The 54,020-nt window shown below is 38.4% G+C and overlaps 1 long non-coding RNA gene across 3 annotated transcripts; it reads left to right on the top strand.

Annotated features, from left to right (window-relative positions):
• Positions 1-24,928: 24,928 nt before the first annotated feature.
• Positions 24,929-31,793, top strand: LOC104881729 (uncharacterized). 3 transcript variants are annotated; one of them, XR_009467888.1, is made up of 5 exons: positions 24,929-25,257; positions 27,117-27,202; positions 29,768-29,870; positions 31,435-31,468; positions 31,589-31,793. It is a non-coding gene; the product is annotated as an uncharacterized LOC104881729 (long non-coding RNA). The 3 variants fall into 3 exon arrangements; XR_002031929.2 differs by lacking the exon at positions 31,435-31,468 and having other exon boundaries at positions 24,931-25,257; positions 27,117-27,259; XR_002031928.2 differs by lacking the exon at positions 31,435-31,468 and having other exon boundaries at positions 24,936-25,257.
• Positions 31,794-54,020: the final 22,227 nt, after the last annotated feature.

Below are 54,020 nucleotides of genomic sequence, written 5' to 3'. Positions count from 1 at the left end.
TATTTTTATTTTAAAGGGAAAATAAAACAAGAAATAAAACCCTAAAAAAAATGACTCCATAATTTTTGGAAAAGCATGTCTTTGAAAAACCCGAGTCTAAGTCCGGGGATCAGGTTACTTATTGGGAAGATACCTCTAGGAGGTAGCACCCCTCTAAGCTCTATAAAGGTCTCTACTGATTAAGTTGAGAGAAACGTGGCAATTAAATGGTTGATCATGGATACCTAAGTAAGCTAGGTGATTTTAGAAAATAGCATGCTAAATAAGGAGATCAACCACGATAAAGGAGAGTTAGGGTACGTACCTGAATCACTTCTTAAGCGCTATCATAAAACATCAATGGTTAATTCAGAAATATGACCCACGACATGCATTCTATCAAGGATGATCAAACAAGCATCAAGACAATCAAGTATGGCATCAAACATGGCTCATGATAACATTCACATTCATAGAATTTTAGAGTTGGAGGATAGAAAAAGCATACCTAATTAACGAGCATCCATAGTCTATGGAAAACAAGGGAAGCTCAACAATAAATACGGAACAAATTCATGTATATCATCAAGAGGAATCGAAAATCAATCAGATATCAAGCAAACAATATCGAAGAAAATGTCATGAATGTCGGGCCCCCACCAAAGCCCTAATTAATTTCGCATGAGTTGATTCTATGAAATCCATTGTTTGGAATCATGAGGTTTGTTCATGCTTGTTGAAGAAAAACGAGAAAATCATGAAGATTAGTAGAAAATAGTGAAAACACATACTAGAAGGAAAATGGTAGCAAAATAGTTTGTTAGAATCTGGATTTTGTGCTTATAAACTCCTAGGGAATTTTAAATAAAACTAGAGTTATTTTTTACGGAAAAAGATTTTGAAATCCAGATTTAAAATGTGTAAGATCACAAAAAGAAGAAGAAGAAACATTAGGAGGAGTATGATGTGTGGCAAGGTGACCACTATGTGAGTAAGGTCTGGAGGTGCACCTGAGACTAAATTGCTGAAACAGATTGCATAAGGAGGATTTTGTAGATCACTGGTTGTCTGGAAAGAAACTGAATGTATTCGTTTCAGAGCCCATGTTCACTGGATTTTAGGATGCCACCTCATCTGAAAAAAAAAAGGGCTTCAATTCAACTCTAGTTTCTCAGGATCACAACCCGAATTATCAACAGAAGCTTCTGGTGGAGACGTAAGACTCAATTTCAGATTAAGTTCCCTGTTCTATAACTCATTTTCTGATCTGAATTTTCCTTTTATGTCTGTGCTTTCTGATCATATAAGTTGCCTGTCTAGTCCCTTGTTTGAGACTCTGCAGAACCTGGAATAATGCTTCTAGGTCTAGCTGAAGGAACCTACACTCCTTTTCATGGAACCTAAGGCATGCATTAATTCGAAACTCTATTACTTTGCCTTCCATTACTTTAAGTCTTTTAGCCATCTCAGCCACAAATCTGGAGATTCATTTATTTTTCTTTAATATTCAAGCCAAATGTCAATTCAGTCGGCTTAAACCCTGATTTGAATAACTTTGAACTCTCTTTTTACGTTCTTGATGTCTTTCACTCCAACTACAACGGCAAACCACCATTCAAAAAAGAAATCTGGACCGAATCCTAAACTTTTTAATTCACAACTTCTTGAGCCTGACTGAGAGTCAACACAATTGAATCACCTTGGATAAGAGTGCTTCTAAAAATCCTCCGGAATATAGACGCAAGTGCAGCATTCGCTAATAATGACCATGGCATGTCACAAAGGAAAGCTTCTTTCTCATAATCATCAACGCAAATTGACTCTTAATGGGCCCCATTGCCTGCATCACATCAAAGACTGGACAGATAGGGAGACTCACAATTTCGATAAATATCTTTGCATTATTTGGGCAGGATAATCATGTCATGGATACACAGCTCGAAGGTGACTCGCGTTTTGTTCTGTTTGCTGCCCAATTTTGATTTTGTGTCCTGTGCGTGGATTTCAACCCTCTCGTGAGCTTTGTTGCGAGACATATCACGTCATGCATCTGTCTCTATGAAAATGCAGTGACACTCTGAATAATTTTGGCTGGAAATACACGTATTGTTAAGATGTGATAGCCCATGAGAAAGCTGGGGAACCTTGCCCGTTGGATAGGAACTTTTCATATTATTCCTTCCTCTCCTGATGCTCTGCCCGGAAATAACAGCGACTTCATTTCTACTACTTTGTTCATACCCTCTCGGACCAATATCCACTTCATCTCTCACGAGATCTGGTTATGCTGATGAAGTCCTACCCTTAGTCCGTTTTGCAAAGCGTAACTTAATTTTACATTTGTAAGGTCCCAAGTTATCACTCTGGTCGATGGAATTCATAGCCTAAAGTAGCCTTTTCTGAGGAGTTAGAGAAATTGCTTCTCTAGTAGAAAAGCTTTCAAGACCGTGTTGAGGCCCTGAATGTTGATAGTTTTCCATTACAATTGACGTGAGTTCCTCATCAGTGGTTTTCCCATTACCGTAACCTGAAAGGATATTCTCTGATTTAATTGTTTAAAGCGCAAGATCGAAGGAATCACAGTGACATTCAGACCCTCGTCGGCTTTCACAGTAGCTTGGTAGACCGAGTAAAACAAAAGACCCCACATTTGTAATAATGCAGTTGAAGGTGACGGAAATAGTAGCATTAGGGTCCTCAAGCTGCACACGCATGGGAGGTAGTTTAAGACATCATGGCCTCCAAATTGACCGATAGTGGAGCAATTTTCGATGTCCTCATCAGTGAGGATTTGTAGTATTGTCCCACGGTAGCCTTCGTGACACAAAAAGCGAATATAACCAGTTGGGGTGACGTCATTGAGGAGACCAGGGTCCACTACTGCTGTTAGTTTTATTTGACCAGCGCCATTTCCGAGCGCAAATGGAGTTCTAAATTGTCTATCCATGCCAGAAACACCAACAATCATCGTCCAAGGAGCTGCATTTTCCATGGTAGACATCATGCCATCGCTCCCAGCTGCCATACTAACAAAGATGTCTTTTTTCTTTCTTTTTTTTCATTGCATGGAAGGCGCCAATTGCCATTTCATCTTTGAAATAGGAAGAGGCTGGTCCACGAAGCAATAATGATATCATGTCAACGCCATCATCCAAGGCATTTTAAAGATTTGATGTCATTTGCGTCTGAAGCAACTGTGGTATTCATCTTTAGTGGACATTCCTGAAAGAGGAGGCTCCACAGTGCTCTGTTCTTCCCATTAGCCAACAGTGAGATAGGATGTTGTTCAATAACTGCGTCTGATGTACCCTTAGTTGAATCTCAGCTATGACTGCCACGTCTTCATAAGAACAATCCAGTTGTTCAGCCATCTCGCCAACTATTGAAAGTGCAATATCAGAATCAAGATAAAATGCATAATGAATATTCTTTACTCGACATGGATCAGCTCTGTACAAGGTCATTGAGATTGAATTATCATCAATTTTCTTCCCTTTTAATTTGAAGAGATTATCTTTGTTGAACCTCTCAAATTATAGAGCAGGAAAAATGAGGAGTTCCACTAATGTTTTTCATGTGAGTGCTCACTGAAAGCTTCTTAGCCTTGGGGTCTAGGTATGCCATGGGATTGAGACTCTGGCAAGTCAAATGAGTTCTGCGCAGAATTGAATAACTGCATGTGATTGTAAACAGAGTCCTTCGAATTTTCTATGGTGAAGAATGCGTCCCTTAGGAGCTCTTGTGCAACAACTTCCCTAGGTTGATGGTCGTCGGCCAACTCTCTGTGGGGAACCGACATCTCTTCGTCCTCTCGTTCAATAGAAGCAGGAGTCGTGATAGTCATGGATGAAAAATACCAACTCTTCTTTTTCTTTTCTTTTTTTCATGGGGGCATCGAATAATGGGTACTACTGAAAGTGCGGCAAGAACACAAAACAATCCACTCACAATCATTTCGATTATCTCTTCGATTTCTCGGTCCCATGCTGAGGAATTATTCAACTGAACAACGCTCGATTGATGTGCCAACGAAAACAAATTCTTTTCCAGTGTGACAAACTCCAAATACTGATCATGCACCTTAGAAATCCAATTAACTAAATCTGAATTCAACGTTCCGGATGCAAGATCCTCAAGAAGCAGTCGAGGGATTAATGAAGAGAAGTTGAGATGGAAGCTATCATAAAGTGAGTGAGAAGCATTCGCTGAATGTTGGACTGACTAGGTTAGATAAAATACATGGTAGGTACACCATGCACAAGTTTTCAATCTTTATCAATGAGGAAATATAGGGTTACGCCATGTTTACAAAATTCTTCTACATGAATTAAAGGAGAGAGTATGTTTTGGCAATACTCGTCATATATTAAAATCTTGTAAACTTCTTCATTTTCCATTCCGGTTGAGTTCGTCGGTTGATTCAGATTCAACATTTGAGTTATGCATTTAGTCTGTTTAAGGAAAGTCCACGTATTGACAGCAAGATTAATTCTGTCATGCGATCTGCTCATAACCTCAAACACTTTCTCTTTCTCTTTCCCATAAATTTCCATGCGATCAAGCTCAATGACGTTATCGAATTCAAACAGTGGCTGCAGATCCTTGACGTGTACTTTGAACCCAAAACTGCTGTTGCTTTCATTGGCCACAAACTGATCGACTTCGCCGTTGGCAGAGCTACTGCCGCCATCAGTGTTGCCAGTAAAGTTCTTCAAAGCCCCTTTGGAGATTCTCCTTGTGCGTAGACAGTCTCAAGGATGCGGCTGCTTCTTCGATAGCAGCACGTCTCTCACAAAGGCGTAGACTTGCATGGGAATGTCATTTAGTCTGCAAAAGATAGCCACGTGGGATACCCATTTATGCTTACAGGCTGTCTTCATCATGGACTATGCGTGGAACTCTTTTAATCCCAATATGCTACGTAATGAAGGCTCAAAGTGGTGACCTTCTTCTGTAATTCAACCAAATTCACACGATTTGAATCTCCATCACTACCCTTCATTCTCCGTAGTCCACGTGTGCTACACACTTTATATTTCATATCAGCACTTCTATCGGTCCCGAATACACACCCAAATATGCAAACAAGGACTGGAAGATAGTATGAATAGGGGAACAGGACATGGATAAACACATAGGAATAAGCAAAGGATGCCAATTAACGTAGCCCCATTTCAAGTGTTAATCCAGGGGCTTAGGTTAGTAAGAGGAGTAAAAGAGAAACAAGGCAACCAATGTCATCAAATAATATACCATAAAGCAGAGTCTCACTGAGTTCAAATGATAAAAAATAAATAAATAAATATAGTAGTAGGGAATGAAACAATATCTGTGAGCATATACAAAAACTAGAAATCAGCGAAGTTCACATAGAGTTTCCACCATCCTCAACCCAACAAGCAAACAGTGTTCCATATCATAAAAGGAGAGAATGAAGAATATAGATTGGGAAGGCGAGCCAGAAAAATAAACAAAAAGCTTACCTTAGAACTTTTCTAAAGAAGCAAAGTCTGCTTCTCTTTTCCAATTCCCCTCTCCAGGATGAATCTCTTCCCCCACGTTTTCTCTATGTGTGCTGAAAGTTCTGTCTGAAAAACCCCCCTTCTTTCCTATATCTCCTCCTCTGCTTTTTGTCTTTTCCCCTTCTTCAAGGATCTGGTCTTCTCCCCCTTCATGCGTGCTGCCAGTCCCACTTTTCCAAAAAACCTTCTTGCTGAAAAGGAAAATCCTACTTCCTTTCCTCCTTTCTTTCATTTCTTTCCTTCTTGTAGCCGATCCCCACATGGAAAAAGTATATGTGTTGTCCCTCTAAAAATAAAATCTCCCATTTTTCAAAATTCTGGTGATTCTCCTTCCAAAAAAATGGCTGCCCCTTTCCTCATACCAAATAAAAGCCAAGAAATCTGAGTTAGAAAACTTATAATATAATAAAATAAAATAAAATAAAATGAAAATAATAAAGAAAGTCATGCAAGCCACACAAGTCATGTAGGTCATGCAATCAAGCGAGTCATATAAAAAGTGAGTCTAAAAGTGCCTAAAGGGCCAAGTAGGCCTAAATGGACCTAAGTGACCTAAACATGCCTAAGTGTGCAATCCTAAAAGTGCACCTTAAAGCTATCCTAAAAAGGAAGAAAAAAAAACCTAAGTCTAAATTAAGGCTGCCAAGAATCACAACAGGGTTAGATAAATCCATCAACCAAAGTCTCCAAAGTGGCTCAGAAAATAAAAGTGGTATGAATAGCAATGGGCCACCAAGGAACTACTGTGGAAGTATCGAACAAGTATCTAATAGGACATGTGCTAGGAGGACAAAAATGAGGGTCTACAGTAGCCAAGGTAGAGCTAGCCATGGCACACACCTAGGAAGGGGTGGACTTGATCGAGCAAGGCATGGAGAAGGGATTAGAGGATCTAAGGGAGCAGATCCAAGACCTTCGCGAGGGGGTGCTAGGCTCACAAGTTCAGTTGGTGTCACATGAGGAGTTCATGTCCTTCCAAGACAAGGTCATGACCATGTTCGCTAGTGTGGAGTCAAGGATGGAGGCCTTAACTGTGCACATGGAGACCCGAGACCAAGAGATTCGTCAAGAACTGGCCATCTATAAGACTGCGGTGTCAGCACAAGTCATGGCCACTCATGAGGCACCAAGGGTGAAGGTGCCCAAGCCACACACGTTCAGTGGCAAGAGGGATGCTAAGGAGCTGGATAACTTCTTGTGGCACATGGAGCGTTACTTTGAGGCCATTGCATTGACGAATGAAGCCACTAAGGTACGCACCGCGACCCTCTACCTCACTGATAATGCTACTCTATGGTGGAGTCGACGGTTTGCCGACATAGAGAAAGGGACGTGCACCATAGACACATGGGATGCCTTTAGGAGAGAAATCAAAAGGCAATTATATCCCGAAGATGTGGCTTACCTAGCAAGGAAGAGTTTGAAGAGTCTCAAGCACACGGGCTCGATCCGTGAGTATGTCAAGGACTTCTCTATGCTTATGCTTGAGATACCCAACATGGCCGAGGAGGAGCTACTATTTAACTTCATGGACAACTTACAAAGTTGGGCCGAGCAAGAGTTGAGAAGACGTGGGGTCCAAGACCTTGCCACGGCCATGGCGGTAGCCAAGTCCCTGGTAGATTATAGAAGGGGAGACTCCTCCAAGCCAAAGCCACCATCCAAGGGTAACCAAGCCAAAGGTGGGGGAGACAAGGGATCGCAAGGCCACACTTTTAAGGAAGGATCAAGCAAAGGCCCTAGTGGCAAGGATGGCAAAGGCAAGGATAAGCAAAAGGAGTTTACGCCCAAGACCAATTGCTTCTTGTGCGATGGTCCACACTGGGCACGGGACTACCCTAAGAGGAAAGCTCTAAATGTTATGATCAAGGAAAAGGAGCAGGAAGGCGATGCTAAAGTGGGATCGTTGCAACTCCTAAATTCCCTTAAGGGCAAGCCGATGCCTAAGACGCCTCAAAGTAAAGGGTTGATGTATGTAGAGGCCTTTGTGAATGGGAAGGCCACCAAGGCCCTAGTGGACACAGGTGCCACTCATAACTTTGTCTCGGAGGATGAGGCAAGAAGGCTGGAGCTTCAAGCATCTAAGGAAGGAGGATGGCTCAAAGCAGTCAATTCAGCTGCCAAACCATCACATGGAGTAGTTCGCGGGGTGACTATGCACATCGGCTCGTGGGAAAGAAGGGTCGACTTCACAGTGGCACCCATGGATGACTTCAAAATGGTGCTAGGAATGGACTTCCTATAGAAGGTCAAGGCTGTGCCATTACCTTTCCTACGCTCAATGGCTGTCCTAGAGGAGGAGAAGTCGTGCATGGTCCCTACGGTCACTAAAGGTACGCTTAAGACCCCTATGCTATCCGCTATGCAAGTAAAGAAGGGGTTAAAGAGGAAAGAGGTGACCTACCTCGCCACCCTGAAGGAAGAAAAGGACGATGGGTTGGGAGAACCCATGCCTAAGGAAATCAAGGGAGTCCTTGATGAGTTCAAGGACATGATGCCGCCCGAGTTGCCTAAGAGACTTCATCCTAGGAGAGAGGAATATCACAAGATTGAGTTGGAGTCGGGAGCCAAGCCCCCTGCTATGGGGCCATATAGGATGGCACAGCCTGAGTTGGAAGAGCTAAGGAGACAACTTAAGGAGTTGCTAGACGCGGGGTTCATCCAACCATCCAAGGCTCCCTATGGCGTGTCGGTCCTATTTCAGAAGAAGCATGATGGGTCCCTACGGATGTGCATAGACTACCGAGCACTCAATAAGGTGACGGTAAAGAACAAGTATCCTATTCCGCTTATCGCTGACTTGTTCGATCAACTTGGTAGGGCAAGGTACTTCACGAAGCTAGACCTAAGGTCGGGCTACTACCAATTAAGGATTACGGAGAGGGACGAGCCGAAGACTACATGTGTGACCAGGTACGGCTCATATGAATTCTTAGTGATGCCTTTCGGACTCACCAATGCCCCAACAACATTCTACACCCTCATGAACAAGATCTTCCGCCCATACTTAGACAAGTTCATGGTGGTGTACTTGGATGACATAGTCATCTATAGCAACACCTTGAAGGAGCACGTAGAGCATCTAAGGAAGGTCTTCAAGATCCTAAGGCAGAACGAGTTATATATGAAGAATGAGAAGTGCTCATTTGCTAGGGAGGAAGTGAGTTTCTTAGGGCATCGCATCAGAGATGGCGAGCTGATGATGGATGATAGCAAGGTGAAAGCCATCCAAGAATGGGATCCACAAACCAAGGTACCTCAACTCAGATCTTTCCTTGGTTTAGTTAATTACTACGACGGTTCATAAAGGGTTATTCGGCAAGGGCAACTCCACTCACTGATCTTCTTAAGAAGAATAAGGCATGTGAATGGGACGAAAGGTGCCAACAAGCCTTTGAAGATCTTAAGAGGGCTGTGACTGAGGAGCCGGTGTTGGCACTACCCGACCATACCAAGGGTTTTGAGGTACACACGGATGCCTCAGACTTTGCTATTGGGGGAGTCCTTATGCAAGAAATGCACACGATCGCATTTGAGAGTCGCAAGCTAAACGACGCGAAGAGGTGTTACACGGTGCAAGAAAAGGAGATGACCGCCATCGTCCATTGCTTATGCACCTGGAGGCATTATCTTTTGGGGTCTCACTTCATAGTGAAGACCGACAATGTTGCCACTAGCTACTTCCAGACCCAGAAGAAGCTAAGTCCTAAACAAGCTAGATGGCAAGACTTCCTGGTCGAGTTCGACTGTACGTTGGAGTATAAGCCAGGAAGTGCTAATCATGTGGCCGACGCCCTAAGTCGCAAAGCGGAGCTAGCGTCCATGACGAGTCAGCCCCAAGGAGACATAATGGATCTTCTAAGGGAGGGACTGCAACATGATCCAGTGGCTAAAAGTCTCATTGCCCTGGCTCATGAAGGAAAAACTAAGTGGTTTTAGGTGGAGGATGACCTACTTTACACTAAGGGGAGACGACTCCACGTGCCTAAGTGGGGGAACATAAGGCAGAATTTAATAAAGGAGTGTCATGACACCAAGTGGGCTGGGCATCCTGGGCAACGACGCACGAGGGCACTACTGAGTCGGCTTATTACTGGCCTCAAATACGGGATGAGGTTGAGGCCTATGTGAGGACTTGTCTTGTGTGCTAACAAGACAAGGTGGAGCAACGACAGCCTAGAGGCCTGTTGGAGCCACTACCTATAGCAAAGCGCCCATGGGACAGTGTCACCATGGACTTCATCATTGGGCTACCCAAGTCGGAGGACAGTGGCTCTATCATAGTGGTAGTGGACAGGTTCTCTAAGTATGCAACCTTCATAGCAGCCCCAACTGACTGCATGGCGGAAGAGACAACGAGGCTATTCTTAAAGCATGTAGTCAAGTATTGGGGGTTGCCTAAGTTCATCATCAGTGATCACGATATGCGTTTCACTGGGAAGTTTTGGACAGAGCTCTTCAAGCTTATGGGTTCGGAGCTTCACTTCTCCACAAGCTTTCACCCACAGACAGATGGGCAGACTGAGAGGGTGAATGCTTTATTGGAGCTATACATGAGGCACTTCGTGAGTGCCAACCAAAAGGATTGGGCTAACTTGCTAGATATAGCCCAGTTCTCATACAACCTACAAAGGAGTGAGGCGACTAATAAGAGCCCGTTCGAGCTAGCCACAGGGCAACAACCGTTAACTTCTCACACTCTAATGATTGGCTATACGGGGAGAAGTCCAACGACTTTCAAGTTCATGAAAGGGTGGCACGAGCAAGCTAACATAGTGCACTCATACTTGGACAAGGCCACTTAGAAAATGAAGAAGTGGGCTGACAAGAAGCGATGACACACGGAGTACAAGGTCGGAGACATGGTGCTTGTCAAGCTCCTTCCTCAGCAATTCAAATCCCTAAGGCCTATGCATAAGGGCCTTGTGAGGAGGTATGAAGGACACTTCCCCATACTTGGGAAGGTCGGCAAGGTGTCCTATAGAGTCGAGCTGCCACTGAGGTTGAAGATTCATCCCGTCTTCCACGTAAGCTACTTGAAACCCTATCACGGAGACAAGGATGATCCAAGTCGAGGGTTGTCTAAGAGGGCACCTACAGCGGTCGTGACCTCCTATGACAAGGAGGTAGAACACATCATTGTAGACCGGATCATCAGGAGACGAGGGGTACCTCCTGCTATGGAATACTTAGTGAAATGGAAGGGACTACCAGAAAGCGAGGCTAGTTGGGAGCCAGCAGATGCACTATGGCAGTTCCAGGAGCAGATTGAGCGGTTCCAAGCAGAATGAGCGACGAGGATGTCTGCAGCTTAGGTGGGGGAGAGTGTCACAAGCTGATTCAAATGAGCCTCCCCATGGGCTTATATGGAGCCAGGAAGCTTCTAGAGACTCCTAGAGTGGGAAGAGTATGGAAGGTTCTAGAGAAGCCTGGAGGAATCCACACAATTCTACACTATAGTGGAAGGCATGAGAGGAGTCCGGGGCTTTCTAGAGAATTCTAGAAGTCTCTTGTATATCCTTGTACATAGGCTTGTACCTAGAATGATGTAGGACATTCTTGAATAGTCTTGAGTTGTAAGGAACCCTCCAAGGTTCCAGAGAGTTCCATTGGTGCCTATAAATAGGTGAGTGCCTCATTTGGCCAAGGCACCAAGCAAGTGAGCATCCAAGCACTTGTAAAGGTTTCCTTGAGTTAGTAAAAACTTCCATTCTTTAAAGAGTTGCCTACTAAGCTTCTTAAGCTTTTGAGTCGCGAGTGTCTTAGCCGAGCAAGCTAAGCATTGGGGAGCAAGGCTAACTTAGCAAGATCAAGCGTCTTGACTTGCCTAAGTGCCGCACGAGCTTAGTGAACGACTAAGTCTGTGACATTAAGCCCACTTAGGCATCCTAGGCCCATTTAGGCACCCTAGGCCCACTTAGGCACCCTAGGCCCATTATGCACTACCTTGGGCTCACTTTGGCACCTTAGGCCTACTTAGGCACCATAGGCCCACTTATGCACCATAGGCCCATTTAGGCACCTTAGGCTCACTTAGGCGCCCTTGGCCCACTTAGGCACCTTAGGCCCATTAGGCACCACCCTAAGCTCACTTAGGCCCACTTAGGCACCCTAGGGCCATTTAGACACCCTAGGCCCACTTTGGCACCCTAGGCCCATTCAGATTATTTTTTGCATAGATGCATGGTTTGAATGGCTTACATGGTTGCATGGCTCGTATGGCTTGCATGTGCTTGATTTTGTTTTTTTGCTTTTTTATTTCTCTCAATTTATTAGTTTTATTTTATTTACTTATTTTTAGAAAATTGCATGAACTTAATGATTATATTAATTTCGTTTTTATTTATCTATTTATTAATTTATTTTGATAGAAAATTGTTTAAGTTGATAATTCATTTTAGTTTTGCATGTGATCTATATTTTTAATTTCATTTAAAATTGCATATTTTGGATTATTTTTTTTAAATTCTTAGTCACACGTTTTTTTATTTATTATTATTATTCTAACCCTTAGTTTTCTTTTATTTGTATTTTTATTTTTCTTTTATTATTTTTATTATTTGTTTTGCATGGGATTCCACGTGCTCCATATGGGAAAGAAAGGAAGCATGCATGGGAAAGGAAAGGACCATTTTAGAAAAGAAAATTGGGACAGTCGGCTGGTGATTGGAGAAAGAGAGGAAGAAAGAAAATAAAAACTCACCAGAAAAGGAAGATGGAGCGTGAGTGAGTGGGATTGAGTTGAAAAGAAAAATGGTGGTTTGAAAGAAAAGAAAAAAATGCACCATTAAGGGAGAGATTGGAAGCCGCACATAAGAAAGGTTGAAAAGAAGACGATTAGAAAAGGAAAAGGTGTAGTCGTACCGAAGAGGAAAAGAAGATTTGAAAGAAAAAAAAAAGTTGTTTTCGTCTGAGGACGTCAAGGGGGATTTTCTATGGGGTTTTCTCTCATTTTTTGAGACACCAAACATCATAGTGACACCATAGAACACTTCCACTTTCATCCCTCTCCACAAATATCTCTCATTCCCAGGGTTTTAACCACATCTCAGACCCTATTCCATCAAGATTCTATTTTTTCTTTTCTTTTCTTTTCCGTTTGGTGTTCTCTCATTTTCTCAAACTCCAAGCAAGCATCGTAGTGGCGGTTGGGAGGCTTCTTTCTTCTTCGACTTTTTTAGTGTAGATCGATCAAAGTTTCAAAGAACTACTCTGAAAATCTCAAGTTCCAGAAAGGGTAAGATCTAGTAGTGACCGAGTGATTTATTGAGTAATTTTGAGTCATAAGTTTTTTTTTCCTGCCGTTTCTACAATCATTGTTTTTAGATTAGTAGAGTGCTTAAATTTTGAATATTTTGGTGTATTTTGTCTTAATCAATTTGGATTGAAGTTGTTTTTTTTTCTTTAGGAGATGTTTGATGATTGCAACATTTTTTTGATGTTGAAGTGCTTAATAGTGACTGAAAACTGAAGAACACTACAGTCTGCATCGAAAATGGTGGTCTCCGCCAATTGGCAAAGCTGACAAGCTACCTTCTAGGGCCTTGTCATAGCTTGATAAACCTTTTGAAAAAAAAACAAAGTTTTTTTTATTTAAATCTTTTATCATAAATGACATCATCCAAGACTAGTTCGGCAGGATCCTAAAACTCTTTAGAGAAAATGTTGAAAAGCTTTGCCTCAAAATCACGGTTTCAACCTTCCTCCCGGTCCATCGAATCACTGCCTGTTGGTTTTAAGTTTATAGGTTCACCTACTTCTAGTGTCTCTGGACAATCTGATGATGTAAATACAAAAAAATAGTAATGTGAGTTCTGATAATATTCCTAAAAAATGGTAATTTAAGTGGTGAGGTGGTTTGGGTAATTCTTGATGATAATGGAAAAGTTAGAATTTTTAAGTGTTTGGATAATTTTTTTTTTTTTATGATAGTTTAAATGTTAAAAATTTTGATTAGTATTATTTTTTGCTCTCAATTTGGAAATTCATAATTTCATTTAGTTTAGTTTTAATTTATCTTTTAGTTTAGATGTTATTAAAATTCTAGTTTATTAGTTCAATTGATTCCATGCTACTGTTTTCATATCCAAAGTTTTTTTAATTTTAATTCATGATTCAGTTTTTAGTTTATCAATTTTTGAATTTAAGTTGGTTAATTTATTTCATTTTGCATTGATATATTCACGTTTTAAAATAAATAAAAAATAAATAAATAAAAATATAAATAAATATATATATATATACCCTAGTTTTGATTGATCCTGTTTTAGTTGTTATTTTTTAGAACTTTAATTAGTTTAATTGGTCTCATACTATTGGGTTCATGTTTTAGGGTTATTAATTTCAATTTTCTATTAATTCTATGCCTAAGAATTGTAGTCAATTAGTTTAATCTATCCCCATGTTATCATTTTGGGTTTTAAAAATAGTTAATTTTAGTTTTTGACTAATTTTGTTTAGTTCATGTACTTGTTTTCTTTTGTTCAATTGATTAGTTTAGTCGATTATATTTATGACTCCAAATCATCAGTATTATTTGATGTGTGGTTTGTATTGTTTCAAAGGTCAAATAATATTTAGCGCTTGATTGAGTTTGTCTTAAGTTTAAATGTTTTTAAAGTTCTAGTGCTGGTAAGATCTAAAAGGTTTCGGTTTATCACTTTGGTCATCCTTTGTCAAATTCAATTTCAGAGGCCATTGGAAAATCATAAAGTTTGGCCTCTACCTTCACCTTTATCATTTTTGTTGATTACTAAAAAAAAAAATAAAAAATTATTTTGTAATTTCATTTTCTTTTGTTTTGCTTGGTATTTTGTTTATTGTGTTTTGTTGTTTTTCAAAATAATTTATTTTATTTTAAAATAAAATACTTTCCTCAAAATGTTTCTCATAAAAATCTAGTTTAAAAAAAAAATCCATTTAGAGTCCTTAGAATCCAAATCTCATTTTCTTAAAATAACATGCAAACATTTTTTTTTATTGGTTCACATCTATCTAGGTTTTCAATGAAAATTTTGGTTTTGAATAAAACACGAATTAAAGCTTGTGGTCCAAAATAAATGGGATGATTCTAGGCTAGATTTATGTATACCAATTGGGGAATTGGTGAAACCCCTACATAAGAAAATTTTTCGAAACTCTTCATTGCTACCAGTTTTCACTCAGACACTAACCCTTTAGATTTAAACTTCGTTTTAGCAACTTTGGAATGTTTTTAAAAATTTTCCAAAACTTTTACGAATTTCCTCGCTTCTTGAACTTGAATTTAAAGTTTTGTTTGAGTTAGAAAGCCATTCTGGGATAGAAGATATAAACGAGTCTTTAGGGGGCTCCGTTTTCACCCAATTTTGGATATCCAAGATCTTTTTGCAAAAATAAAATACCAGATAACTTCAATATTTTTCTCAATTCCAGGCTTCTTGAAATTGATCTTAGACACATAAAATATTAAAAAATATGCCTCTTTGAGTAAGATATGATTTTTCAAAGTTGTACCTACTGTGCATGATGGATTCTGGATATTTGATTAGCTTGAGCGTTTTAAAAATATTTTTGAGTACTATCTGACCCTAGATTTATTTTTTATATGATATAGACACTTTGAAATATATGTGTTATTTTTTTTTTTAATGATTTTATGTGATCTTTTATTATTTTTAAAAAATTTGTTTATGCATATCACTTTTTTTTGTTATCTAATCTGGACTTTGTAGAACCTTTATGTGTCTTTGTTGCAATCTGTCCTTTGAATGAGTGTTTGGATTTTGGTATGTTGATCTAGATGTGTAGGAGTTGTTTCCTGAAAATTTTTCATAGTTAAATTCCACTCTAAGCCTTTTTTTTAGAAATTGTTTTGTGATGCTTCCTTTTCTAACTGCATGATGATGGTTTTATACTTTACTCGAAATTGTTTTTTATTTTTGGAGTCATTTGATTTATCTTAGGTCAATTTTGGCTTCGGTATTGTATATTAGACATAAAAAATATGTTATATAATATATACTTGTCCTAACCATTCTAGCCTTTTTTGAGGAATCTTATAAATTATGCATGTTACCTAGGTACGCCCTCTATCACCCACTTTCTAAATCTTGTGAATATGCTTGTCACTGTAAACTATGTCTATGTTTGATAGTACTTGGGTGTCTTGATATTTGTTTCATTGTTCAATTATTTTTTATAAAGCGTATGCTGGATTATATATTATTTGAACTAACTTTGATGTCTTGTGATAGCGTATAAGAAGCAGTCCAGGTACACACCCTAAATTTTCTTTCTGATTTGTAATTGGTTTTCTTGTTTAGCATGTTATTTTTTGGAAATTACCTTAATCTACCTAGGTACCCTCAATCAACCGATTAATTGTCACGTTCCCCTCAACTTAGTTAGTAGAGACCTCTTAAAGGTACCTTCCTAATAGGTAACCTGATCCTCGAACCCAAACTTGGGTTTTTGAAAGACATGTTTTTTCCAAAATTGTGGAGTCACTTTTTTTTAGGGTTTTCTTTCTTATTTTTTCCCTTTAAAATAAAAACAAAACAAGTGGCGACTTTGACTTTTCCAAAAATAATAATTTTTTCACGAAATAAAAGCAAGTCTCGTCCATCGAGTGGGGACGCATGTGAAAAATACAAGTCCACAAATTGGCGACTCCATTGGGAATTTTAAGGATCAAGCTTGAACACTAGTTGAGGAAAATGTGACATTTAATTGGTCGATTAGAGGGTACCTCATTTTTTTTAGGCAAGGTGATTTAGTTTGCATACTTGTTTGGTTTGCTATCTTAACATGTTTGATTGCCTTGAATGATCGCCTGATTGTTTGCTCACTTCAGCATGATTCACCCTCACATATGATAGATAGGACTTTGATTGTTTGATATTTATCTATTTCGCATGACTGCTTGTTGTATGACAATCCTCCATTTGCATGATTGTATGATTGCTTGTCTTTGTTCACTACCTCACTTTAGATTTTAGGTTTTTTGGATGTGCCCACATCCTTTGTTGTGCACTTTAGATTGAGTGTTGAGATATGAGAGAGCCTTCACCATTAAGAAACCCCTTAGGAACACGAGGAAGTGCATGTGTGGAGGTGATAACCACCTTGCATGGAAGCACTCCATCTCCTTAGAGGCATGCAGAGGGTTACGTACCGCCAAAGGGTACAATCGCTTTTGCTAGGGATCCTTTAACCCACCCATTTTATCTTATAGAGCCACCTCAACCTTGTAGGCTAGCCTAAACCCAATTAGGATTTCATTCCTATACATGGGTGTATCTGTGGACCTTCAAAGCTGCCTTGGTTACAATTGGGTTTAGTTACCCTCTCCATAGTCTCATTTTGGCATGATCAAATACGAGTATCAGTTTGAGTATACATCGGTTGTATGCTTGATTACTTTTTAGTCGATTCCTACAGAGCTACCCCTACACAGCGTCTTACCCAGTGTTTCTATGTTTATAGGAGTATTTTTATGCCCAATCTAGATTCGCCTTTGTGGACTAGAGTTAGAGGCAAGTTGATCAGAGCACCAGATTAGCTAGACCAGAGAGTAGATTAGAGAGAGATGGACTCACAGGTAGTCATAGTTGACCAGTTTGTTGTGGCTATGGCTTCGATTCAAGAGGCCATAGCCAGCCTCGGCTAGAGGATAGATGGGCAACACACCTAATAGATCCCGTCTCAAGATAGCGCGCAGTATGACCTTACAGTACCACCAACACCTTCACTCAGTCAGTCGGTTCCATGCCCTACACCGTATGTTTTGCATAGTCAGATTGATGTTACTCCACCTCCTGTTGTAGCACCCATTCCAGCCTTAGAGGATACACATGCTTGTATGGATATACTCGATCAGAGGATGAGACAGAGGAGGGTTTCTAATGGAGCTATCAGTTGGGATGATTTTGATGGAGCACCAATAGCCAGTTTACTAGCCCAGTTCAGGATTCCAGAGATTGAAAAGTATACGGGCATAGGTTGCCCTAAGATTCATTTAAGGCTATACAATAGTGTGATGAGAGCTCATGGGTTGGATGAGGCCCACTTGATTATGCTTTTCCCCATGTCCTTAAGTGGTACAGCACAACGTTGGTTAGTTTCCTTAGATGCTTCATGCCATAGGACTTGGGATGATTTGGCCTAAGATTTTTTGAGATAGTTTGCATTTAATACTGTCATTGATGTCTCGAGGAAAGAGCTAGAGGCCTTGAGACAGGGACCAGATAAGTCAGTGACTTCGTTTATCTCCCGATGGAGGGAGAAGATCGCTCAAATTGTTGATCGTCCTTCAGAGAATGATCAAATTGGTATGATTTTGAGGAGCTTAAAACCTAGATTTGACAGACATTTGATGGGATTTCCTCATACGGATTTTGGATCCTTGGTACAGGCTCTGTATGGTATAGAGAAGGGCATTGCTAGAGGATTGTGGCTTGAGTCTTCCCTTTCTGACTCAAAGGGGAAAAAGCCCTTAGGAGGACAATGACCAAGAGATGTAGGTACTATTAGTTCAGTAGGATCAAGATCTCCCAGGCGCTATCAAACATTTGGGCAGACTTCAAGAGCCTATTACCCACAGTGTTATGTTCAGTATAGACCGCCTAGGCCTATGACTCCTACATACCTACACCCGACCATAGAGCCTATTTTTGATGCATAGGTCTTAGAGAGACGTTCTACCTTATACCCTCGGCCCCAAGCCCCACATACTGTTATTCCTCTCGTACAAGGGCCGACATGATAGTTCTCCCAGTTAGGTATGCCTTTGAGTCGAGCTTTCCAGAAGCTCATGGAGGGTGGTTTGTTGACTCGGTTGGCTCCTAGGCCTGTATCCCAGCCCGTGCCACCACGCTTTAGGATGGATCTGCATTGTTCCTACCATCAGGGTCTAGGGCATGACATGAATCATTGCCCCGCCTTGAGATATGCTATACATGACTTGATAGAACAGGGTTTGGTTAATTTGGGGCAGCCAAGTGTAACCACGAACCATCTACTTGCTCACTCTACGCATGTAGTGCCACCAACCCCAGGCGGTATCCATCACATAGATTTTGTAGAGGATGACAACATACACATGATGAGTTGGGATGATGGATTGCTAGAGCCGATTGTTTTAAATGATGGTTATGAGATTGACACAGTGGGTTTTCAGACTTCTACACCATTCAGTTTGATTTCAGATTGGGTACCATTTGAGTTGACTCCTATTGCAGCGTTGGGTATAGCACGTCAGGGCCCATCAGTCCCATTTATCCTTCGACCAGATGATGATGATTCAGAGGGGAGAGATGTATAGATTGTGACCCGCAACGGGAGAGTAGCTCAGCTTCCATCTCTAGTAGCCAGGCTATTTGATGGTGCAGTTTCTCATGAGGGGGTCAGGAGAGGGGATGATGAGTTACTGAGGAAGTTACAGAGTACATAGGTCTGCATATCTATTTGGAGTTTGCTAGCATTTTCTAGTACTCATAGAAATGTATTGATTCAGGCTTTGAGCCAGATCCAAGTTGAGACCACCACTACTTCGGAGGGGTTGATTCATATGATGATGGCCGACAGGGCCACATGTATTGTGTTTTCAGATTATGACTTGCCACTTGAGGGTTCAAACCATACACGCCCTCTATATATTACAGTTGGTTGTTCAGGCCACAGAGTTCCATCCGTCTTGTTAGACAATGGCTCGGTCTTGAACATTTGCCCATTAACTACTACTATTGCCCTTAGTTATGCACTTTTAGAATTTAGTCCCTCTGCACAGACGGTCAAAGCATATGACAGTACTAAGAGGAAGGTCATGGGTACTTTGATGATAGAGTTGTTGATTGGTCCTACTACATTTCCCATACTATTCCAGGTTTTCAAGATTCCCACGTCCTTTAACTTGCTTCTGGGTCGACCTTGGATTCATAGGGTCGGCGATATTCCATCTTCCCTTCATCAGAATGTGAAGTTTATACATGACAAATAGGTCATCACAGTACAATCTCCTAAAGATGTGTTTGCCTTTTCCGAGCCGATGCTTCAAATTAGTCACAGTGAGAATGACCTATTTTTTACTGGGTTCATGTTTGATGAGGTGCAGACTCTTGAGGTCGAGGACTTCTGCAGAGATTTTGTAGCTATGTCATTTGATCAGCATAGCAGTATGATGGTGCTTGACATGATGAGGGGTATGTCTTTTATGCTTGGCATGGGGTTGGGACGACGACAACGTGGGCCTATGGATTTTGTAGCTACTGTAGATCATGATGCACCATTTGGGTTTGTTCCTACAGAGGCTAACTATAGATATATGGCACGACTATCGAGAGAGAGAGTGAGAGCCCGTCTGACCTGCACACCATTCGATTATCCTATTCATCCTTATAGGATGAGCTTGACAGATTACTTCGTCAGAGGATCAGAGGTTCATCCTCATATGAGGGATTTTGGTGTTGTGACTGATATAGAGGGAGTGGATGGGCTTCAGCATCAGTTTCACTATTTATAGTTAGGAGATGAGACTTCTGGTGTACCCATTTCAGTGATGATTGTTCCTTCATCACCAAATCGAGCCAACTTCTTATCATTGTGCTTTCCAAAGGAGACTATTGATTGTGGAGTTGATGTTGAGCCTACTAGGATGATTGATGGAGTTTTTCCTCATGATGATTATCGGGATGAGATGGATACGACAAGTATGAGTCAAATCACTGAGAGGGTTCAACCTGAGTCTGCTTCACCATTCAACCTGTGCAGGGTGTCTGCTATCGAGATTGTTGAGGAGATCCAGACAGTCCTTGCTCCAGAGCTTATGGAGGATGTTGCAGTTGGTAATGATTTGTTTGAGGACACTTTTAGATCTATTGAGGATGCGTTCAACATTGTGGACCCACCTCTTTCATTTGACATTTTAACGGGATTCATTTCCCATCCTTGCGATGTTTATGATTCCGCATCTATGGATTTGAGTGTTTTCGAGTATTTGCCTGTCTCTTGTGATAGTATTTGTATATTTGCATTCCACTCACTCACTACACAGATACTTGATATAGATGATGAGATCACCCAACCTGATTCAAATAAAGACTCTTTTGATCATGACTCAGATCCTATAGATGAGAGAGTTTCACTTGCTACAGGGGATGTTGAGACTGTTGATTTTGGCATAGAGGATCAACTTAAAGAGCTGAAGATTGGTTCACCCCTGTCTACAGACGAGAGGGATAGACTTATTCATTTACTCATATCATATTTGGATGTATTTGCATGGTCCTATGAGGACATGTTAGGTCTCGATCCCTCTATAGTCTAGTACCATTTGCCTATCTTGCCACATATTAGACCAGTTATGTAGAAATTGAGGTGATTACACCCACGTTGGAGTCTACAGGTGAAATAGGAGATTCAAAAACACCTTAGTGTTGGATTTATATCAATGGTTGAGTATCCAAAGTGGTTGGCTAATGTCGTCCCTGTTCCCAAAAAGGATGGCAAAGTTAAAGTTTTTGTTGATTTGAGAGACCTTAATAAAGCTAGCCCTAAAGATGATTTTCCTCTCCCACATATTGATTTGTTGGTCGATAGCACTACAAGCCATTTGATGTTGTCTTTCATGGATGGATTTTCGGGGTATAATAAGATTTTGATGGCTCTAGAGGATATGGAGAAGACAACCTTCATTACCGAGTGGGGTACCTACTGTTACAGAGTAATGCCATTCTGGTTGAAGAATGTAGGAACTACTTATCAAAGGGCCACTACTACTTTATTTCATGACATGATGCATAGGAATGTGGAAGTTTATGTGGATGATATGATTGTGAAATCCCAAGGTAGAGCAGATCACCTAGCGACCCTAGGGAGATTCTTTGAGAGGATTCATAAATTTAGGTTGAGACTGAACCCCAAGAAATGCACCTTTGGAGTGACTTTTGGGAAATTGTTAGGGCATATGCTTAGTGAGCGGGGCATAGAGGTCGACCCAGATAAGATCAAAGTCATACTTGACATGCCTGTGCCAAGGACTAAGAAAGAGATCAGGGGTTTTTTGGGCAGGTTACAGTACATCAGTTGTTGCATAGCCAGATTGACAAACATATGTGAGCCCATCTTTCATCTTTTGAGAAAGAACCAACCAACAGTTTGGAATGATGATTACTAGATTGCATTTGAGAAGATCAAGGAGTACTTGCTTTCTCTTCCTGTTTTAGTGCCTCCTATGTTAGGACATCCACTTCTTCTACATTTATCAATTTCAGGCGTGGCCTTGGGATGTATGCTAGCTCAGCTTGATGACTTAGGAAAAAAGCAAGCTATTTACTATCTGAGTAAGAGGATGGTGGAGTATGAGATGAGATATGTTATGATTGAGTGTCTCTGCTTAGTGTTCATTTAGGCTACCAGGAGATTAAGGCATTACATGACTGAGCATTCAGTATGTTTCACTTCTCGGCTAGATCCGTTGAGGTATTTGTTTGACAAACCCGTATTGACTGGTAGATTGATGAGATGGCTCGTACTTTTGACAAAGTCTGATATTCAGTATATCTCTTAGAAGTCTATTAAGGGAAGTATTGTCGCTAATCACTTGGCCTCATTATCGATATCTGAGGGTAGACTAGTTGATGATGATTTTCCAAATGAGGAGTTCATTGCTATGACTAGCTTATCAAGTTGGTGCATGTACTTTGATGATACAACCAACCACTCCTGGTTTGGGATAGGCATTTTGTTGATATCCCCCCAAGGTGATCATATTCCGAGGTCAATTCGCTTGGCATTTTCAGATCAACATCCCACAATGAACAACATAGTTGAGTATGAGGCTTGAATTCTTGGTTTAGAGACTGCACTGGAGCTTAACATTAGACAGATGGAGGTATTTGGTGACTACAATCTAGTACTCAGACAAATTCAGGGAGATTGGAATACTAGGGATGTAAAGCTTAGGTCGTATCATGCTTATCTAGATTTACTGGTTGGGAGATTTGATGACTTGAGATAGACTCGTCTACCTCGAGCACAAAACCAGTTTGCTGATGCCTTAGCTACCTTAGCTTCTTCTGTGGACTTTTTGACTGATGTGGTTATACGTCCATTGCTGATAGAGTCGAGGTTTGCACCCGCTTGCTGTTGTTTGATTGGAGATATAGAGGTCCAGGATGATTTACCTTGGCATCACAACATTTATCAGCTTCTTAGATCTGGCACATACCCAGAGGATGCCATAGCCAAGGATCGAAGGGCATTGAGGCAGTTGGCCACTAGATTTGTGATTTGTGGAGAGACTCTATATAGGTGATCAACTGATGGTATGCTTTTATTATGTTTAGATCGAGCCTCTGAAAATCGAGTGATGAGATAAGTTCATGCGGGAGTTTGTGGGCCACACATGGGATGACACATGTTGGCCCATAAGATTATGAGGACAGGTTACTTCTGATTCACTATGGAGACAAATTGTTGTCAGTTTGTTCAGAAATGTGCTGAGTGCTAGATTCATGGTGATCTCATTCATGTACCACTATCAAAGTTATACTCTTCGACCTGGCCATGGCAATTTTCAGTATGGGGTATTGATATTATTGGGAAGGTTTCACCGAAATTTTCCAGTGGTCATGAGTTTATCCTAGTTGCCATAGATTATTTCACCAAATGGGTGGAAGTTGCATCATATGCAAGGTTGCACTACTACAAAAAAACAAAACAAGGACGCTCTTATCCTTGGCGCTTTTGAAAAAGCATCATTATTTAGTTAGATATACTAAAATGTTGACGCTTGTTTACCACGGCGCCTCTATAAGCGTCATTGAACTGTAAAAGTTTAAAGACGTTGGCGCTTATTTTAAGCATCATTGTATACACATTTCAATAGGCGTCCTTGGCGCTAAAAAAACATCATTTTCTTTCTTACATAGAATGTAATATATTTCCCATTACCTCCATATGATTCGCTGCACCTGTCAAAAGACAAATTTAGCACCCCGACAAGCCTTAGAAGACCAGTTGTGAGTATTGAAACCCTTCAAAGACCTAAACCCTCAGATCGTAAAAAACCCTAAACCTTCACTCTCGTTGAAAACCCTAGGCCTTCACTCTCGTTGAAACCCCTAAGTTTTCTCTCTCTCTATTGAAAAACCTTAACCTTTGGAAGAGTACTATATTCAGACTCTAATCTACAACTATTCTTAACCTGTCGGTAATGGAATCTCATAGATTTGAGTGGCAACGAAATCAAAAGTGAGGTGGGAGACAATATTGGGGTGATATATCACATCGTGAAACAACGACGTGTAGTTGCTGAGTAGCCGAGCTGTTTGGGGGTTTTCATTTTCAAGATCCTGCTCCGATCTCCTCTGTTAAGCAGCCAGAAAATGTGAAGGTTTCTGTTCTTAGACCAACTCGAATCTGATCTACATCTGGTTAGGAAGATTTATTTTGGGGGTCAATGTACGTAGTTCGAATCAAAGGACCATCCAGATAGAGGAGTCCATGGGTTGGAAGAAAATGAAGCTTTATGGAGATGATGGTCACTGGAGGTAGCATAGGCATGGAAATTAGAAATCTTATTGTGGAAGGTAAAAAGTTTTAGCAAAAGTGAAAATTTTTAATTGGAAAGATTTCAGAAATTGGGACTCCGTGGATTGTGAATTTGTGACTTGAAGGGTTGGTTGTTTGGAATGAGTTTTTGCATTTTTGTGGAAACAAAGCTACAAATTTTCATATTTTTATGGATGAATAATCCTCTGCATGTAGAAGATCCTTGTAGGATTTGAAAATGTATCAAATTTCTATCATCACTATAGTGGCAATTCCTACTTGTATCATGATTCTTGACTTGAATTCCCAAGTTTCCAACTTAGTTGGGGGTGTGGCAGTTCTGTTGCTGATTTATCTTCTATGTCATTAAGTAAAAGGGATGTTTGGTAAGTCTTGTATGGTATACGATGGAGCCTTTTTTATTGGTAAATTCACATGTTGTTTTTCTTTCTTTATTTTTTTAAAGCTAATTTTGGTTGCAATTTTGTGCATAGTATCTGGAACAGAGCCTCCTTGAGAGTTATTCATCTAGTTGAAGGCTTCCCTTTGTGGTATTGCTACTTTATGCTTGCTAGAAATATTTAATCATCAATTAACTATCTTGTGTTTATCTCAAAATATGATGGCCAGTTTGCTATGAGGGATTTTATCTGCATTACTAGTTGATAATCACACTTTGGAAGGTGAAAAGACCTTCATTTAATAGAGGTTCGTATTTTTTATCGGATACCGAATTGTGTTTACCACTTTGTCAGGCTATGCACTTCAATTTGGCATTGGGTTATCATTTCTAATTCAAATTCCATTCCGATTGTTACCCTTTCCGAATAATGCGCAACAATGACACACAACGTTTGGAATTTTCAAAATCTTGTGTACAGGATACCATGAATTTAAACAATGTACTAAGATCTATTATGTATTACCTATCTTTCCACCCTTGGAGTCATGTTGTGGTTGTTCAAAAATACCCCATTATGATTCATTTCATACTGTGCAACATGAAAGGAGAATGAAACTTGAAGCTTCTGCCAAGGCAGGACATGGATCCTTTCTACTCTTGATAGCCAGTTATAATATTTGAATCTATATTATGTTATTTATAGTCATTGGCATTGGTGTTTAGTCCCTTGGCTTCTATAGCAGTCCATGGTGACATGATGAAAAAGGAAATGGAGGCAAGTGCTCTGCTGGGGTCCATGGCTTTGCAGTGAAGCTTAATGTGGTAAGGCCATTCAGATCAAGATTTTGTTTTCTGGTTTTCTTTCGTACTTCATTTTACTGGGGTTATGTGTTCACATCCATTGTTGACAATTTTGGAGAAATTTATGAGGTTATGCAATTTAGACTACATTTGAACATATGAATTTCAATATTTTCATCTGGGAAGTTATTTTCCTTAGTCTCCAGTCTCCACTGTAGTTTCCAATAAGATGTTTTATATTTTGTGGTTTATAGATTATTGCACTTGGCAATATTACATAAGGTAAATCCATACTTTTCATATAAAAATTATTATATTTCATGTGAAAGTTACTACTATTTTTTATTTATTTTTAAAGATAGAAGCTTACTTGTTATCCTTGTACTCTTGTTACTATTTTTCAGTCTTAATCTCTAGTAGTGTTTTTCTTGCTATTTTGTAGTCTTACCATTTGATTTTTTGTGCTCAAAATCTCTCCAAATTTGTTCTTGGTTGACTGAAAAACATGATGAGCCTATGTTTTGCAACGAATTTCCATCTATGGTCACTATTTTCCTCACCTCCCCTGAATCCATTTTCGAAGTCTGTGCATGTCCATGGAAGATTCCACAAAGACCCTTGAAATTAAATGTGATTTTTTTTTAATTTAAAAAAAATAAAAGGTACAAAAAAAAAATTCCTTATTGACTAAACAAGAAGAAAATTAGCATAACACACTTAAAAATCTTCTTTGTCATCCATATGTAGAGATGTAAGAGAAATTCAAATGTTATAATATCATTATTGGAAGTGATTACATTAGTTAAGAAAAAAAGGATGGAAGGAGCAACATTGGGTCAAAGGCTTACAATAAGAAGAAAACATGAGCCTATCTGTTAAGCATTGGTAAGATTTGGGTTGGGCCACTTGAAAGCTAATGTTTGAGATAAAAAAAAAACCTATAGGTATAGAACTGATTGGAAGGGATTCACTTATTAATGTCATTCAAAATATGATTCTCTTTCTTGTGTTTATCTATTCTAAGCAGAAGATTTTCTAGCATTAACCTTTGCTCTGTGCCAAAAGAATGCCATTCAACCATACTAATTAAACTATCTAGAAATTAGGAATTAGTTATTTATATAAAAACTGAAACAACTGTTCTTTGAATTTGGTGGCAAGAAAAAAAAAAGAACACAATTGCAATGCTTTCTTAAAGAGGAAAACATAAGCTAGGTGTTCCAGAATGTGACAAAAATCACAAGGTAAAATTCCCATTTCAATGTTGATTCCCAACACCTAAAAAAATGCATAAAATAGGAAACATAATGGAATTCTTTCTAATTTTCTTTTACTTGTTCTTTATCTAGTCTCTTATAGATGGATTTCTTTAGATATATGAGATTTGGGATTAAGAGATAGGTTGGAGCCCTATTTAAGTTTCAGTTTTTTGAGAAACTATCACAGTTTGGAGATCTACAACCATTTTGTCTTTACATTTTTCTTGTTAAACATTGCAATAATCAGTTTTGAATTTTGCCAAAAGACCTATAATTGATGTGAATGTTTATTAGAATATGTGTGGTGTTGTTGAGATTGCTTCTATTCTCTTTATATATAAAAAAAAATAATTGGTATTTTTTCTATGGTGGTGAAGAAGCATAAGAATAAGGGGCTTGAATCACTTGTATCCTATAATAAATAGTTTGGACTAAATGAAGAAAAAATAAGACAAATTAGTGGGACTATGCTGGTATTTGACCTTTAGGAAAACACTTCAATGAATCCCATTTATCAAGCCCAAGATGCAGATAAAAATTCTGGTATTTGGCCCATAGCCTCATGATTCCAATGCATGGACCATGCTCTGATTAAACATTTATTGCCTTTGCCTCCTGTAGGTCTCAAGGTGTATTAGGCTTTCTACTCCTTCAGTGGAGCTTATGAAGTTCTAAGACTGCTGCAGAAGGCTTCATCTCGAATTCAGGTGATGCACTCCCACTTCTCCAATGTTAATGAAGATTATATCTGAAGTATAATATATGTGAGTGACCTTATTAGTATATATAGATGGAATCTTGTGATGTGTTACCTTATTGGTAGTGCTGATTTTTCTAATAGCAAACAATGGTTGATATAATTATTTAAGAATTTTGATTTTCAATCCTGCTTGATTCCTAGAAGGAAACAGAAATGTTAGCGCAAAGCTAGTAAGTCCATCACAATCTTTAGATCATTCTTGTGAACATCGATGCAAAGAGGCTTTGTGGATTTCATTTTATAGATCATATCCACCAACTTGCCTATTTCCAAAGTACTATAATGAAATGAATTCTAATAAGCCATAGCAAAGGGTTAAAACTTAATTGGGAAATCATATTATTTAATTTAGATATGCTCATTGAAATTTTGGCTTATTGCCATATGATGAACTTCTCTAGTGACCTTAATGAGCATCCAAGTTCAAGTCAATCTTCAAACCTTCTAGGTGCAACTTTTGTAACTTTTTGTGATTAGTTTTTTCATAGATAAATTAAAACTGAAATTCCCTATCATTCTTCCTTCTCCCATTTTCTCCGATGAGCTACACAAGCACTACCTATTCTTTTTCTCTGAATAAACACTACATATCCTAAATTTCATTAGGAATTCTCTTGAATCTTCCTGTTTCAGAATTTTTTATCCAATGACCTATACTTTCTACCCTACTCAAAAGGTCTTAGGCTCTCGTGCTACTATTGTGGTGATTCTGAAAAGGAAGGGAAATCTAATCCAACTTAACTATTTTTGTCTAAAATGCATCTCATCCAAAACCAATAATAGGAAATCTCACCTAGTTGTTTACTTTGTTGCATTTTATGTTAGATGCCATTAATGTAATTTTTCTTGCTTATAAAAAAAAAAAATTGCAAGCCACCCACCTCTCTCAAATTCTTTATTTCTAGAATTGATATACTTCTTCACAACTAAGGCATCATCAAGAATTTTTTCTGCCTTCACAAACATTATTATGAGATTCTAAGATCATCTCATTAATGACCCTTTTTAGCCTTTGAACAATTTTGCCATGAGTTTATAATGACCCCTTACCAAACTATATATATATATATATCAACAAAATTTTATGCTTAGATTTAGTTCACAGAAAATTTGAACCAAGTATAAGGAGAAAAAAAACATGAAAATGAAAATAAACAAAAAAAGAAAAATATAATAAAAATTTAAATTAAATTCTTATTTTTCTACCACAATCCTCCAATTTTCTTCCTCTAAAATTGTATAAATTCTCAAAAAATTTATTCTATTTCATTAATTTTTCTTTATATCTTTGAAACCAACTAAACAGAAAATGAAATTGCCTTTGTATTATTTATTTTCTTTTTCTTACTATTTCTCAAGTTTCAGATAAAATCTCACAAAAACTATTTATTTATTTAAAATTAAGTTTTTTCATAAATAACCAAGTAATTACCCAACTAGGAGTCATACTTTTCATCACTTTCCCAACCAAGTAAGTGCCCAACTAACTCATTTGCATTAACCTAATAACTATAAATCGCATTTACTTAATTGGCCAATCTTCTTTAAAGCTTTAAATGTGTTTGGATCCTTACATTGTACTAATCCAAATCCTTTATTAAAGCTTTCATTCTTCAAACTTGTACTTTTATGAGGTTCTTTAAGAGTTATTGAGAATAATTTGCTCCTTGTTTCAACTCCTCTAATCTCTAACACCATTTTTTCTCATTCCAAATATTAAGGTTGGAAAAATCTAACTCCAAATAAAAAGTAAGTTCTATTGCCTTAGTTATAATAATTTCATAGTTATAATATTAAGTATGATTAAACCCAACTTAATGTTCATAACTAATTGCTTTTCTTTCAAATTTTAAAGTCAAAACTTGAGATGCTTTTTTCTGAACATCATCATGCTTGTGAAGAAGTTGATTCATTGTTGCTTTCATAGTATAATAAAGGGTCACCATTCTCAACCCAACTACCTTCTCCTTTTTCCTTGCTAATTTTGCTTAGGTAAAATTTCATCTTGTTGAATATTTATTTTGGGTTAGTTAATGTTTATGTCATGTTTCATTTATCCTCTTATTGTTTTGGGGTATTATGATTTGTCACTTTTAATTTTTTATGTTATATCATATTTGGAAATATATTACTTGTAAAGAATTTTTTTTTTTTTTTTTACTAATGAAGAATTCAAATTAAATTTCCATTAACTTTAACAAATTGATGTTTCTCTCTATTTCTTAATTTGGGGGTTGCAACAATTATTTGGCTTGTTTTAATGATGTAGGAGATGAATGGGCATTAAAGATTCAAAGTACTAACTTAAACTGTTCCAACAGTAATTTTGGCTTAGGAATTTGACAGTGTCAATGATTAATTTTCCAAGTTTTCTTTCTATCTTGAATTGTAATTTTAGTTGAATGTTAATAGAAATATTAGACATCGTCACAACATCTTATCTCTCTTTTTCATGTTTTCATTTATTAATTATAATTTTTCTTTTTTAATATATTTATCTATCTATTTATAGATCACTCTTCTCTTCCTAGCTTGGAAGAGAGAGAAAGAAAGAAATAGTGAAAGATAGAAAGGGATAGAGTGTTCTACTCCACCATCTAAGTATGTGATGAAAAGTGAGTACAATTAAACTCTTGTTACTATTTTTATTATTTTTGAAATTTCTACGACTATTCTATTCTGATTGATTTAATTCTATTGCTCCCAATTTACCATTCCTCAAGGTTGAATCACAGCCTAAATCACAATTTATTTATTTTTTTAATTTCTCCTTAGATCTAGAATAAATTTATTAAAATTGCATGACTTCTCTATCATTTATTTCATAAAAACATTCAACTACTTCTTGAACTTTTAGGTTGAATATATATTTGGTTAATATTTAGTATTGTGCTTGGGTTTCTTAATTATTTTCATTATGTCAGTTGTATTTTCCTTATTGACTATTATATTACATAGTGTAGTTAGCATATTAAAATTTAAATGAGTCTAAATCTCTTAAGCCGTTATAACATCATAATAGTAGTTGCTCCTCCATTGCATACTAGTAGCCTCTACATAGAAGAGGTGCATGTTAAGGTTTGATTTCTTACTATCCCTTGTTCTTGTTTTGTTTTAGGTATTAAATATTAATCAAATTATTGCCAAAAGTTACTCTAGATGGCTTATTATTGACCACAACTAATACCAGTAGGGAAATACAAAAGTTTGACTATTCTATAGATGGGTTCATAAATTTGTGTTCTCCTCAACATGTTTGTATTTTTCTATCTTTTCTAAAATATTTGTTTATAATATTAATAAACAAGAGATCCAACTTTCAATATTTTTCAATAATATATCTTCATATTGTTCAATGCCATTAGTTGCACTAATTAGACAAAGTGGTCTTCTATCAAGAATATAGGAAAAAAAAAAAAACCAAGGTTATCATTCTATATGAGAACAAGAGTAGGAGGTAATGATTGTGACAACTAGGAGTAACGGGTTAACTGCTAATAAGATAGAATTCTATTTGTACTATAACTTTATAATTTAATTATTTACTTTTATAATTAGATAAAATTTTGATCATAACATAGTGATAACATGATGGTTTTCATCGTGTTTGGACCTTGATATTTTTTTTATTGTGCATTATAGGACTTATTTTTGTATTCAAGAATGCTTTAAGAGGTCACCATTAAATGTCCATACAGAGCAACCCTAACTCATACATACACTTCATAATAAGCATTTAAGGCATATTTATTCACTTAGAGTCTATGAGTTTATTAAAGATTTATTTTAACTGTTAATTTATACTAAAAATACAATATTTTATCTCATAAAAACAAAATTTATTTCTTCTATGTTGTTGAATAAAAAATTGAAGTACATTTTTTTCCTTATTTTGGGGAAAGCATAATATGTTAGTTGAAATTGCAGTTAAGGTATTTTGTTGATAGAGTACGAATTTATTTATTTAGTTTCAATTCATTGGTCTCCTTAATGAAATATTTTGTATGTCTAGTTTTACTTTGATGAATTCTTTATGAGGTCTTTTTTAAAGTAATGCTCTAAAGGTGGAACATAGAGATGACAATAGAGAGCTTTTTATCTACATTAGAATAATTTGTTATATTTTATTTCGAAAACACTTCATAATATAATTTTTTTTTTCTTATAATGAATTGAAAGGAGCACAATCCATGTATGTAAGAGGCTAATTCATGTAAGCAAACTTGATAACCTAAATTAATTTTGTGAAAGTTATACTTTCATTTATGCTTATTATTTATTGTATGTATATATAATTTAGATGTTTTCTACTCTTCCTTATTTTTATTTACAGGTTACAAAGGAAACTTGTTTGCTAAAAGAAGAGAAACCATTGTGTTAAAGAAGGCGAAGTCAAAAACCATGGAGGTTGAACTATGCTTTTAAATATTATGGTTTATTTTTGTAGTCTTGATACCAATGCTTGTTCTTATGTTAGAATTAGAAATTCTTATTGAAATATTTTGGTATAATTAATAAGTTTATGTGTAATTAATATATATAGGTGGTTACATTAACTATTTAAACTAGGTTCATGTATATCAATATTTGGATATATTTTAATTAATAAAATTTGATTTTATTTTATAGGTTGTAATTGTTTTTTAAATTTAATTATACAAGAAATAAGTTATTTTAATAATGGAATCAAAATACTATTTTTTAATAGAAATTGTTCAAAGATGATGCTTTTATAAGCATCATTGTTAACGTGAAACAAAGAAGACATTTTTAAAAGTGTCATTAATAAAATTAAATCAAAGATGGCGTTCGCATAAGTGTTAAGAATGATAATTTTATACAAATTATTTCAACAAAAAATGTTCAAAGATGACACTTCCACAAGTGTCATTGTTGACATTATTCAAGGATGACACTTCTTAAAACGCCATTGAAAGCATTAATAAAATACGACGCTTCCTGAAAATGTCATTGTTAATTGTAACATTTAATGACAGGAGCGGAGACGACGCTTCAGGGAAGCGTCATCTTTTACTTTTCTTGACGCTTAAAAAACGTCATTATTTCACTTTTTTCTTGTAGTGTTGACATCTGCTAGAGTCGCCAATTTCATCATATCACACATCATCTGTTGTTATGAGGTATCGCATGAGTTGATTTCAGATAAAGGGGTACACTTTTGAGCTGAGGTTGACACTTTGTTGCAGAAATATGGCGTCTGACATCATAGATCTTCTACATACAGGCCATAAACTAATGGGGCAGTAGAGGCAACAAATAAGAACATGAAGAAGATTTTGAGGAAGATGGTTGAAAGATCTCGAGATTGGTCAAAGAAACTCCATTTTTCATTGTGGGCATACTGTACCTCTTTTCGCACCTCTATAGGAGCTAACCTTATTCTTTAGTGTATGGTATGGAAGCTATTTTGCCAGTCGAGACAGAGATGGGTTCACTGAGAGTAGCTCTCAAATAGAAAATTTCTAACGCAAAATGGGCTCAGGAAAGATTTGATCAGCTTAACCTTTTAGATGAGAAGAGATTGAGAGCAGCATATCATGCTCAGGCCTATCAGAGAAAGATGGCTCATTCTTTCAGGAAACGGGTTAAGCGTAGACCATTACATAAATGAGATTTAGTTTTGAGGATTCTCATAGGCTTAGTTGGAGACCCCAAAGGGAATTTTAGACCTAGTTGGAATGGGCCTCATGTTATTTGAGAGTTGATTCCAGAAAGGCTGCATGGTTGATTGACTTAGATGGAAACCAGTTTTTAGAGCCCACCAATGTGGATCAGTTGAAGAAGTATTACGTTTGAGATTATGGTCGCAGGATAGGTGGCCATCATTTCGATTAGCCTTACACCTTATCATCTATATTGATATATTAGATCATTGCTAGCCCATTGAGCCTCACATGGTATGCTATAGCCTTTTCTTTTCTATAGCCCTGCTTATCATTTCTACACTAGGGTTGGGGCCCTTTGATGTATAGTTATGCTTTTTTAGGAAAGTCTCATGAGCTTTGGACTTATAGGCTTATATTTCTCATCTTTTCTATTATCACCTCACCAACCCGTTTGTTACATTCCACTATTTTCACATTTTCATCTCTATCTTGGATTTCATTATTGGTTCGTTACACTTCATATTCTCTTCATTAGGAATGTTGATTTTTCACATATTGATGCATAGAGGACAGTCGTATCACCCATTTCATTCCATCATTTAGGCATTGATTCGAAGATTTTAGCTTAAGAGGTTGTCTCATGGGTTGGGGTTCATGTATTCATTAGTGATTGGAGAGCATTCATTCATTCCGTTTAGTTTCTTATTGGAGTAAAACTTATTGATGACCAGGGTATGCACACGCAAAAAAAAAAAAAAAAAAAGTGATATGTTTGTACTTGACATCCTACTCCATTGAGCATGTGTTGTTATTTGAGGGTTGTTTATTGGATTTATCATTGACGGTCTCATTCCTTGAGCTAATCTTGTCCTACATTTAGAGTGTGGAGAGTTCATATGAGAGGTCTATGATATCCTATGCTTCTTGGATCATAGTTGATATGTATTAGGTATGAGAGATGAGTAACCTTTTACTAGGGTCTCTGGGTCATTGTCTTACCCACCATTCCATCATTGGTGATATGACTTTCCTTTATTGTACTGATATGGGTTGATCATCATTCATTCCACCTTCTTATTGCCTTTTTTTGTGTGTCATCACCTCTATCCATATCTTTGTTCCACTTTTTATCCATTTCCTACATATTGATACACGTTTTTGATTTGATACCTTTTTCACATCATTCACATGTTTCATTGATGGTTTGACCACTTATCCTTTCTTTTGTTTCTCCATCTACATTTCCTTTGATTACCTTTAGGTCCATGACTCATGAGATTTTTTTCTATGCATTATATCTTGTACACGAGGGTATGGGTTTGATCATTGGGTATTTAAGCCTAGTTTCCCTTCGTTTCTTTCACCCTATTGCCCTGGCCTACGTTACATCCCATGTCTTAAGACCACCTTGAGGCCGCGAGATCAGAAGTTATCTTTGATAGTTTTCACTTGGATGGGCTTATGTAGATTGGTTGAAGTATAGTCATTACCATGTTTTCTTTTATAAGAAATCCTTTCGAAAGCATTTGGTTTCTCCCTCCTGCTTGATATATCGATTTTTGCTGGATTTTTAAGTTGGAGACAATCCATTGATGATGTTAGATTCATCCTTTTGTTGTGCATAAAATATCCACACTAGGGCATATTTCCCCTTTGCTCTGAGATTCTTAGTCGTGGTTGGGTTGTGTGGCTATCCTTGATCTTGATCATTGAGATGTTTGATTGATGTTATCAGGTGATTGATTAACATTGATAGATGTTTGGTCGACGATGTCATGTTGTGTACCAGATGTCCATATTGGGGCATATTTCCCATTTGCTCTGAGATCCTTAGTCGTGGTTGGGTTATGTGGCTATCCTTGATATTGATCATTGAGATGTTTGATTGATGTTATCAGGTGATTGATTAACATTGACAAATGTTTGGTTGACGATGTCATGTTGTGTACCAGATATCCATATTAGGGCATATTTCCCATTTTCTCTGAGATCCTTAGTCGTGGTTGGGTTGTGTGGCTATCCTTGATCTTGATCATTAAGATGTTTGATTGGTGTTATCAGGTGATTGATTGACATTGAAAGATGTTGGGTTGACGATGTCATGTTCTTTGTTGTGTACCAGATGTCCATACTGGGGACATATTCCCCTCTCCTTGATGAGATTGTGCATAAATGGATGATTATTGTTGGTATACTGAGGCATGCTGCTCTCCTTGATGAGACTTTGTTTGCATAATAGTACGAAGATGGATGATAGGTGTTGGTTATTCACCTCATGACTTTGACATTAGATCTTATACTGGGGAATATTTCCCTATTTTCTTTGGGTATCCTTTAAATTGGGATAGCGGTCAACTTAGCTTTAGATCGAGTACTAGTATGGGGCTTTCGACGTTTGACTATATTAGGACCCCCTACATGGATTTGTTGAGATAGAGATGACTCGCATCAAGTTTCATTCGAGGAGCATAGGTGGATCCTTTAGCTAGATGCTCATGAGATAGATTGCTTTCGTCATTGATTACCTTGCAGATTAGGTTATCTAAATGAGTAGTATTTTTGTGCACTTCGAGATATGCTTTTAAATGAGTTGTGATACACATTCCGAGGTTTACCTTTTGAGTTTTATCGCCAGTACAGCTTGTGAGACATAGAAAGCTCATTTAGTTAAGATTTTTCAAAGGTTCGCCATGATGCATCAGTTTCTGACTCATTGATTTCAACTAATGATTTGTTTACTGGTTGTTTTAGCAGTGTGAGCACCTTAGATACTGGGGCATATTTCCTTTCCTAAGCCTAGTAGTCCTACCCTCGGCATTTCGAGTATACGGCTTTAAGCCTATTTATTTCATATCCACTTTCGAGTTGGTCTTCATTTCTTTTTCATTTAGAGCCTAGAGCTCTCGACCTAAAGTTGATTTTCATTTATGACCTAAAGCCATTTCTTTTTCATTTAGAGCCCAGAGCCCTTAACCCAGAGTTGTTTTTCATTTATGACCCAGAGTCATTTCTTTTCCATTTAGAGCCTAGAGCTCTCAACCTAGAGTCGATTTTCATTTATGACCTAGAATCATTTTCATTTATGCCTTAGAGTCATTTCTTTTTCATTTAGAGCCCAAAGCCCTCGACACAGAGTCGATTTTCATTTATGACCCAGAGTCATTTCTTTTCCATTTAGAGCCCAGAGCTCTCGACCTAGAGTCGATTTTCATTTATGACCTAGAGTAATTTCTTTTCCATTTAGAGCCTAAAGCTCTTGACCTAGAGTCGATTTTCATTTATGACCCAGAGTCATTTCATTTTCATTTAAAGCCTAGTGCTCTCGACCTAGAGTCGTTTTTCATTATGACCCAGATTCATTTCTTTTCCATTTAGAGCCAGAGCTCTCAACCTAGATTTGTTTTTCATTTATGACCTAGAGTCATTTCTTTTCCATTTAGAGCCCAAAGCTCTCGACCCAGAGTCAATTTTCATTTATGACCTAGAGTCATTTCTTTTTTATTTAGAGCCAAGAGCTCTCGACCCAGAGTCATTTCTTTTTCATTTAGAGCCTAGAGCTCTCGACCCAGAGTCAATTTTCATTTATGACCTAGAGTCATTTCTTTTTTAGTTAGAGCCAAGAGCTCTCAACCCAGAGTCATTTCTTTTTCATTTAGAGCCCAGAGCTCTCGACCTAGAGTCGATTTTCATTTATAACCCAGAATCATTTCTTTGCCATTTAGAGCCCAAAGCTCTCGACCCAGAGTCAATTTTCATTTATAACCCAGAGTCATTTATATTCCCTTTAGAGCCTAGAGCTCTCGACCCAGAGTCGATTTTCATTTATGAACTAAAGTCATTTCTTTTTCATTTAGAACCTAAAGCTCTCGACCGAGAGTGGATTGTCATTTATGACCCAGAGCCATTTTTTTTTTCATTTAGAGCCTAGAGCTCTCGACCTAGAGTCGTTTTTCATTTATGACCTAGAGTTATTTATTTTTCTTTTAGAGCCTAGAGCTCTCGACCTAGAGTCATTTTTCATTTATGACCCAAAGTCATTCCTTTTCATTTAGAGCCTAGAGCTCTCGACCCAGGGTCGTTTTTCATTTATGACCTAGAGTCATTTCTTTTTCATTTAGAGCCTAGAGCTCTCGACCTAGATTCGTTTTTCATTTATGACCTAGAGTCATTTCTTTTCCATTTAGAGCCCAGAGCTCTCAACCTAGACTCGTTTTCATTTATGACCCAGAGTCATTTCTTTTCCATGTAGAGCCCAGAGTTCTCGACCCAAAGTCTTTTTTCATTTATGACCTAGAGTAATTTCTTTTCCATTTAGAGCCTAAAGCTCTCAATCTAGAGTCGTTTTTCATTTATGACCTAGAGTCATTTCGTTTCCATTTAGAGCCTAGAGCTCTTGACCTAGAGTCATTTTTCATTTATGACCCAAAACCATTCTTTCCACGTAGAGCTTTAAGCTCACGACATAGAGTTGTTCCATTTTTTATGATTGAGATCCCGTGTTCCGAGCTTACTCTCATCATGTGCTAGGACAAAATCTCTAGTCCTTTTCTTTTAGTTCTTTGGTATAGTTTACCTCATTCCATTCATTGTTCGTATTTTACTCACATTCCCTACATTTGTGATCTCTACCAAAGAGTGGCATATTTGTAGACCTCCATTTTGTCCTCGTAGTACATGTCCTATTAGGTGTTTGTTCAATACTTTATAGTAATTCCCTGGTGGGTCATTACTACTTGTGTAACCTATCTTTTCTAAGCACCTTGGGGATTTTGGTTGAAGGATTTACCTAACCCCATTGTGACTCTTGGCAGTCCTATTTAGGCATCACCCTAGGTCCACTTAGACACCTTAGGCCCATTTAGGCACTTTAGGCCTATTAGGCACCACCTTAGGTTTATTAGGCACCACCCTAGGTCCAATTAGGCAACTTAAGCCCATTAGGCACTCTAGGCCCACTTAGGCACCTTAGCCCCATTAGGCTCCACCTTAGGCCCATTAGGCACCACCTTAGGCCCACTTAGGCACCTTAGGCCCACTTATGCACCATAGGACCATTTATGCACATTAGGCTCACTTAGGCACCTTAGTCCCACTTAGGCACCTTAAGCCCATTAGGCACCACCCTAAGCCCACTTAAGCACCACCCTAAGCTCACTTAGGCACCACCCTAAGCTCACTTAGGCACCACCCTAAACCCACTTAGGCACCACCCTAAGCCCACTTAGGCACCACCTTAGGATCACTTAGGCACCTTAGGCCCACTTAGGCATCCTAGGCCTATTCAGGCATCCTATGCCTATCCAGGCATCCTAGGCCCATTTAGGCACCCTAGGCCCATTAGGCACCACCTTAGGCCCACTTAGGCACCCTAGGCCCAGTTACGCACCTTAGGTCTACTTAGGCACCTTAGGCACACTTATGTACCATAAGCCCACTTATGCACCTTAGTGTCACAAGATGCTTCAAATGACCCTCCCCATGGGCTTATATAGGAGGAGGGAAGCTTCTAGAGACTCCTGGAGCCATCTACACTAAGCCATTGGTGGGAAGAGTGTGGAAGGTTCTAGAAATGCCTAGAGATGTCCACACATCTCTACACTATGGTGGAAGGCATGGGAGGAGTCCAAGGCTTTCTAGAGACTTCTAGGAATCTCTTGTATATTCTTGTACATAGGGTTGTACATAGAATAGGGTAGGATGTTCTAGAATATTCTTGATTTGTAAGGGAACCCTCCAAGGTTCTAGAGAGTTCCCTTGGTGCCTATAAATAGGTGAGGGCCTCATTTGGCCAAGGCACCACCCAAATCACTTCCTAACCAAGCAAGTGAGCATCCAAGCACTTGTAAAGGTTTCCTTGAGTTAGTGAAAGCTTCCATTCTTTCAAGAGTTGCCTACCAAGCTTCTTAAGCTTTTGAGTCGTGAGTGTCTTAGCCGAGCAAGCTAAGCATTGGGGAGCAAGGTTGACTTAGCAAGATCAAGCGTCTTAGCTTGTCTAAGTGCCGCACGAGCTTAGTGAACGACTAAGTCCGTGACAAGTGGTATCAGAGCGCGGTTACGAGGTGGGCATAGGAAAGGAAGCATGTCGGGCTCTAACGTGGAGAAGACTAGTGAGCAAACCCATGGAAGGGAGACCGAGCCTACTGCACAGGGCAGGGGTAAGAAGGATAAATCTCGTGATGCCGTTGCCAACATGGAGGCAAGGTTAGCCAAGGTGGAGCTAGCCATGGCGGACACTCGGGAGGGGTTGGACTTGATCGAGCAAGGCATGGAGAAGGGCTTAGAGGATCTAAGGGAGCAAATCCAAGACCTTCGCGAGAGAGTGCTAATCTCACAGGTTCGACCAGTGTCGCACGAGGAGTTTGTGTCCTTCCAAGGAAAGGTCTTGAGCATGCTTGCTAGCATGGAGTCAAGGATAGAGACCTTGGCCACTCGAATGGAGTCCCGAGACCAGGAAGTTAGGCAGGGGTTGGCCATCTACAAGGCTGCTGTGTCAGCACGGGTCATGGCCACACAGGAGGCATCTAGGGTGGAGGTGCCGAAGCCACATAGGTTTAGTGGCAATCGGGATGCTAAGGAGTTGGATAACTTCTTATGGCATATGGAGCGATACTTTGAGGCTATCGCATTGACGGATGAGGCGGCTAAGGTGAGAACTGCGACCCTCTACCTTACTGACACAACTACTCTATGGTGGCGTCGAAGGTTGCCGATATGGAGAAAGGCATTTGCACCATAGAGACGTGGGAGGACTTCAAGAGGGAGATCAAGAGGCAGTTCTACCCGGAGGACGTGGCTTACCTGGCTAGGAAAAACATGCGGCGTCTTAAGCACACAGGCTCAATACACGACTATGTCAAGGAATTCTCTTCGCTCATGCTTGAGATTCCTAACATGACTGAGGAGGAGTTGCTATTCAACTTCATGGATAACCTGCAAGGGTGGGCCGAGCAGGAATTAAGGCGCCGAGGCGTTCAAGACTTAGCCACCGCTATGGCAGTAGCAGAGTCTTTAACGGATTATAAGAAGGGAGACTCCTCCAAGGATGAGTCTTTGGAGGATAGCCACGCCATGGGTGGGGGAGACGAGGATCTAATGGACCACAATGCTCCTAAAAAGGGATCAGGCAAGACGCCTAACGTCCAAGAAGGAAGGGGTAAGGCGGCAAGGAAGGAGTTCACGCCTAAAATCAAATGCTTCCTATGTGACGGACCACATTGGGCACGGGATTGTCCAAAGAGGAAGGCGCTTAGTGCCATGATCGAGGAGAGGGAGCAGGAGGACGAAGCACATATGGGCTCAATGCAGCTACTAGGTGCCCTCCAATTCAACCCGAAGCCTAGTACGCCTGAGACCTCCTTACTAGCAGGGGTGCAAGTAAAGGAGGAAAAAGGGGAGCGAGCTGAGGTAGCCCGCACACGCATGGAAGAGGTCACCAAGGGAAAGGTGAACTCAATGGGTAAAAGGAAGCAGCACTCTAAGCATCGAAAGCGCATGGGTCTGCATCCATCTGAGGCCTCACGGGAGAAGGAGGTGAAGAATATTCTAGCTGAACGGGTCACTAGGAGACAAGGGGTCCCTCCTGTGATAGAGTATCTAGTCCGATGGAAAGGACTACCTAAGAGGCCGGTAAGCTGGGAACATGCGGATGCCTTGAGAAAATTCTGGAAACACATTGAGAGGTTTCAGAATGAGGCAACGACGAGGACGTCGACAGCATCGGTGGGGGAGAGTATCACAGGATGCTTCAAATGACCCTCCCCATGGGCTTATATAGGAGGAGGGAAGCTTCTAGAGACTCCTGGAGCCATCTACACTAAGCCATTGGTGGGAAGAGTGTGGAAGGTTCTAGAAATGCCTAGAGATGTCCACACATCTCTACACTATGGTGGAAGGCATGGGAGGAGTCCAAGGCTTTCTAGAGACTTCTAGGAATCTCTTGTATATTCTTGTACATAGGGTTGTACATAGAATAGGGTAGGATGTTCTAGAATATTCTTGATTTGTAAGGGAACCCTCCAAGGTTCTAGAGAGTTCCCTTGGTGCTTATAAATAGGTGAGGGCCTCATTCGGCCAAGGCACCACCCAAATCACTTCCTAACCAAGCAAGTGAGCATCCAAGCACTTGTAAAGGTTTCCTTGAGTTAGTGAAAGCTTCCATTCTTTCAAGAGTTGCCTACCAAGCTTCTTAAGCTTTTGAGTCGTGAGTGTCTTAGCCGAGCAAGCTAAGCATTGGGGAGCAAGGCTGACTTAGCAAGATCAAGCGTCTTGGCTTGTCTAAGTGCCGCATGAGCTTAGTGAACGACTAAGTCCGTGACATTAGGCTCACTTAGGCACCTTAGGCGCACTTAGGCACCTTAGGCCCATTAGGCACCACCTTAGGATCACTTAGGCACCTTAGGCCCACTTAGGTATCCTAGGTCCATTTAGGCACCCTAGGCCCATTTAGGCACCCTAGGCCCATTTAGATACACTTGGCCTACTTAGGCACCACCTTAGGATCATTTAGGCACCTTAGGCCCATTAGGCACCACCTTAGGCCCATTTAGGCACCACCTTAGGCCTACTTAGGCACCATAGGCCCACTTATGTACTATAGGCCCACTTAGGCACCTTAGTGTCACAGGATGCTTCAAATGACCCTCCCCATGGGCTTATATAGGAGGAGGGAAGCTTCCGGAGACTCCTGGAGCCATCTACACTAAGCTATTGGTGGGAAGAGTGTGGAAGGTTCTAGAAATGCCTAGAGATGTCCACACATCTCTACACTATGGTGGAAGGCATGGGAGGAGTCCAAGGCTTTCTAGAGACTTCTAGGAATCTCTTGTATATTCTTGTACATAGGGTTGTACATAGAATAGGGTAGGATGTTCTAGAATATTCTTGATTTGTAAGGAACCCTCCAAGGTTCTAGAGAGTTCCCTTGGTGCCTATAAATAGGTGAGGGCCTCATTTGGCCAAGGCACCACCCAAATTACTTCCTAACCAAGCAAGTGAGCATCCAAGCACTTGTAAAGGTTTCCTTGAGTTAGTGAAAGCTTCCATTCTTTCAAGAGTTGCCTACCAAGCTTCTTAAGTTTTTGAGTCGTGAGTGTCTTAGCCGAGCAAACTAAGCATTGGGGAGCAAGGCTGACTTAGCAAGATCAAGCGTCTTGGCTTGTCTAAGTGCCGCACGAGCTTAGTGAACGACTAAGTCCGTGACAAGTGGTATTAGAGCGCGGCTATGAAGCGGGCATAAGGGAAGCATGTCGGGCTCTAACGTGGAGGAGACTAGCGAACAAACCCGTGGGAGGGAGGCCGAGCCTACTGCACGGGGCAGGGGCAGAGGTAAGAAGGATACATCTCGTGAAGCCTTAGCCAACATGGAGGCAAGGCTAGCCAAGGTGGAGCTAGCCATGGCGGACACCCGGGAAGGGGTGGACTTGATCGAGCAAGGCATGGAGAAGGGATTAGAGGATCTAAGGGAGCAGATCCAAGACCTTCGCGAGGGGGTGCTAGGCTCACAAGTTCAGTCGGTGTCACACGAGGAATTCATGTCCTTCCAAGGCAAGGTCATGAGCATGTTCGCTAGTGTGGAGTCAAGGGTGGAGGCCTTGGCTGCGCGCATGGAGGCCCGAGACCAAGAGATTCGGCAGGAGTTGGCCATCTACAAGGCTGCTGTGTCGGCACGGGTCATGGCCACACAGGAGGCATCTAGGGTGGAGGTGCCGAAGCCACAAGGGTTTAGTGGCAATCGAGATGCCAAGGAGTTGGATAACTTCTTATGGCATATGGAGCGATACTTCGAAGCTATCGCATTGACGGATGAGGCGGCTAAGGTGAGAACTGCGACCCTCTACCTTACTGACACAGCTACTCTATGGTGGCGTCGAAGGTTTGCCGATATGGAGAAAGGCATTTGCACCATAGGGACGTGGAAGGACTTCAAGAGGGAGATCAAGAGGCAGTTCTACCCCGAGGACGTGGCTTACCTGGCTAGGAAAAACATGCGGCGTCTTAAGCACACGGGCTCGATCCGTGACTATGTCAAGGAATTCTCTTCGCTCATGCTTGAGATTCCTAACATGACTGAGGAGGAGTTGTTATTCAACTTCATGGATAACCTGCAAGGGTGGGCTGAGCAGGAATTAAGGCGTCGAGGCGTTCAAGACTTAGCCACTGCCATGGTAGTAGCAGAGTCTTTAACGGATTATAAGAGGGGAAACTCCTCCAAGGATGAGTCTCTGGAGGATAGCCACGCCATGGGTGGGGAAGACGAGGTTCCAAGGGACAACAATGCTCCTAAAAAAGGATCAGGCAAGACGTCTAACATCCGAGAAGGAAGCGATAAGGCGCAAAGGAAGGAGTTTACGCCTAAAATCAAATGCTTCCTGTGTGACGGTCCACATTGGGCACGGGATTGTCCAAAGAGGAAGGCGCTCAGTGCCATGATCGAGGAGAGGGAGCAGGAGGACGAAGCACATATGGGCTCTATGCAGCTACTTGGTGCCCTCCAATTCAACCCGAAGCCTAGTACGCCTGAGACCTCCTTACTAGCAAGGGTGCAAGTAAAGGAGGAAAAAGGGGAGCGAGCTGAGGTAGCCCGCACACACATGGAAGAGGTCACCAAGGGAAAGGTGAACTCAATCGGTAAGAGGAAGCAGCACTCTAAGCATCGAAAGAGCATGGGTCTGCATCCATCTGGAGCCTCACGGGAGAAGGAGGTGAAGAATATCATGGCTGAATGGGTCACCAGGAGACAAGGGGTCCCTCCTGTGATAGAGTATCTAGTCCGATGGAAAGGACTACCTAAGAGGCAGGTAAGTTGGGAACATGCGGATGCCTTGAGAAAATTCTGGAAACACATCGAGAAGTTTCAGAATGAGGCAATGACGAGGACGTCAACGGCATCGGTGGGGGAGAGTGTCACAGGATGCTTCAAATGACCCTCCCCATGGGCTTATATAGGAGGAGGGAAGCTTCTGGAGACTCCTGGAGCCATCTACACTAAGCTATTGGTGGGAAGAGTGTGGAAGGTTCTAGAAATGCCTAGAGATGTCCACACATCTCTACACTATGGTGGAAGGCATGGGAGGAGTCCAAGGCTTTCTAGAGACTTCTAGGAATCTCTTGTATATTCTTGTACATAGGGTTGTACATAGAATAGGGTAGGATGTTCTAGAATATTCTTGATTTGTAAGGAACCCTCCAAGGTTCTAGAGAGTTCCCTTAGTGCCTATAAATAGGTGAGGGCCTCATTTGGCCAAGGCACCACCCAAATCACTTCCTAACCAAGCAAGTGAGCATCCAAGCACTTGTAAAGGTTTCCTTGAGTTAGTGAAAGCTTCCATTCTTTCAAGAGTTGCCTACCAAGCTTCTTAAGCTTTTGAGTCGTGAGTGTCTTAGCCGAGCAAGCTAAGCATTGGGGAGCAAGGCTGACTTAGCAAGATCAAGCGTCTTGGCTTGTCTAAGTGCCGCACGAGCTTAGTGAACGACTAAGTCCGTGACATTAGGCTCACTTAGGAACCCTAGGCTCATTTAGGCACCCTAGGCCCATTCAGATTATTTTTTGCATGGATGCATAGTTTGCATGGCTTGCATGGCTGCATGGCTCGTATAGCTTGCATGTGCTTGATTTTATTTTTTTGCTTTTTTATCTCTCTCAATTTATTAGTTTTATTCATTAATTTACTTATTTTTAGAAAATTGCATGAGCTTAATGATTATATTAATTTCGTTTTTATTTATCTATTTATTAATTTATTTTGATAGAAAGTTGCTTAAGTTGATAATTCATTTTAGTTTTGCATGTGATCTATATTTTTAATTTCATTTAAAATTGCATATTTTGGATTTTTTTAATTCTTAGTCACATGTTTTTTTAATTATTATTCTAACCCTTAGTTTTCTTTTATTTGTATTTTTATTTTCCTTTTATTATTATTATTATTATTATTATTTTTGCATGGGATTCCACGTGCTCCATATGGGAAAGAAAGGGAGCATGCATGGGAAAGGAAGAGACCATTTTAGAAAAAAAAATTGGGACAATCGGCTGATGATTGGAGAAAGAGAGGAAGAAAGAAAAGAAAAACTCACCAAAAAAGGAAGATGGAGCATGAGTGAGTGGGATTGAGTTGAAAAGGAAAATGGTGGTTTGAAAGAAAAGGAAAAATGCACCATTAAGGGAAAGATTGGTAGCCGCACATAAGGAAGGTTGAAAAGAAGGCGATTAGAAAAGGAAAAGGTGCAGTCGTACCAAAGAGGAAATGAAGATTTGAAAAAAAAGAAAAGTTGTTTTCGTCTAAGGACGTTGGGGGGGATTTTCTATGGAGTTTTCTCTCATTTTCTGAGACAACAAACATCATAGCGACACCATACCACACTTCCATTTTCATCCCTCAAATATCTCTCATTCCTAGGGTTTTAGCCATATCTCAGACCCTATTCCATCGAGATTTTTTTTTTTTTTCGTTTGGTGTTCTCTCATTTTCTCAAACTCCAAGCAAGCATCATAGTGGCGGTTGGGAGGCTTCTTTCTTCTTCGATTTTTCCGATGTAGATCGATCGAAGTTTCGAAGAACTACTCTGAAAATCTCAAGTTCTGGAAAGGGTAAGATCTGGTAGTAGTCGAGTGATTTATTGAGTAATTTTGAGTCATAAGTTTTTTTTTCTGCCATTTCGACAATCATTGTTTTTGGATCAGTAGAGTGCTTAAATTTTGAAGAGTTTTGTATATTTTGTCTGAATCAATTTGGATTGGAGTTGTTTTTTTTTTCTTTAGGAGATGTTTGATGATTACAACGTTTTTATTTTTTATTTTTTATGTTGAAGTGCTTAATAGTGACTGAAAACTGAAAAGTACTAGAGTCTGCATCGAAAATGGTGGTCCTTGCCAATTGGCAAAGCCAACAAGTTGCCTTATGGGGCCCTGTCTTAGCTTGATAAACCTTTTGAAAAAAAAAACAAGGTTTTTATTTTATTTAAATCTCTTATAAAAAATGACATCATCCAAGACTAGTTCGGTAGGACCCCAAAACTCTTCAGAGAAAATGCTGAAGAGCTTTACCTCAAAATCAAGGTTTCAACCTTCCCTCCCAGTGCATCGAATCACTGCCTGTTGGTTTTAAGTTTACAGGTTCACCTACTTCTGGTGTCTCTGGACAATCTAATGATGTAAATATAGAAAATAGTAATGTGATTTGTGATATCATTCCTGAAAATGGTGATTTAAGTGGTGCAATGGTTTGGGTAATTCTTGATGATAATGGAAAAGTTAGAATTTTTAAGAGTTTGGATATATATATTTTTTTATGATAGTTTAAAAGTTAAAATTTTGATTAGTATTATTTTTTGCTCTCAATTGGGAAATTCATAATTTCATTTAGTTTAGTTTTAATTCATATTTTATTTTAGATGTTATGAAAATTCTAGTTTATTAGTTCAATTGATTCCATGCTACTATTTTCATATCCAAAGTTTGTTAATTTAAATTCATGATTCATTTTTCTAGTTTATCAGTTTTAGAATTTAAGTTGGTTAATTTATTTCATTTCGCATTGATATATTCATGTTTTAAAAATAAATAAATAAATAAATAAATAAATTTATTTTTTACTCTAGTTTTGATTGATCCTGTTTTAGTTGTTATTTTTTAGAATTTTAATTAGTTTGATTGGTCTCATACTATTGGGTTCATGTTTTAAGGTTATTAATTTCAATTTTCTATTAATTCTATGCTTTAGAATTGTAATCAATTAGTTCAATCTATTCCTAAGTTATCATTTCGTGTTTTAAAAATAGTTAATTTTAGTTTTTGACTAATTTTGTTTAGTTTATGTATTTGTTTTCTTTTATTCAATTGATTAGTTTAGTCGATTATATTTATGACTCCAAATCATCAGTATTAATTGATATGTGGTTTGTATTGTTTTAAAGGCCAAATAATATTTAGCACTTGATTGAGTTTGTCTTAAGTTTAAATGTCATTAAAGTTTCAGTGCTGGTAAGATCTAAAAGGTTTCGGTTTATCACTTTGGTCATCCTTTGTCAAATTCAATTTCAGAGGCCATTGGAAAATCATAAAGTTTGGCCTCTACCTTCACCTTTATCATTTTTGTTGATTACTAAAAATAAATAAATAAAATTTACTTTGTAATTTCATTTTCTTTTGTTTTGCTTGGTATTTTGTTTACTATGTTATGTTGTTTTTCAAATTAATTTCTTTTATTTTAAAATAAAATGCTTTTCTCAAAATGTTTCACATATAAATATATTAAAAAAAATCCATTAGAGTCCTTAGAATCCAAATCTCATTTTCTTAAAATAACATGCAACCTTTTTTTTTTTTTTTTTTTATCAGTTCGCATCTTTCTCGATTTTCAATGAAAATTTTGGTTTTGAATAAAACACGAATCAAAGTTTGTGGTCCCAAATAAATGGAATGATTCTAGGCTAGATTTGTGTATACTAATTGGGGAATTGGTGAAACCCTACATAAGAAATTTTTTAGAAACTCTTCCTTGTTACCAATTTTCACTCAAACACTGACCCTTTAGATTTAAAATTCGCTTTAGCAACATTGGAACATTTTTAAAAATTTTCTAAAACTTGTATGACTTTTCTCACTTCTTGAACTTGAATTTAAATTTTGGTTTGAGTTAGAAAGCCATTCTGGGATAGAAGATAGAAACGAGTCTTTAGGAGGGCTCTATTTTCACCTAGTTCTGGACATCCGAGATATTTTTACAAAAATAAAATACCAGATGACTTTTTAAATTTGATTCAATATTTTTTATCAATTCTAAGCTTCTTGAAATTGATCTTATACACATAAAATATTAAAAAAAATATGTCTCTTTGAGTAAGATATGATTTTTCAAATTTGTACCTACTGTGCATGATGGATTCTAGACCTTTGATTAGCTTGAGTGTTTTAAAAATATTTTTAAGTACTATCTGACCCTGGATTTATTTTTTATATGATATAGACACTTTGAAATATGTGTGTAATTTTTTTATTTTATGATTTTATGTGATCGCTTATTATTTTTAAAAAATTTGTTTATGCATGTCACTTTTTTTTGTTATATAATATGGACTTTGTAGAACCTTTAGGTGTCTTTGCTGCAATATGTCATTTGAATGTGTGTTTGGCTTTCGGTATGTTGATCTAGATGTGTAGGAGTTGTTTCCTAAATTTTTTCATAATTAAATTCCACTCTAAGCCATTTTTTTTAGAAATTGTTTTGTGATGCTTCCTTTTCTAACTACATGATGATGGTTTTATACTTTACTCGAAATTCTTTTTTATTTTTGGATTCATTTGATTTATCTTAGCTCAATTTTGTCTTTGGTACTATATATTAGACATAAAAAATATGTTATATGATATATACTTGTCCTAACCATTCTAGCATTTTTTGAGGAATCTTATAAATTATGCTTGCTACCTAGGTACGCCCTCATCACCGACTTTCTAAATCTTGTGAATATGCTTGTCATTGTAAACTATGTCTATGTTTGATAGTACTTAGGTGTCTTGATATTTGTTTCATTGTTCAATTATTTCTGATAAATTGCATGTTGGATGATATATTATTTGAACTAACTTTGGTGTCTTGTGATGGCGCATAAGAAGTAGTCCAGGTACACACCCTAAATTTTCTTTCTGATTTGTAATTGGTTTTCTTGTTTAGCATGTTATTTTTTTGAAATTACCTTAGTCTACCAAGGTACCCTCAATCAACCGATTAATTGTCACATTCCCCTCAACTTAGTCAGTAGAGACCTCTTTAAGGCTTAGAGGGGTGTTACCTCTTAGAGGTACCTTCCCAATAGGTAACCTGATCCACGGACCTAGACTCGAGTTTTTCAAAGACATGCTTTTTCCAAAACTGTGGAGTCACTTTTTTTTTAGGATTTTCTTTCTTATTTTACTTTTCCTTTAAAATAAAAATAAAATAAGTGGCAACTTCGAATTTTCCAAAAATAATAAATTTTTTCACGAAATAAAAGCGAGTCTTGCCGATCGAGTGGGGGCGCACGTGAAAAATGCGTGTCCACAATGTGTTTATGCCAACAACTTATGATATTCTTATCAGTCTCCATGAGATGTTTAATGGCAATGGTAGGTAAATAAAATAAGTTGCCTTTAAGACTATTATGAATATGTCAAAAGAAACTCTTATTAAAGATCATATGATTCATATGATGGGACTCTATAACAAGATGAAGATCCTTAAAGCTAATATTGATGGGGAAACCCAGGTTGACATGGTTCTAAAGACCTTATCGGATTTTTTTCAAGTAGTTTAAGCTCAAATATTCTATGAATAAGATGGTGATGAGCTTAATTGAACTTATAAGAGAACTTTAGACGATTGAGGGTATTCTCAAGAAGTAGAGAGACATTCACATGGTGGTTAAGGGTTCTTTAGGTTCTTCTAACTATAAGAAGAAGAACACTATAGAGACACTAAGCAAAAAAGGATTTTAAGGGAAAAAGGAAGAAGAAGAGCAAGGGATAGGGCAAGTGTTTCCTTTGTGGTTGGAAAGGCCAATGAAAGAAGGAATGCCTAAATTCCTAAAGAGATAGTTAGGTATGCATCATTCTCTTTTAGTTTAATCATGTTTAGTGGTGAATTTTACTAATTCTCGGTGGATAGATTTTGGGGCCACTGACTATGTTTATAATTCTTTACAACAACTAAGGAGAAACCTGAATGATAGGGACATATACCTAACATTAGCTTCTAAAGCAAGGGTTGTTGTGTAAGTAGTAGAAGATGTTACCCTTATCTTTGATGACATAAATCTTCTAGAGTTAAAAGATTGTCTTTATGTTCTTGAGGCTAGAAAGAATTTGATTTCAGTTTCCAATTTATGTAAACTGAATTATTCATTGGCTTTTGATAATAAATAGATTTTTATTAAGATGAATGATTTGTTTATATGCTTAGAATCACTTATAGATAATATTTATTGTGTGACTCCATTATCTATTATACTAAGTAACGAGAATTGTCATGTCTCACATAAAAGGAAGGAACCTAACATTAATTAAATACAACTTTAGCACTTATGCTTAGGTAATATTAATCTAAACAAGATCTAAAGACTAGTCAGATATAGAATATTACCTCCTTTGATTCCAAAAGATTTTCCAATTTGCGAATCTTGTATGAAATGTGAAATGACCCAGAGGCCCTTTACTACTAAAGAATATGGAGCCTAGGAGTGTTTGGAGTTAGTGCATATTCATGTGTGTGGACTTTTTAATGTCCATGTACAAAGAGGGTATGAGTGCTTCATCACATTTATGGATGATTACTATAGGTTTGAATATGTTTACCTAATGCATAGGAAGTTCGATGCCTTGGATAAATTAATTGAATTTGAGGTGAAATTGGAAAACCAATTAGGTAAACGTATCAAGGCACTTCGATCTAATCGAGGTGGAGAGTACTTGTCTACTTAGTTTAATTCTTTCCTTAAGGAGCATGAGATTATATCTTAGTTGAGTGCACCTAGAATCTACAACATAATAGAGTAGCGAAAAGAAAAAATTGAACATTAAAGGACATGGTGAGATTTATAATGGGTTTCTTATAACTTTTTATATCCTTTTAGGGATATGCCTTGGAAACTATTGTGTACACTCTTCACCTAATGCCTTATAAGTTAGTATCTTTAACTCCTAGGGAGATGTGGAAAGGATGCAAACCTAGTTTGCAACACATTCACATCTGAGGGCGCCCAACACATGTGTTGAAACCAATGGTAGACAAGTTGGAAGCAAGGTTTGAGGTATGATTGTTTGTAGGCTATCTAAAAGAGGTGAGAGGTTATTACTATTATATTCAAATCAACCAAAAAGTAATTGTTATTACTTTTACAAGAGGACTATATGATGAGTAATAAAGAAAAACGTGATATAGATTGGAAAACACTTGAAGACACTCCCATATTAGCATAGAGGACTATAGATCTATAGGTTCCTACACCTACCATTCTATTAAGTTCTAATACACTAGTCCCTCATTGTGGTAAGAGGGTTGTTATACAACTAGATACGTTCATGTATTTAGGAGAGTCTTTTGAGGCAATTCTATATGAGCATGAGATCGATCCCACATATTACAATGAAGTAATGAGTAGTGATGATGTTATGCTATGGAAAGGAGCAATGATGGCAGAGTTAGAATCTATGTATTCTAATGTAGTCTAGGATCTTGTAAAAGCACTTGAAGGGATAAAACCCATAGGGTGCAAGTAGGTCTACAAGAGGAAGATAGGGCTAAATGGAAAGGTTGAGACATATAAGGCTAGGTTGGTAGTGAAACCTGGTTTTGACTATGAGGAGACATTCTTATCGATATCCATGCTCAAATCCATCAGAATACTCTTATCAATTATGGCACATCTTGATTATGAGATATGAAAAATGGATATCAAGACAATATTATTGAACAGTGACCTTGAAAAGAACATCTATATATATGATGCAACTAGATGGATTCATAGCAAAGGGTAAAAAGCACCATATGTGAAAGTTGCATAAATCTATTTATAGATTAAAGCAAGCATCTCACTCATAAAATAGGCGTTTTGATCAGGCTATCAAGACTCTTGATTTTGATCAAAATAAGAATGAACCTTGTGCATACAAGAAAAAGCAAGGAAACATGGTGTTTTTAGTCTCGTATGTTGATGACATTCTACTCATTGCCAATGATATAGGGTTATTGTCATTAGTCATGATTTGACTATCTACTTAATTTCAAATGAAAGATCTAGGTGAGGGGTAATATATTGGGATTAAGGTCCTTTGGGATCATAAGAATAGGAAGATTGTGTTGTCACAAGCCACCTACATTGACAAACCTTTAATCAAGTATGTGATGCAGGACTCTGAGAAGGGTTTACTATCCTTTAAGCATAGAACACCTCTTTCTCAAGATTAATGTCTAAGACCACTGAGAAGAAAGATCACATGAAGGTAATACCCAATGCTTCAAAATTGGATAAACTTATGTATGTAATGCTATATACTATATAGGATATTTGCTTTGTTGTAGGGATGGTGAGTTGATATCAGTCCAACCTAGGCATAGAACATTGGACAATAGTCAAGTATATACTTAATTATCTTAAAAAAAAAGGGGGGGGGGGGGGGGAGGATTATATGCTAGTGTATCATTGTGATGAGTTATTAGCCCCTTGGGTGTATGGATCTGAACTTTTAGTTCAATAGAAACTCTCGCAAGCCTACCTTAGGGTTTGTGTTCACTCCAAGTGGTGGGGTTGTTAGTTGGAGAAGTATAAAGCAGTCCTATATTGTTGACTCCACTATGGAAGCTAAGTATGTTATTGCTTCTAAAGTAGCAAAGCAAGTCGTTTGACTTTAAAAGTTCCTGATGGGACTCGATGTAGTACCTTTAGCTATATCCTCTTTGGTACTATTTTGTGATAATAGTGGGGGAATGGCACAATTTAAAGAACCAAGAAACCACCAGAAAGGTAAAGACATTGTGATGAAGCATCACTTGATATGTGAGACAATAATTCATGAGAAGAGATGTGGTTGTATTGCTTCTATGGAGAACTTGATAGATCCCTTATGAAGATTTTGTCTACTAAAGTCTTTGATGATCATAGTGATAACTTAGGTATTAGATGTATTCCCAGCATGCTTTAAGGCTAGTGGGAGTTTGTTAGGATTAAGCACTAGAAAGTGTGGCATAGTGTAATAGATTGAGATTTGTTTATAAATTTATTTATCTATGTTTCTTGGTTTTCCATTTATTATCCCATATGCATTAATTGGTTATTTGAGCATACATGTCCATGTCTCTTATATTGTACATGGATTAAGGGCATTAGAAGTTGTAGTCATGGGTTTTTTGTAAGTAGATAAGTAGTCCACAGTCAATTCATGGATTTGGGCAATCTAGTAGTGATTATAGTTCTCCACCTCCTAATTGGAGGGATAACTTGTCTTGGTCATTAGGATGAGTTTCCTATGGTGAATGTATTATGTATATAGTTACATGTTGGACAAGACCTACGATAAATCATGATATAAGGTTATCAATTGCCATGATTCACCAATCTACTATACTGCATTGACTCTTAACATTGAGAAGATATTGAGTTTGTGCCTAAGTTAACAAAAGACTTTGACCTATGGGTGAGACCCTAAGGTGGTCATATATCCTAATGGAATGAGTCACTATTTATGGAGGCTGGTGGCATAATGTATTCTCAATAGAGGCACCATGATATCTCATGGGTTTGAGACAATATAACCCCTTAGGTGATCCAAAGAACATATGATCTAGAAGACTATGACTATGACATTTCATTTAGTGGAAATTTGACATATGTTCCTTAGAGGCAGAGTATGTCAATTGATCACATAATAAATGAAATATGTAACTTAAGAATTGGAAAGGAAATCTTAATTGATAACACTACTTTGCTAGATTATGAAAACCACATCATAAGGAGTCTGCATGTAGGGGATAGTAGGTCATAAACTTGAACTTAGTCTTGTTATTTATATAGGGTATTGAAGTATAGTTGATTCACTGTAGTGGGATGTTGAATCAACTTTAGAATTGGATTTTAAGGAAGTCAATACTCCTATGGGTTTCAATGCTCCCCACTTGAGCTCATATACCTTGATGGCATGGGTTTTGAATTGGCTGAAGGTTCACTTTTGTACATAAAGGTGTTTTGGTAATTATGCAAGGTTGCATAAGGGTTAGTGAACAAGGTATTTGGATTGCACTAATTGATTAATTGGAAAACCCTGTTCAGATAATTAATTAATTAAGACTTTTTTTGAGCTAGATCAAGTGACTTAAGTCCTTGATAGGCTCAAGTCACTTAAGCCTTGTAAAAAACCCTATAAATAGCCCCTTAAGGATTAGGCTTTTCTAGTTAGTCGTCTTCCACCTTCAAAGAAAAAGAGAGAGGCATAGTGATTACTACTCAAAAAGTGCTATTTGATAGCCTTTAATTAATCCTTTTTAACACTTTTGAGTAGTAGTTTAGGCCTTTTAACTCAATTGGCATGTTAAGGATCCTTTAAAGCAATTTTGATCACTTTGTGTAAGTTTTGGTGTTTTTGTTAGTATTTTGATCACCAAAGCAAGT

Source organism: Vitis vinifera, chromosome 15 (genome assembly GCF_030704535.1).
Source record: "Vitis vinifera cultivar Pinot Noir 40024 chromosome 15, ASM3070453v1".
Taxonomy (NCBI): Eukaryota; Viridiplantae; Streptophyta; class Magnoliopsida; order Vitales; family Vitaceae; genus Vitis; species Vitis vinifera.
The sequence above is the reverse complement of the archived record's forward strand: the minus strand, read 5'-3'. Positions and strand labels throughout refer to the sequence as shown.